This window comes from Mus musculus, chromosome 14 (assembly GCF_000001635.26).
Source record: "Mus musculus strain C57BL/6J chromosome 14, GRCm38.p6 C57BL/6J".
In the NCBI taxonomy this organism is placed as follows: domain Eukaryota; kingdom Metazoa; phylum Chordata; class Mammalia; order Rodentia; family Muridae; genus Mus; species Mus musculus.
In genome coordinates, this window is record NC_000080.6 from 72,131,436 (window position 1) to 72,203,524 (window position 72,089).

Here is a 72,089-nt window from a genome sequence, read left to right on the forward strand (position 1 = left end):
CACTATCATCATTACAGGCCATTCCCAAGACTGGTTCACTTCTTCATCTCTCTCTCTCTCTCTCTCTCTCTCTCTCACACACACACACACACACACACACACACACACACACACACTCTAAAGTCAGTCATGCTTCCCACTATTTCCCACTATTATACCTGTTACGTGGCATTCAACACATTCCTGCCTCTGCTTATTCTCTCTATGATCTCTAAATTGATACCAGCATGGCTTTTTCAAAAGTATCTATGTGGGGGGAGGAGCACAGAGAAGGAACAGCACCCCATAAACAATGATGATATAAACATGAAGACAGGTGATTTCTAGACGCTACAAAGTGATTTGCCATCTATTTGCTTAATTATCACGACAACTTCACGAAAAACAAATCAGCTATGAATGACAAAGACAGTCACTGGGGACCCTTTGAGGCAATGGAGCCAATGGTCAAGCTGAGTTTAAAATCTCTCAATCCTTTGCTCTTCTTTTTTCTAGCTCTAGAACATAGGCTATCACTTCACCTCTCTGCCTTTAGCTCTTACCTATGAGGTCATAATGGTCCCTGCATCATAACGCCTGCTAAATCACTGACATGTGAGCAGAGATCAGGCATACACTGAACGTCCTATAGACTGCAAAGTCTCATTTGTGATAAAATTCTAATCTCCTGAATGTCTCAGAAAATACTAGTGAGCTTTAAAGCACAATAATATTCTTTCCCTGGAAGAAATGCCTCTACATCTCACGAAGAAAAGTAAAGGCTAGTTCCTCATCAAAACGGCTTGAGTTAGAAGTCTCCCAAACCTCCCCCTTCAGAATCCACACTTAGAGTTTTCTTCACACTGATCTCATTATCATCAAAGCATTCATTTGAGCATTTATGAAGCACCCCTGCATGACAATTTCTCTAGGATGTGTGGTGTCTCCTCAATCACACAAGACACAGGAAAATTCATATGAAGCCTTGACTTCTAGTTCTTAATGTACCAAAGTGGGGTTGAATGTAGCAGGCAAACACTCTTACATTTTATTCTTCTGCAAAGACAAAACAAAACCTGTTTGTTTGAAGGGCAGAGAGTTTGGAATGAAAGGAGATTTTGACTAGATCTACATAGTAGCTATCCATAAACATCTTGGATCCTCTTCCTTGTAATAAAGAGAATCAAATGAAGGAAAAGGGTCAGAGGTGATCCCTCCCTTGCTCTGTCTCATACTGTGAACACATGTACCAAAACATTCCTGCAGTCAAGTTTTTTATCACTACACTGGACTCCCAGAGTGAAGTTAACAAATCCAGGGAAACATTGATCACCTTAACCCAGTCACCTTTCTTCTTCTTCTTCTTTTTTTTAGGTATTTTCTTCATTTACATTTCAAGTCCCCCATACCATCCCCCACCCACTCCCCTACCCACCAAATCCCACTTCTTGGCCCTGGAGTTCCCCTGTACTGAGGCATATAAAGTTTGCACAACTAATGGGCCTCTCTTTCCACTGATGGCCAACTAGGCCATTTTCTGATACATATGCAGCTAGAGACACAAACACTGGGGGTACAGGTTAGTTCATATTGTTGTTCCACCTATAGGGTTGCAGATCCCTTTAGCAACTTGGGTACTTTCTCTAGTTCCTCCATTGGGGGCCCTGTGATCCATCCAATAGCTGACTGTGAGCATCCACTGCTGTGTTTGCTAGGCCCCGGCATAGTCTCACAAGAGACAACTATATCTGGGTCTTTTCAGCAAAACCTTGCTAGTGTATGCAATGGTGTCAGTGTTTGGAGACTGATTATTGGATGGATCCCCAGATATGGCAGCCTCTATATGGTCCATCCTTTTCTCTCAGCTCCAAACTTTGTCTCTGTAACTCCTTCCATGGGTGTTTTGTTCCCAATTCTGAGAATGGGAAAAGTGTCCACACTTTGGTCTTCATTCTTCTTGAGTTTCATGTGTTTCACAAATTGTATCTTATGTCTTGGGTATTCTAAGTATCTGGGCTAATATCCACTTATCAGTGAGTACATATCATGTAAGTTTTGTGATTGGGTTGCCTCACTCAGGATAATGCCCTCCAGGTCCATCCATTTGCCTAGGAATTTCATAAATTCATTCTTTTTAATAGCTGAGTAGTACTCCATTGTGTAAATGTACCACATTTTCTGTATCCCTTCTTCTGTTGAGGGGCATCTGGGTTCTTTCCAGCTTATGGCTATTATAAATAAGGCTGGTATGAATATTGTGGAGCATGTGTCCTTCTTACCAGTTGGAACATCTGGATATATGCCCAGGAACCGCGAGACTGATTTCCAGAGAGGTTATACAAGCTTGCAATCCCACCAACAATGAAGGAGTGTTCCTCTTTCTCCACATCCTTGCCAGCATCTGCTGTCACCTGAATTTTTGATCTTAGCCATTCTGACTGGTGTGAGGTAGAATCTCAGGGTTGTTTTGATTTGCATTTCCCTGATGATTAAGGATGCTGAACATTTTTTCAGGTGTTTCTCAGCCATTCGATATTCCTCGGGTGAGAATTCTTTGTTTAGCTCTGAGCCCCATTTTTAATGGGGTTATTTGATTTTCTCGAGTCCACCTTCTTGAGTTCTTTATATATATATATTGGATATTAGTCCCTATCTGATTTAGGATAGGTAAAGATCCTTTCCCAATTTGTTGGTGGTCTTTTTGTCTTATTGACAGTGTCTTTTGCCTTACAGAAGCTTTGCAATTTTATGAGGTCCCATTTGTAGATTCTCAATCTTACAGGACAAGCCATTGCTGTTCTATTCAGGAATTTTTCCCCTGTGCCCATACCTTCGAGGCTTTTCCCCACTTTCTCCTCTATAAGTTTCACTGTCTCTGGTTTTATGTGGAGTTCCTTAATCCACTTAGATTTGACCTTAGTACAAGGAGATAGGAATGGAACAATTATCATTATTCTACATGTTAACCACCAGTTATGCCAGCACCATTTGTTGAAAATGCTGTCTTTTTTCCCACTGGATGGTTTTTGCTCCCTTATCAAAGATCAAGTGACCAGAGGTATGTGGGTTCATTTCTGGGTCTTCAATTCTATTCCACTGGTCTATTTGTCTGTCACTATACCAGTACCATGCCGTTTTTATCACAATTGCTCTGTAGTACAGCTTTAGGTCAGGCATGGTGATTCCACCAGAGGTTCTTTTATCCTTGAGAAGAGTTTTTGCTATCCTAGGTTTTTTGTTATTCCAGATGAATTTGCAGATTGCCCTTTCTAATTCGTTGAAGAATTGAGTTGGAATTTTGATGGGGATTGCATTGAATCTGTAGATTGCTTTTGGCAAGATAGCCATTTTTACTATATTGATCCTGCCAATCCATGAGCATGGGAGATCTTTCCATCTTCTGAGATCTTCTTTAATTTCTTTCTTTAGAGACTTGAAGTTTTTATCATGCAGATATTGTACTTCCTCAGTTAGAGTCACGACAAGGTATTTCATATTTTTTGTGACTATTGAGAAGGGTGTTGTTTCCCTAATTTCTTTCTCAGCCTGTTTATCTCTTACATGCGTTCACGCGACCGGCCAGGAAGAACGCAACAAACCAGAATCTTCTGCGGCAAAACTTTATTGCTTACATCTTCAGGAGCCAGAGAGCCAGAGAGCAAGAGAGCAAGAGAGCAAGAGAGCAAGAGTGCAAGAAAGCAAGAAAAAGAACAAGAGCAAGAGAAAGAACAAGAAAGCAAGAGAGAGAAAAAGCAAGAACAAGAGAGAGAGAAAGAATGGCAAAACCCCGTCCCTTTTAAGGAGAATTATCCTCCGCCTAGGACGTATTACTCCCTGATTGGCTGCAGCCCATTGGCCCAGTTGTCATCATGAGAAAGGCAGAACACATGGCGGGAAAACTGCCCCTGCACGTGTGCAGATTATGTTTACCACTTAGAACACAGCTGTCAGCGCCATCTTATAATGGCAAATGTGAGGGCGGCTCCCAACATTTATCCTTTGTGTAGAGAAAGGCCATTGACTTGTTTGAGTTAATTTTATATCCAGCTACTTCACTGAAGCTGTTTATCAGGTTTAGGGGTTCTCTAATAGAATTTTTAGGGTCACTTATATATACTATCATATCATCTGCAAAAAGTGATATTTTGACTTCTTCCTTTCCAATTTGTATCCCATTGATCTCCTTTTGTTGTTGAATGGCTCTGGCTAAGACTTCAAGTACTATGTTGAAGAGGTAGGGAGAAAGTGGGCAGCCTTGTCTAGTCTCTGATTTTAGTGGGGATGCTTCCAGCTTCTCACCATTTACTTTGATGTTGGCTACTGGTTTGCTGTAGATTGCTTTTATCATGTTTAGGTATGGGCCTTGAATTCATGATCTTTCCAAGACTTTTATCATGAATGGGTGTTGGATTTTATCAAATGCTTTCTCCACATATAATGAGATGATTATGTTGTTTTTGTCTTTGAGGTTGTTTATTTAGTGGATTACATTGATGGATTTCCATATATTAAACCATCCCTCCATCCCAGGAATGAAACCTACTTGGTCAGGATGGATGATTGTTTTGATGTGTTCTTGGATTCAGTTAGTGAGAATTTTATTGAGGATTTTTGCATCTCTATTCATAAGGGAAATTGGTCTGAAGTTATCTTTGTTGGGTCTTTTTGTGGTTTAGGTATCAGAGTAAATGTGGCTTCATAGAATGAATTGGGTAGAGTACCTTCTGCCTCTATTTTGTGAAATAGTTTGTGCAGAACTGGAATTAGATCTTCTTTGAAGGTCTGATAGAACTCTGCACTAAACCCATCTGGTCTTGGGCTTATTTGGTTGGGAGACTAATAATGACTGCTTCTATTTCTTTAGGGGATATAGGACTGTTTAGATCATTAATCTGATCCTGATTTAACTTTGGTAACTGGTTATCTGTCTAGAAATCTGTCCATTTCATCCAGGTTTTTGAGTATTGTTGAGTATAGCCTTTTGTAGAAGGATTTGATGGTGTTTTGGATTTCTTCAGGATCTGTTGTTATGTCTCCCTTTTCATTTCTGATTTTGTTAATTAGGATGCTGTCCCTGTGACCTCTAGTGAGTCTGGCTAAGGGTTGATCTATCTTGTTGATTTTCTCAAAGAACCAGCTCCTCCTTTGGTTGATTCTTTGAATAGTTCTTCTTGTTTCCAATTGGTTGATTTCTCCCCTGAGTTTGATTATTTCCTGCCCTCTACTCCTTTTGGGTGAATTTGCTTCCTTTTGTTCTAGAGCTTTTAGGTGTGTTATCAAGCTGCTAGTGTGTGCTCTCTCTAGTTTCTTTTTGTAGGCACTCAGGGCTATTAGTTTTCCTCTTAGGAATGCTTTCATTGTGTCCCATAAGTTTGGGAATGTTGTGGCTTCATTTTCATTAAACTCTAAAAAGTCTTTAATTTCTTTCATCTAGAGACTGCCATATCCAGGGATCCATCCCATAATTAGCCTCCAAACTATGACACCATTGCATAGGGAAGTGGGGGGGGGGACTTTTGGGATAGCATTGGAAATGTAATTGAGGAAAATATGTAATAAAAAAAAAAGAAGCAGTTGGTGAGGAAAGGGTTTATTCGGCTTACACTTCCACATTGCTGTTTATCACCAAAGGAGGTCAGGACTGGAACAAGCAGGTCAGGAAGCAGGAGCTGATGCAGAGGCCATGGAAGGATGTTTCTTACTGGCTTGCTTCCCCTGGCTTGCTCAGCTTGCTCTCTAATAGAACCGGAGACTACCAGCCCAGGGATGGCACCACCCACAGTGGGCCCTCCCCCCTTGATCAAGAACTGAGAAAATGCCCCACAGCTGGATCTCATGGAGGCACTTTCCCAACTGAAGCTCCTTTCTCTGTGATAACTCCAGCCTGTGTCAGCTGACACACAAAACCAGCCAGGATAGACATATTAAGACCTAAGCTTCTCTGCAATGACTCAACATCTAAATTTGAAAAAAATTAGACAAACACCAGAATCGTGAAAGATGGAGAACTATTTAGAAAGAGAATAAAGAAAGAAGTATAAACATAACCCTGAAATCTGAACTGGATCCTCTTGCTGGAGGGTATAAGTGGGGGGCTGCAAAAAATGTCTTCAGTGTATGAGCACTAACTAGTAACTAGAGCTCTTGATGTCAGCTCTCTGGCATTGATCATTGCAGAAAAATAATGTCTTTGGGGCTAAAAGATGGTTCTATAGTCAACAGCAGTTGTTGCTCTTGCAGGGGACCCACGTTCAGTTCCTAGCACCCCCATGGAAACTCACAATCCCCTATAATCCTAGTTCCAGGAAATCCAATGCTTTCATTTAACATCTCTGGACACAATACACACACACAGCAAGAGAGAGAGAGAGAGAGAGAGAGAGAGAGAGAGAGAGAGAGAGAGAGGAAGAGAGAGAGAGAGTTCGTATACATTCATACAGGATAATATTCATGCTCCACATAAAAGCAAATATACCTTTTAAAGTACCAAATAATATCTCTATAGGAAAAATAAAACTGGAAAAGTGGCTGGGCACAACATCAGCAACTTCCCCTTAAGCGTTTCAACTAAAATTAATTGTTTTTTATTGCACTTGCAAATTTTCTGTGCATTTGAGATAATTCCAATGGTTAAAACATTTATACATTTTTAAATGTACAATGGTAAATACAAAACCTACCATGGAAAGGGTGGTGATTCCTTAGTTTGCACTGCATTACATTTTAAAGTGTTTATTCCCCTCTCTTATTCCACTGTGCCAGGATTACCTGGTGCTCGGCGTTTAATTTTGTACTGTCTTGAGAATGTTCTAAATCAGAGAAGAAGGCCAAGAGTAGGAGTGAAATAATATACTCCAGTGATCTTTATGGATTCCCAGGACCCTGAAAATGCAAACACTTATTATTGTTGACCTCCCCAACTTTGCCCATAACTGCAGTTACCATGGCTTCTTAAGAAGCTGGCTCAGTAATTGCTACCATAAACTATGTGCTGCAGCCCTCACCAGGACACACTTGGCTGGGACTGCCAGCAAGACTCAAGGAAATCCTTGCTGGACTCCATCAGCAGGGTGGGCTCCTGATGCACACCCCTTGGCAGGGCAGAAAACTCAAGCCAAGTTCATGTCCTCTGAAGGCAAGTTCTAAACTACTGCCTTTGAACCCAGAACCCTTCTGAAACTGGAAGAATTACAGGAATATGTGGCACAGACAAGGAAAAGACAGGGTTTAAGCTGTGATGAAAACCCAAACATCACAATTTTCCTCAGCTATAATCCATTCATGTCCATTTAAGGAAGTGTCACATCCAGGGTGGCTTATGAACGCACAGGGTGGTTGCTCGTATCTCTGGAGGCTGGAAGCATATGGTCAAGTTTGGTGTTTCTGAATCTGCGGAGGGGGCATCTGTTCCTTCAGTCGGTACCTCTGGCTGTGTCTTCACTCTGTGAAAAGGGTGAGGAGTCCCTTCCTGGGTCTCTTTTATAAGGACATGAGGGTTCCTTCATGATGACCTCACTACCCCTGAACAGCTTCACTTCCATGTACCATCGCCTTGTGAGTTAGGATTTCCTTGTGTCCATGTGAAAGGTGCACAGATGTTCTGATCTGACATCCTCAAACTACCCTGATTTTGATCCATGACTCTAGAGCCCTGCTTCAGCTCCTTCCAGGCCATCAGTTTAAGGTTAATGAATGTACTGGGCTTGCATCATATTACCATCTGAACATAATAGTTTCAGTTGTCAAAAAATGAGCTGAGGAGGATAGACTTGGAGCATTTTAAAGAAATAAATTTAAGTTTCTTCAGCATATGACCTGGGCTTGTTATATCAGTCAAACTATTCTAGTTTTAGTGAAAAAAGAAAAACCTTCATTTTGAGTTTCTGCCCTGGACAATGATGTCTTTTTAAGCAACTGAGATTTTCAGATATGGGAAGAGAGTCTATAGAGTACAAGGTCATCATTATAGACTCAGACAGGAATGGGCTCTTATCACAGGAAACTATTCTAACTGTCCTAAGTAGACACTTTCTTAACGTTGAGATGAGAATTTCACTAATACTATCTAGTATATAGAATTTTGGGAGGAATTTCAAGATATTAAGCAAATAAAGTACTTGATAGAAAACCTGACTCCTAACATGGTCAGCAGTATGAACTAATTTTAAATGTGTGTGAGTGTATATATGTATGTATTTAATGTGTATGTGTAAGTGCCTGTGTACTACTTGCAGAACTGGCACCCTCAGAAGCCAAAAGAGGGCATCAGGTTCTTTGGAAATCAGAATTATAGAAGGTTGTAAACCACCATGTGGGTGCCGAGAATGAAACCCAGGTCTTCTGTTGGAGCAACAAATGCATCTAATTACTGCCAGTCTTCCCACCCCCATGCAACATGTGCCATTAACATCTTGGCTATGTTGGTTTCTTAGTCAGGATACATTAGACTACACTGAAGGAAACTCTGACCTCTTCCAGTCTCATCATAATAAAAGCTTATTTCTCAGATTTCCTTTGTATCTTGGTTTCTTTTTCTGTTTCTGTAATGAAAAGCACCCTGGATGGGGGGGGGGTGCTTAAAGGGAAGGGAATGATTTTGGCTCACAGTTCCAGGTTATTTATAGTCTTTCATTTCAGGGAAGTGATAGTATCAGGTGTTTGAGACAGCAGCCAGTCAAGAAGGAGTGATGAGGGACTGCCTCTGTTCAGTCAGGGAATGATGACCTTCATAGTGGGAGGATGACCTACCACAACTACTGCCATCAGGAAGATTTTCCCACAGCCATGCCGAGAGGTCTCTCTCTCGGGGATTTGTAAGACTCTGGGGAGCCTTAGCTTACCTGAGACCCCCTTGACTGAACCATGTGAAGCCAGGATCGATGCAAAAAGCAAGGGGAATTTATTGTTCCAGTGCATTGGGGCTAAAGACCCAAAGGAGACCCAAAGGAGAGGTGGTGACCCCCAGCACACGTTCAGCGAGTTTTTATAGGGTTTCCAGGGGCAGACCAGAGCATCAGCAACTAGGCACAATATGATTGAGAGAACAGTGCACCCTTTAAACTGATTGGTCTTTAGGGAATGAGGTGACAAGGGCTTCCCTTGTCTGAAGGTGAGCAACAGTCAGACCTGCTGAATGTGTCCCCACCCACAGTTCCTTTTCCACCCTCTGGTCTGAGAAATGCTAATTAGCCTCTCCCTTCTGGAGGGGTGAGTGTTTTAAGACCTTCCCAAAGTTCCTAAACTGACCTTTTCAGATTCTGTCAAGCAAACGATTAACACTAACCATTGCACCAAGTTTAGGGAGCATCAGGTAAACTTCCTCTACCTCACAGCTGAGCTACCTGAAATATTTTCCAAGGTTTTAGCAACAGTACAGGGGTCTTACGTGCACCTAGCTCTGGCTAGTGTCCCTTTGACGCAGAACTTAAGAAGTGACACAAAGCAGGTTGCTCTCGTTCATGCCCAGAAGAAAAAAAGCACATAGGCCCACAACAGAATCTCCTCCAAAAGAAGCAGGAAGTCAGCACCCAACCCAGAAGCAAATAAGCTCATTTGCCAGGCTTTAAGAACCTTCACTACCATACAGAGACGGGTTTGAAAATGGCCACTAGCTATGGGTTACGTCTCTACCCATAGATTAGCACAGCTCTCAGTGAGCTGCTGACAGTGCCAAACACAGGAAAACAGCTGGTCCCAGTGCAGACAGTAAGTGCCTATGGAAGCCTCAGCTGTAAATGGGATACACATCGTGGTCTCCTCGAAAGGCTCAAGGAACATCCATGCAGAGAGAGAAGAAAGACTGTAAGAGTCAAAGGGTGGGGACAACTGTTATGAAACAAGATCTCAATGTGCCTGGCTAGATGCATGCAGAAACTCAAGCCAACCGTGGTTTCCTACACAATGGAAGCATGGGATTAAGCCAGGCATCATTCCAACATGGACAGGGAACAGGCTTACAAACTGCCTTCCGGCTGAGAAGCCACTGACAGTTGGTAACTGGTAGGGAAAGGAAAGTCAGTTTTCTCCAGGGCTGTGGACCCTGATCCCATCAACCCTGCTCCAGAGAATGGCTCCACACTCATGCATAAGCAGACAGCAAAAATTGGGCTCAGTGAATTATCATTTTTCTTTTTTAAAAAGGGATACGAAGTTGGAGGGATTGAAGTTTTGAGGGGCAGATTCAATTCGGGAAGAGTTATGGTTACAGGTGAGAATGAATATAATCAAAATACATTGTGTGAGCATATGAATAAATTCTCAGAGAACTGACAAAAACATTTCTACAAAAACCAAAGAGCCACTAGTGTGGGTTCAAAAAGAAAGGCATCTCCCTCCAAAGGAAGCAAAGAAAGGTTTCACGGTGAGTAAGCCATCTGAATTGGCCCCTGGGTAATGTATGGGATTAGAACAGAGGAACCTGGGGACGGAGAGGTGTTCAACAAAGTATAATTTATGTGGACATCCCCCATCCAGTTGCACGACTCATCGTGTCTCTAAATGGAACCTAATTTTCTGAGTAAATTCAGAATGTCCACACAATTTCACTTGATACTGGCAAGAGACAAAGGAAGCAGAAATGATACTACAGTATCTGACAATGGGTTAAGAGGGGTGTGAGCCACTGGGAACCACTGACGCTCTCCTGATGATACGGGCTTTTAATGAGCTTGCAGAGAAGCAAGGAATGCTACCTTGAATGGAGTGCTACGCTTAGTCTCTGCATCATGGCTGCCTCAGAGCAATGCTGCTTTACCTAAAGGGCCCAGACCCAGATCAAGTGTTCCCGGCCTTTCCTGACATAATCTTGAGTGGTTTACAGTGTTAAATCGCCCTATTCTGTTGGTCAAAACAGTGTTTGTCCCAGATTCAATGGGCTGGGACTTTAGACACTCTGCCTTTCTGGAAGGTGTGTTAAAAGTGTGCAGCCACCTTTAATGAACCACAGTGGGCTCTGAAATGTTTAAGACATAAATGACTATTTTATTAGCTGCTTGATCCTCCTTGTTTATTAAACATGGTATTAGGAAATGTACATGGTGGCAGGCAGGAGGTAGCAGCCAGTCAGCCAGTCATATGGGTTTATGCTGGTTGCAAACAGCAGGATAGACCCAACCAAGTCCTTCATTTGCCATGCATCTGTGTCTATACGTATAACACAGTCCTGGCCAACCCTGCCATGGAAAGACTGATCTGATGGAAGATGAATGAAATGGGTGGGAAGGCCTTTGGAAACCATGGACTCGTGTATCCAGGAACCTTTTCAGGATCCAGTCCTGTGGAGTCCTTGGAGAATGGATAGTATGGTATGGAAAGTAAAAACCTCGCTCTCATGTACCAGGAAAACTATAAGAACACAAGACAGCGTGAGGTTCTGATTCTACACACCACAGGCAGAAGAGCAAGACCTTCAGATCAAGAGCTGTTTACGGGGGAGAGGGGAAATCTGTGTATCAGATTCCCATTGAAGAGAGATGAAGGATGTGCAACGCAGCGCCACAGAAACGCTGGGAAGTAACCTTCCTGATGATGCTTTGTTTGTTCTCACCTTTGCCTGCCAGGAGGCTATCTGGTCTCCTCTGCCCCCACCTCTGAAATCAGCCCTTCCATGCCTCTTTATCAAAGGTGCAGAGCAATCAGTCATGTGTTAAAGGCTAAGGCTGTGAGCTGACAGCAGGGCAGCAGGCTTCTGTAGACTGTGTGCTTCCCAGTCCCTTGGCTTCACTGTGCTTGTAAGAGGCTGACTCTAAGGAGCCCTGGAGTCTCTCCTCAGGCCTCCTCTTTGATCTCTCTTAGCTGCTTCTGAATGACAGCTTCAGGTGGTAGCGCCACCTTTGTCTTGAATAGGGGGAAGCCTGGTGTTTGGGGATCGGCTGCTGAAAGGGGCCTGCTGCTGCTGCTGGCAATTAGCCAACCCCCTGAGAGGACCTGGCAGTGGATGAGAGTCCATTTGACTCTGTTCTCAGTGGGTAGCAGAAGAAAGCCAATGGTTTTCTTCCCCAGGCACTGTCTCGGTTCTGAGCCTCCTGATGCTTCTTAGGTCCCATCAGATTTGGGGGAGGCTGAAGTTCTCCTAGCACAGGAGACTAGGGACCACCAAAGCAAACCCTAAGTTAGGTGCTGCACTGACCCAGAGTCACTATTCCACTTTGGTGTTTTCCATTGAGAGCGCAGTCCACAGCATCAGGAGAGGTTCAGAGACCATTTCCAAAAGGGGACTGAAGATAGCAAACCAGGCAAAAACTTCCCATTTGTCCTCACAGATGAGGCACAAAGGCAGAGAGAGGATTTACAGTGACTACAAAGTTGCAGAACTGGGAAGAGGACGGAGTCAGACCCCAAATGCATTTGTAGCCACACTACGCAAGCGCATCCCAGATCGGATCAGTTACACCTCCCAAATACCTGGCAAGAAGCAAGCACAGAGAGGGTTTATTTATTCTCCCTCACAGTTTAAGGGCTATAGTCCACATGGCAAGGAAAGAGTGGTGATTGGCAGCTGTCCCCAAGGTCTTAGTCACAACTCTCCTGATGTGTCCCCAAAGGCTAGCTCCCACCTAACCACTTCCTCTAACTAGAGCCCCACTCGGTAAGTTTCAGGGTCTACCTGAACAGCACCATCAAGTGGAAACCCAGTTCTCTTTCCTTTTTGTAAATGGAATCAAAAGTTAACTTTATTAATTTATGAAATTAAATGTCTCAGACATGTTTAGTGCTACATAAAGAACTTCAACCTTACTATGTTAATGATTGGTTTTTGTTGAGTTTGGTAATGAAAAGTATATTTCTGAGGCTTGTGTCCATCACCGCTACTTTTTTTAATTAATTTTTTTAAAAACGTGTTCACTTGACATTCTGCTCACTGCCCTCCTCCTGGTCACCCCTTCTCACAATCCTTCCCCCCTTCCCCTTCTCCTCCCTCACCCAGTTCCCTCCCTCCATCTGCCTTGCAAGACCATTTCATCCCCCCTTCCATGAGAGGCTCAAGCATCCTTGCTTGTGCCCTCCTTCCTGCCCAGCCTCCTTTGTGGAGTGTAGCATGAAACCCATTTTCTAATGCACGATCCTGAGCTAATACTTCAGGTGCAAACTATGATACCACTGATACCTGATGGGGGTTGAAGTCTGCTTGGTTCCCCTTTATCCAAAGCTCCCGTTTTCTATACCATGTACCTTGGTTTTTTGTCTCAACCATTTTCAACCTGTCAGCCCCATCCTGGCCACAGTCTTTTGTAAGATTGCACTGTAATTTCTCTACAAAGATGTCCTTCCTTCCCTTAAAAAAAAAATGGAGACACTGGATTTTCAGATAGTAGTGGGTGTGCTTTTGTTATTGCTGTGCCTAAATACTTGACAAGAAGCAAATTTGAAAGCAGGAAAGGTTTATTTGGGATCACAGTTTGAAGGGATAAAATCCACCGCGGAGTCAAAGGCATGGTGGCAGGGAGCTCCACGGTGGTGAGCTTCATTTGTGTCTGAGGTCAGGAAGATGAGACCTCTATCCTCAGGAGGACAGAAATGAGACCAAGGGATGCAGAGGTAGCTCAGTAGTTAGGAGCAGTTGCCATTCTTGCAAAAGACATGGGTTTGGTTACCAGAACTTGCATGATGGCAAACAGCCATTTGTACCTCCAGTCTGGCCTCCCTGGGCACTGCACACATGTGGTTCATAAACATACATGCAGATAAAACATCAAGACACATTATGTGTGTGTGTGTGTGTGTGTATAATATATATATAATATATATATATTATACCGATCTTTTTCCATTTTGTGTGCATTTGAGTACACTGGTTTGGGACACTGGACTGGTCAAATTAACCTCTCATTAAGTTTTCTGGGAGGAGGCTAGAGTTTCCCTCACCCCTTGTACATCAGCCACCCATTGTGGCTTCTGAGAACCACACATGGGGCATCTCTATTTTCTTCCAGTACCATCTTTTAACTTTTTACTTTTAACTCTTGCCTGTCTGAACTTCACCATGGCATCTCCCGGTTTGACACAGACCACAGGTAGTTGGGACCATTATATGAAATTTGGCTTTCTGCCTTTGGGTTTTCTAGATGGCTGGTTGCTATTTCTAGCTTACTTGAAGTTGTTGAAATGAATACTTCCTAAAACAGAGTCACCTCTCCTCCCCTGTCTCACAAGACAGTATAGGAACTGGAAAGGCAAGTCCCATCCTGAACAGTGAGGTGTCCAGGTCTGGTAGATCTTAAGCTGTGTTTGTCTCTTTAAGCAGTGAGGTTCACAGTCAGGACCTAGCCTCTTCCAGAGCCCAGGGCCATGATGAAATGCTATGTGTGTTAGCATTTTGTCTAGGCTCCATCCCACAGTTACCTGGTAACAGCCAGGTGTGCCTGACTTACTATAAAAGGGGCAGCTTGGCGCCCCATCCTCTCTCTCTCTTGCCTTCTTTCTCTCACTCTGTCCTCTTGTCCCACTCCCCCTCTCTTCCTATCCTCCCCCCAAATGCTTATGGCTGGCCTCTATTCCTCTCCCCCTCTCCCCCTCTCCCCCTCTCCCCCTCTCCCCCTCTCCACTCCCCTCTCCCACTCTCCCCTCCCCTCTCCCACTCTCCCCTCCCCTCTCCCCATCCCTCTCCCCTCTCCCCTCCCCTCTCCCCATCCCTCTCCCCTCTACCCTCCCCTCTCCCCATCCCTCTCCCCTTCCCCCCCTTCCCCTCCCCCTCCCCCTCCCCCTCTCTGCCTTTCTGTCTCTACTACCCTCTTCTTTCCCCTCCCCATGCCCTGAATAAACTCTTTTGTGTACTGTACTGTCCTGTGGCTGGTCCCTGGGGGAAAGGGATGCCTCTGTGCGTGGGCCTGCAGACTGTGCGTGGGCCTGCAGAGGCACTTCCTCCCCAACACCTGACTACACATCCACCAAACACATCCCTTCTCTCTTTATTTTTATAAAACACAACAATATGTACTAAAAGGAGCATAAGGCCACCCAGCCCTACTGCTATCATGGCATCTCAGGGACTCAGGAGGGTAAAGGATGGCCATCTTTGCTCTTCATTTCTCTCTTTTGAGGCTCCTTCCTTACAGGAAAGTGGAGCCTTCTCTATGTGCATTTAATTACCCATCCTCTGTTCAGTTGGGTAAATTTGAATCGCCTGACCTCCCTGCATCAGTTTCTGGGCTTTAAAGGATTGACAGCTCCAATTAGCTGCAATTAGAAAGGATTAAAACCATCCTTCAAGCAAATGTTATAGACACAGCCTGATTCTTGTATCTTCTCTGAGACAGGGGCAGCAGCCAGGAGGGACCCTCACCGGAAACTCTGCAGCTCAGGTTTTCCCTTTGTCTCTAAAAGAAACCCAAGAGAACCAGACAGGGGAGATGACAGAGAAAGTGACTCTTGCTCGCTTTGGCTCACTATGGCTCTGCCTTGCTGCCTTGGTTCCATTTGCCTCCAGGTAGTTTTGAAAGCTGATGGGTAGAGCAAAGAATGCTGAATCTTAAGAGAGGTGGACGGGAGAGAGGGAGAGAGGGAGAGAGGGAGAGAGGGAGAGAGGGAAAAAGAGAAATACAAAGCAAAAAGACTAGATCTTAAAAGGGGAAAAATCCCGGAGGCTGTAATCCCTGCTGCGGAGGCTAGGAAGGAATGCAGGTATAATGAATCTGGCTCCTGTGTGAATCTGCTTTTGTTTACCCAAGTTTGACAAAGCATATTTATGTTAATCTTGATGGTGAACTGCTGTTGGCTGTTCATTAATTTGCATCTGTTTCCCCTTGTGTTAGCCAGGTTTCCAGAATTCTGTTAAGTTGATAAACAGTTGGTTTCCCCTTTCAAAGCATTTTCATGTGGGCTTCTGTCCGAATTATACCTGAGTGTCTGTGCCTGGACGGTAGTCTTCCCATATGGAATTAAGGCCAGGAAGGCCGTGCCGCCAGGCTGTAGGCCCTCAGGTCTGGGGAGAACTGCACGGTGCATTGGAGGAGACTGAACTCAGGTCAGGCCTTGTGTGTAGTGGTTGAAGATACCACTACTCAATAGCTATACGTTATCCCCACAATGCAACAATTCATGATGAAACATAGGGCAAACCATAGCTGAAGGAAAGCTGCCTACACACAGCAGAACTACATTTCTCAGCCTTGCTCAGTGTCTGAGAGTCTAAACCGTATCCCTGCTCAGAGAAGCAAAAGGATGAAGAAAGACTCCATCCCAAAGAAACTAGCAAGGATCCTGAGGGAGACTGGCCTCACACTTTGTCCCAGAAAAGGAGCAAATAAAGCAGGCAGTGAGAGAAGGCTTGGCCCATCTTGAGAAGAGAAGGCACCACAAGACAGAGCTAATCTCAGAAGGCAGAGGGTTGGTTGGTTGGGCTTTAGCCTATGATTTTTGGAAGCAGAAGCCATGGCTTGTGAGAGCCAGAGGTTTCCCAACAGCTGTTCTAGGGCAGCCATAGCAGGTTTCCTCTGGAGTGTCCATTTGTTCCAGCCCAAGGGCAAGCCCGAGCTCTACTTTGTTATCACACTTGGCCCCCATCTTCATGTCACATTATTAGTTTTTAGTGTGTTTTAGTGTGTTTGCCCTGGCTTTGCTTGGTTGTACTTGTTCATCACACATACACACACAGCACACACACTAACACATACAAACAAGTAAATGCACACACACTATCATACACAAGAAGATGAGTGTATGCAGGTACACACACATTAACACATACACACAGCTGAGTACACACAAGCAGGCATGCTTGTACACTAACACACACTCAGGTAAATGCAAACAAATACACATACATCAATACACACACTCTAATGCACACAAGGAGATGAGTGTATACAGATACGCACGCTAACACACACAAGCATCCACATATACTAACATACACAGGTGAGTACACATATGCACATACACTCATACAAGTGAGTATGTACATTCATGTACACACATATACATATAGGTGAATGTACCCAGGTGCACACATGTGGGACTGTGAAAGGTATCTTGGTCCCTGGATGAGCTAAGGCTTGTAGCCTGCGAAACCCTGTAAGGACAGTAGGTGTTTTGCCTGTTCCTGGGCACCAGGCCTCTATCATAATCCACAGCCCTGCCCCGATAGATTTGTGGCCATCAGTCACCGGAAGGACAGTGCCTCAAGCCCCTCCACATGTAGAGGATGTGACGTGTGGTCAAGTAGACTCAAGACAGAGCTCCATTTTAGTGCAGTATCTAGAGGCCTGGAGGCCTTAGTCAATAAGCTTTCCTTCCTAAACATTCCAACCTGCAAAAGGTATCTAACCTCAGGCCCCCACCCTGAGAAGTGGGGGAAGGTTTTACTCATCCACTTTCTGCTATGGCAATAAATGCTTTAAAACCATGGACTGCCTCTTTCTTCAGGATCCTCCATGGGGAGCCATGGAGAAGGCCTTCGCCTTATAGGCGAAGCTGCCATCTAGTCTCTCGAAGAAGGCCTCTCTGTGCTCCCAGCTGCCACCAAGCCCAAGCCCAAACCAACCACAGTCAAGCCAAGACCTCCTCCCACCACCACAGGACCAACCTGAGCCCCCCCCCCCAGATCCAGCCTGTGGGGGAGGGGAGGGCAGGGGGCTGGTAGGGGAGAACCCATTCTCAACTTCCTGTCTTCCTGCCAACTTTCCTCTACCATACTGACAGAGCAACCTGGTGCAGCCTTAAGGCTGACTGCCCTTCTGAGCCCAGACCACCTCCTCTGGCCCAGCTCCAAGCCTGGTTTTATTAAGACATCCATCCAGTGAGTCTCCCACAGAAATAACACTGGGATGCAGCTTCTTTTAGCCATATCCAAAAGACAAAGGAAGGAAAACCAGACAATCTGTTCCTTCAGAATCTGCCGAAGTCTCCCAGGGCTAGACTGGAGACTCAGGGAATACCATGCCTGGGCTGGGGATCTTCTCTCCAGAAAGGTGCTACATTCTGCTTGGCTATCTGACTTAGGAAGCCGCATTCTCCCTTTGGAGTGATAATGGGCTTTTGGCAGTGATAGAATGCAAACTGTCAACTCTTGCTGCACGAGGAAGACACATTCTCCACTCAAAAGCTCTGAGAATTGCCAGCCTGTGTGGATGCAGACATCTCCTCTTCTCCTGGTCCCTATTGTCCTTGCTTCCTTTTGCAGAGTGAAGAGAGAGAAAAAAAAAAAAAAAAAAAAAAAAAAAAAAAAAAAAAAAAAAGAGCAACCACAGCTTACATCCAGATCCACTGCAGGCCACGCCCACCTCTGCACTCAAAAGCCCAAGCCAATCAAATAGGCACCTTGCTCAGAGTCCCTGGGGCGGAGCTGTCCATCAGCGCATGGGCAGTAGCAGACTGTTTCTCTGTGCCCTCATCCTCCTGGAATCTAAGCCTTTGCTTTCCTGGGAGTGAGAGGTGGATGCCTCTACCGGTCAAATCACAGGATAGTAGACTGGGATTAACCCTTTACTTTCCAAAGTTGCAACACACACACACACACACACACACCTCACCAAGCTTTGATGTCTCTGTCTCTCTGTCTCTGTCTCTATGTGTAAGTGCCTACCTCTTTCTGACCTCTCCCCTCCAGCCCACCCCCCATGCACCCCAAGCACTGATACTCAGCAATAGCACACATCTCTTATTAAGCCCCTTCTGTGTGCAGGACCCCGAAATTCGTATGCTCTGGACGATTTGAGCTGGGATTTAAAACAACAACCAACAACAACAACAACAAAACCAGCCAGCAGCACTGCCTGCTCTGAAGATGTTTATAACCAAGATAAAATGATAAGCTCCAGCCACGTGGAGGAAAACCAGGCTGGGAATTGCTGTTCTGCCTCTAGCTATGTAACTTGGGGTGAAATGTCAACTAAATATGAGCGGAGCACAGCAATATATATGTATGAAGCTGTTGTAACAAATACCAATTCTTCTAAGTTTGCCCAGCATGTAAATTTAGGAGTTGGGACTCGCCACAACCATGCATTCTGCCCTACAGGTAACATGAGAAGACTCCTCAAAAAAGAATCACCTCCCCCGCTGACCCCAGCTCTTAATCACAGGTACCCCCCTTACATTCATCCCACACTGTGAATTGTGACTGATTTGAGTAACGTCTCTTCTATCTTTCACATCAATCCTGATTATCCCAGAGTACTGCTGTCTGTGACAGCTGGGTTTCAGCCAACCTGCCGGAGTCTGCGTGGTCTTCCTAACTACGTTCCCTTAGTTGTGTCAAGGCTGTGGTTTTTCTCTGCATCTTACCATTAGTGTTTCAAGAGTGCATTAGGATGTGAGTTTCCACGCAGGACACAAGTGCCAACGGCCCACTGGGTTCTCTGTTCTCTGAACTGCACAGAAGAAGGGAAGCCCCAAGGCTTTGACAATCTCAGACGGATGGCACTCCTCCCCAAAAGATAAAATGCAGCCCTTGAAAGAGACTCCCAGCCCTGTGCTGGCTTTGCTTCAGCTGAAACAGGGCCTCAAGCTATTTCCAAGGCTCTGAAACTCCACAGACAAGATGTATTTGCTGCCCCGAAATCCAAGCAGAGCAGAGACGGGGGCTAGCACCACACTGGGAAGCTCTGCTGCCTAGCCACCTGCTCTCTGCCTCTTTCTGGAAGCCTGTGGTGAGGGGTCCAGCCCTTCTGCCCTGACTTAAACCCTCCCTGCCTTGATACATGCAGTTTGTCATTTTTGCAAAAATCAAGGCTACCAATTGTAACAAAATTAACGTACTATCCTACTGACCTTCTGACCTCCCTCTGACCCCCAAGCCACCCTTTGCATGCTCTTGCCCAGTCCTGCCAGGTACAATGTCAGGGTGCAGATGTTGCTTGGGAAGAAGGATGGAGAAATTTCAGCAGGCCTATCATTGTAGCAGCAGCACCAATTCTGCTGAGGCTTCTGACCCTGTCAGGGAAGCTCTCTGCCTTAGAACCTTTCAGAAATGTAGACCGTTGTTTTCACTGCTTTACTGTGCCAAAGTGCTCTCTGATGTGTGCAGGGAGAGATGAGGAGAGGAGGGGAGGGGAGAGGGGAAGGGGAGGAAAGGGAAGAGAGGAGGAGGAGAAGGGAGGGAAGGAAAGTAGAGGAGAGAGAGGAGGAGGAGGGAAGGAGTAGAAAGAAGAGAGGGACAGAGACAGAGAGAGAGAGAAGTCAGAGTTATAAGAATATGTTAATTATAACAAGGCAGTCATGGGGGCTACCCATGGAACCAACAATACTGGAAATGAAAATGTCCATCTGCCTCACAGGTCTCTGATTCAAGGCTTGGTGGCTTTCAACTTTTGTTCCTATAAGAATGCCATGCCATGAGGGGTTGGTATTGTTCAGAGCAGGTGGTCGGAGTTCACACCTGGTCTGGCACAGGGGCTCCACCTTTGGGGACTGTGAAAGAAGAAGGGTAAGGATTTACGATGTCTGAGACCCAGTGAACCTAAATGGTCAGAGAAGAGAAATGACCCCTGGTGCCTCTGACTCTGCTCTAACCATGTGACATGACCATGAACCTTGAACATTCAATCAAAGCCAAGTGCAACATCGACAGAGAAGACCATCCACAGACTCAGAGGTCTGCCTGAGGCATAGAGAGCAGGCTAGCCTACCACCTCTGTGATCCCGTTTCCTCCTCCCTGATTTACAGATGTAGCTCAAAGGGTAAAAGCATTTACCACACAAGCATGAAGGCCTGAGGTTGAATCCCAGGAACAGAGGTAAAAGCCTGATGCATAGAATGAACATGTATAACCCCTGTACTCCTACAGAGAAAAGGGAGACTAAGGCAGGAGAATACCTGGAAAGCTCATAGGATGCACGCAGCAGAAAAGAATCAACACACCAGTTGCATATAATATGGAAGGTGAACACTTACATCTAGGTTGGCTATCTACCCTCAACATGCACACATGCCCAAAGCAAAATCACACAACCAAATTTGTGCATGTATGCACACACACAATTAGACAAAAAGAAAAAAAAAACTCCCTAAATTAATTCATTGTTTTTCAGAGATTTGGCTCTAAGAAAACACACACATTTGCACACAAACACACATATCTGGACAAATGCAAACATTTGCATACTCAGATACACATGCATGCCTGTAAATGTACAAATACACATGCAGACACATATACACATGCATGCATGCAAACAAGCACACACACAAATACACGCTTCACACATATTCACATTAAAGAAACATGTAAACATTCATATGTTCATACACGACAGCTGTGCATGCATGCACTCATATGTTCTTGCACATATTTGAATCAGAAACTTTAGTTCTGTTTCCAGGTTGAAGAGGTTATGGCTTGACAGATCTGAAAATGACATCTTGGCAGAGCATGTTTTTCAAATGATGCTCAGTGAAATACCATTCTCTGGAACCAATCAAATCCCAGCAGGCAAAATGACAACTTCTGTTTCTACTGAGTACAAGACCACCTTGTGACACACAATGCCCCACAATAATCCCTCCACCTTGTTCAGTTCTAGCAGAGAACCTGGGACTCTTACTTCCCTCTAAGCCTATTACCCTCAGCATATCACTCTTATCGCAAGAACCCCAATTCCATCTACTCCTGTCTCTCTCTGCCCTGGGAAAGGACAGTTCTTACTAGAGATTTCTCTTTCTTCTGGTGCTTTCTAGACCCCACCCCTACTCCTTCCAGATGCCCTAATGTCAGTCACTCTACAGCCTCTTATCCACTTTAACACCAACCAACCTACTAATCTTCCTTATTAATAAAGGTAATGATGGTATTTACGTCTTTCCAGAACAATAGCTTTCTTTTCATGGTCCAGCATCCCTCTAAAGTGTTTCCATTTGGTTCTTCCAATTCTCACTCCCCAATCATGCCTTAGTTCACTCCCCTCTGCTCCTTAGTCACCACCTAAATGACCTTCACTCCAGTCACCAGTGGTCTCCATATTGTTGACCTTAATTTACTAGTGACCACTCTCTCTTATGTGTGTGTTTGTGTGCATGGGTGTGTGTTTGCTTAGTTTCTGGCAGTGCTAGGAATTGAACCCAGGGCCTTGTACATGCTAGACAAGTACTTTATCACTCAGTTATATCCTAGCTGTGTTTTTTGTTTGTTAGCTGGTTTTATGAGACAAGGTCTCACTCTTTAGCCCAGGCTGGCTGGCACTAGTTACCTAACGAGATTGTCTTAAAAATCTTGAGGGTCTTCTTGTCTCAGCCTCTGAAGTACTGGGATTACAAGTATAACCACCACTGCTAGCCTTAGCCTCCTTATTTTGTATATGTGTAAGTAGAAGATGTGGAAATGAATCTGCATGTAGGTGTTTGTGCACACACATATCCACGCACACAAATGTGTACATACTCTTGGCAATCAAGCAACCTCTACTCTACATAATTCCAACACACACACACACACACACACACACACACACACACTCATATGTGTGCACATGACTTCGGAGGCAGGAAGACAATCTTGGGAGTCCCTTCTTCAGAAGCTGTCCCATCTTTATCTATCTATCTATCTATCTATCTATCTATCTATTTTAGACAAGTCTCTCATTGGCCTAAGCTAGTCAAGAGGCTAGGCTGGCTTGTCAACAAGTCCCAGGGATCCTCCTGTCTCTACCTTCTCTGGACTGGGATTGCACAACCAACATGTATCCTCATGCCTGTTTTAATGTCTTCACAGTTGAGAGCCCGTGCTTTACTGGCTGAGCTATTTTTCTGGCACCTTTCCTTCCTTCTCATAGTATCCTTGTCACTACACCAAGTTCTGCTGGTTGTCTTTTTGTCATGTGGCCTTCATCACAGCCACCTTCCAGCTTCATTCTCCAGCCAGGCTTCTGTAGGCTTGCCTGGCCCCCTCGAGCTCATCACTCCTCCATTATGGCTTAGATATGAAATGTTTCCCCATAAAGCTTGTGTGTTGAAGGCTTGGTCCTCAGGTGGTGGATCCAGTTTGGGGGGAGAGGGGTGTCTCTGACCTAATCAATAGCTAAGTTCCTTGATAGATTCATGATATGAATCTATCACACCATGGGACTTGATAGGTGTTTCATCAAGTTCCTGGGCTACCTCCACCCTCCTTCCTGAGCACCATGAACTGAGCAAAGCACTTAGCCATGCCCTGCTGTCATAACATTGTCCTTTGCCATGAGGCAAAATAAATCTTTCTTTCCTTAACTGTAAGGTTTTTCTTAGGCATTTGTCACAGTAACAACAACAACAACAACAACAACAAAACAAGTAACATGCTTCTAATGTAAGGTTAAGCTTAGTCTCTGTCGCCAATCTATCTGTCAACGTGCATCTCCAAGCTTCAGAGCTCATGCAACACATGTCCAAGGCTAACTCACTCCACCCTACCCATCATCACCAAGTCTCAGCTCAACACAGACCTGGAGCATGGCATCCTGCTCCCGCCCACTCCCATAAGGCATCCCTTCTTTGTCCTCTCAGTAAATCATGAATTAGAACCGGTGACTATGGGGAAATAAGACTTTAGCCCAATATCATGGGAGAAACAATAACTGGATCTGTTTAAAAATAAAATGTACTGCTTATGGTGGCAGCTCTTAAATGAAAACAAACAAAAAAAAAATCAACTGGCGGCTGTAGGAGAGACAGAGCGAGCGAGCCTGTGGATGCGGACAGCTGACGCCTATTATAACTGACGATCTGTATAATCTTCGTCCTCCATGTTACGCCTTCCCGTTCACCGCGCAGAGCAATGATAAATATCTCCAGCGCCGTGCCCATGAATCTCAATGACCAATGAAAAGATGTCATTAATCTACTATTAATAAGGCAGTTTCCTCACATTCCTTTCTTAGAATTAAACAGGGTTTGAAATTTTTAAATAATTAATTAACCGTGGAGATAGGTAAGTGGGATCGTTTTAGAACAATCTGCAAGAGAGTAAAGGTCTGCCAGTAAACTCATATCTCCAATCAGAAATTCAATTAACTAGGACAAATATTCCCCGGCCCTCCAGTGACTGCCTTCACACAGCGAGTCTGACTGCTTTCCCTTCTCTAGTCAGCCACTTTGTCTGAGGGTGGTTAAATTCTGTATCCATTTACATGTTTGTTTACAAAATACGCCTCAGACTGGGGAAAGAGAATCCAACTAGTCTAGCCTGTTGTTCCCTGCTTCTAAAGTAATTCTGGGGGCGGTGGGAGGAGGGTGTGAAGGGAAAGAAAAAGAAATAAGAAAGAAAGTAACAAAAAAAAAAAAAAAAACCATGAAGGGGCTGGTGGGAGAGGCCTAAACACTGCAATTTTCCAACCGTTTTCATCCAAATTGTCTGCAATTTCCCCGTGGCCCAGACTCCAAATTGCAAGTGAATGCTGCAACAGAAATCCCGGCTGGGGCCCAAGCGCTGTCCCTATAATAACAGTCAGACTCACAACAGAGCATGCGGACTCAGGCCCTGCTGAGGCAGAGTTCATGCTTAAAGTGGGGAAGGCTGGGGAAATTGTAGCCACCTCTCTCTCTCTCTCTCTCTCTCTCTCTCTCTCTCTCTCTCTCTCCCTCCTCCCTCCCTCCCTCCCTCCCTCCCTCCCTCTCTCTCTCTCTCTCTCTCTCTCCCTCTCTCTCTCTCTCTCCCTCCCTCCCTCCCTCCCCCTCCCTCCCTCCCTCCCTCCCTCCCTCCCTCCCTCCCTCCCTCTCTCTCTCTCTCTCTCTCCCTCTCTCTCTCTCTCTCCCTCCCTCCCTCCCTCCCTCCCTCCCTCCCTCTCCCTCCCTCCCTCCCTCCCTCCCTCCCTCCCTCCCTCCCTCCCTCCCCCTCCCTCCCTCCCTCTCTCTCTCTCTCTCTCTCTCTCTCTCTCTCTCTCCCTATAGAAACAGTACTCATCTGACAGTCAGCACTCAACTTGTTCTCTTGTCCGCTGCCAAAGGTGAGAGAACCAGCATCATTTAAGGATTTCCTGCTAGGAGGGTTTCTTCCTCTGTTGACCTCTGACCAGGCTAGGCTGGGCAAGAGAAGAACCCCTCCCTCTCTGTATCCAGGCACCGCACACATCCACAAGGAATCAGAGGAAGGAAACAGAAACAGCGTCTAAAACACACCATGATTTTTACCTGTGAAAGTCAGTTTCAAGACCAGAGAGAATAAAAGCTATCTGTAAATGAATAATAATAATAATAAATACATTTCTAATAAGACATGAATACCCCATAGCTTCATTAAAGTTCATAATGAACCTAATAATTAAACACATAAATACATGGCACGGGAGACATTAAATCTAATCATTGCACCTCTGAAAATCAATTTGTGTGCATGTGGTTAATACGTGGTTGTCATTAATTACCAATGACAAGATCAATACGGAGCTAGGTCTTGGATGACCTTTCACCTTGTCGGAGGAATGGGTTTGTACTAACATCTTGATAATGTTGAGTTTCCTGGGGAAACTGGTACAATTTCATCAAAAACGTTTCCAACCTGGGTCTGGTGGTGCATGCCTGTAATCCCAGCACTTGGAGGACTGCATATTCAAGGTCAGTTTGGGGTAGCAAGCTCTAGGCAATTGAGTAAGACCTTATTTCAAGGGAGAGATACAAAAAGAGTTGAGGCTGTAGCCCAGAAGAAGGGCACTTATCTAGCCTGCACACAGATGTAGATATAGTAGCCAGGGTCAGAAAACAAAACTGAATTCACTACAGAGAGTATAAAGGTTTTGGGGTGTCTTGGTCAGGGTTTCTATTCCTGCACAAACATCATGACCAAGAAGCAAGTTGGGAAGGAAAGGGTTCATTCAGCTTACACTTCCACACTGCTGTTCCTCACCAGAGGAAGTCAGGACTGGAACTCATACAGGGCAGGAACCTGGAGGCAGAAGCTGATGCAGAGGCCATGGAAGGATGTTTCTTACTGGCTTGCTTGAGTTCCAGTCCTCACTTTCTTTGATGATGAACAGCAGTGTGGAAATGTAAGCTGAATAAACCCTTTCCTCCCCAACTTGCTTCTTGGTCATGATGTTTTGTGCAGGAATAGAAACCCTGACTAAGACATGGGGTTTGTTTGCTTGTTGTTTGTTTTTCAAGTCAAAGTTTCCTTGTTTAGCCATGCTTGTTGATAAACAAGTTCTATAGACCAGGCTGCTGGCCTGGAACTCACAGAGATCCACCTGCCTCTGCCTTCCAAGTGTTAGGATTAGAGACATGTGTCACCACCACCAGGGCTTTTGAATGTGTAGCTCAGGTTGGCCTTGAACTCCCGATCTTCCTGCCTCTGCCTCTACCTCCTTCAGCAAATCCTACCGGCTTAAGCCACCATAACTAGCCTTTAAGTCACATGATTTCTAGTTGGGATGCTGGATGCGGGAGCATCTGGCATTACTGCTGTGCTCCAGGCCCTCTGGACCAGGAGTAAACAGGACTTGGAGTCTATACTCTACTCTGCTGCCTCTGCTGAGGTGAGTGAGAGGTCTCAGGAGTCCTTTCATCCTAGCTGTGTCTTCATGCAAGACAAGAGGGGATTGATGAAGGTGCCACACAGCAACCAGAGCACATCCAGGCATAGGACAGACATTATTACTATTTACCATGTTTTATCAGCCTGTTTCTACAGAAAGGTGAAGTTTCATTCATAATCATTAAAAGAAATACTGCACACACTCAATAGAAGTTGCTATTATTGTCCTTGTCATGCTGAGTGGCCTCTCAAGGTTGCTGAGGGGTTGGGGAATCAACAAAAAATGAAAAAGAAATCACATATTCTAAAAGTGTTTTGCAAAGTGAAAAGCAAGCTAGCACCTTAAGATGAATGCTCCTCCTGATAGACCTATCAGAGGTGCATCTCCTCGGTACAGCTCACTGAGGGCACCCCATGGGACAGGAGTATGCCCTCCTGGGGAAGCACCTCAAACTCACCACATTCGAAGCCCAAATCCTGGATGAAGAGAGTTGTTCCCTACCTTAAAACACTGTAGAGTAACTGTTTATTTTATTTTTATTATTTATTTATTTATTTTTGCCCTTAAAATGCATTTAATGTGTTTTGTGGCAAGGAAAATTCCACCCCCAGGCAGAAAGCAGAACTCAGACGTGCACCCACACCCACATGTCAACCTCTGCTTCCACAATTTAGAGACTAGAGACAAGAGTAGCCAAGGCAAACCCCTACTGGGTTCCCAGTTTTACCAGGGTGACTGTTAGCAGCTGTCTCTTTGCTCTACTCAAAGCCCAAGCCCTGGAAGTCTCTGGAGAGATCAGGAGCCACACACACACCCCACTCCCAGCCTTTCCTCCTGACTCCTGCTTCCCAGCATGTGCCACAACCCCCTCCACTCCCAGCCTTTCCTCGGGACTCCGGCTTCCCAGCATGCTGTTTCCAGAGGGCACACATCCAAGCTAACAAGCAACAACGCACTCAGAGAGGCTGCTGTTGCACAATGATCAAATTGGCTTTCCTGAAGAACCCAGAGATTAATGGCGCCTCCCACTACCACCCAGTCACCCCCTGCCTGAGAAAAGTCTGCCTTGATTGTTCACTTCAGGAGAGGAAAATGAGACAGACGTAACATCACACGGAGCTAAAGCACTCCTCATAAATCATCCCTTCCGGACGGGGCTTGCTGGGGCTGCGCACACTCTACCCGCCAGAGGATGGAGGAGACCTGGCTGACACATTTCTGCATGCGCTCAATCGAGAACAGATCACTGCATGACTCCAGCTCTCGCCACAATCTTCCCAACCACAGTTTTCTTTGAGAGTAATATATTGCTAGTGGGCTGGGCCTTGCTGTTGGTGGTGTGCTCCCCCCTACAAAAGAAAGTGAAAAAGTCCTTGCAATGGCTCTGCACTGTGAACACACTGCAGGTCTCTGTCTCTGTCTCTCTGTCTCTGTCTCTCTGTCTCTCTGTCTCTGTCTCTCTCTCTCTCCCTCCCCCTTCCCCTCCCTCTTCCCCTCCCTCCTCCTTCCCCTTCCTCCTTCTCCCTCCCCCCCCCCCCATCTGTACCTCTTCTTGGCTTGTTGCTTTTTATGTATCAAAACTGTTTCCCTATTAATTGATTGGGTGGGGCTCTGTCCTGATTTTGTAAAAAGACTCAGGTTTGTTATTGGTTCAATAAAATGAAGAATAGAAGGTGGGGTTGGGATGTGGCTAATTACCTCTGGCTCAAGAAAGGGGGCAAGCAAAGGCTCTTCATCAGACTTCATCAGAGACCTTTGCAGGCTGCTAAATTAAAAGTATGTCTTGCCTGGATAAACAGGTTGGGGGCAGGCAATGGAGCATGGCTGCTGGCAGTCAAGGATGCATCTGGGGAGGTCTCTACCTCCAGTCTTGATGTCCTAGAGGTGAGAGAAGGGGTAAAAAGGGAGACAGGTAAATGGAAAACTGCCCCAACTCCTCCCTGTCCACCTCTCTATAGACAGAGACTTCAAAGTGCAACCACAAGGACGTTCATTTAAATAGAATCAGCCATTCACTGGATAGATGCTGCAGAATTTTACCCAGATGAGGTACCTAAAATAGACACATGGAAACAGAGCAGAATGATGGTTGCCAGGGGCTCTGGTTAAGAAGTGCACAGAGAGTCGCTATTCAACCACATAAATGCTCCATCATTTGAGCCAGATGCAATGATGCGTGCTTGTAGTCCTAACTACCTGGGAGGCTGAAACAGGGCAATCACTCGAGGTAATGAGTTCAAGGCCAACCTGCACAACATTGCAAGTCCCTGTCTCAGAAATGAACTGGTATCCAGTAATATAAGATGGTTACTTTCTGAAAAGTCTCGAGAACAGTATTATGCCTATAGTCGACCATATATGGTATTTTTGGTACAAAGGTAGCTTTTGTTTTAGATGTTTTATTGAAATAAATACAAAAGGATCTCTTTTGAGGAAAAAAATGAATAGGTAAACTATGGCATATAGAAAAAACCTGGCCTACAACACACATTTTTACATGCTTTTAATGGTTGTTATCTTACCTACTTTTTTATTGCTGTGAAGAGACACCATGGCTGGGACAACTTAGAGAAGAAAGAATTTAATTGGGGCCTAAGGTTCCAAGGGGTTAGAGTCCATGCTCGTCATGCCATGGTGGCACCATAGGTCACGTTTTCTTAAGTGGGAAGTGTGGCACATGGCCCAGGCCAGGAATCTGGCAGGGGGCAGGGAGCTGCCTACCCTCTCAGGTGTGCACCCACCGAGTTTCTGGGATCTCAAATCCACTCTACCCACCAAGCCTCCTGGCATGATTTCCACATTCCTGGCCTTGAGATGGAACATTTATAACTTTGCTTACAGAGTGGAGTGGCACGGAGCATCCTGCAATTCAAGGATTGTTTGAGTAAGACAAGGTGGGGAGACGGGTCTGGAGAATGGAGATGTTAACCAGGGCTGAAGGATCAGAACTGGAGGCTGGTGAGTTAAGATGCTTAGGGGCTGAAAATAACAGGAAGCAAGCTCAAATTAGATAAAAACCTAACAAAATGTACTACATTTCCTAGCTAACTAGATGCCTTGAAATAGGGCTCCAGGTGCTATCTGGATCCAGGCACTATCCAGGCAGGATGCAGGTTCAGTTTCTCTGAAAGTCTCTTTACCTTTACCTAGCTCTGAGTTAAGCTTTGATCTTTCACGGATTTTCCATAAATCAAGATGTCTGCCTGCATTCCTCCTAACAAGCCAGGCTCCTTGGTTCCCATCCTGGGGAGTAAGAGGTAAAATGAGACCTCCCTGCTACTAGAGAATGGAAGCACTTTCCTTCACTGTGATTAGAGTAACAAAGATCACATATATCCTGCCATCTTACAGGGGTCTCTAGCAAGAACCGATAACGAAAGAGCAAATGGCTGGTTTGTCACCAAAGATCCAGCCTAGAGTCTGGCTTCTTCCAGTCTCACAGGCTGTGTGAAGAAGTAGACTCCTGAATAAAGGCGGACTATGGATGACAATCTATACCTGAACCCAAACTTCAGGTAGTATCCTGAGGTGACAAAGTGGGTCCCTCAAGTTATTCCCTGCCACAGCCTGCCTATTTGTGGATTTGTAATACGCCCAGGCCAGGTTGAGGCAAAACGTTTAGGAGGAGACAAAAATCAGCTGCTGTAACCCAGATTTCACTTAGATTGTGCATCACAGACAAAGTAAATAAATAAATAAATCTAGAGGGCCTCAGTCGGCAACCTTGCTGGCCCCAAAGGTGGCTTCTTTTAATTATTTTTGCCCCAGGAAGTTACTCTCTTCCTCCTCTGCTCCATGCTACTGGGGCTCACTGAGAACAGTGCATTGTCTGTATCTTTGTAGAAATGACAGAAAGACTCCCTGTGCTAGGGTTAAGTAATTAAGATCTGCTGTAGAAGCACCAAGGAACCCCATAAAATGGCTGTGTGCCTTGGAAAATGAATTACTTGGTGTTTAATTACTAAAAATTACTATCAATTACTAAATGTTACTGCAAATTACTTGCAGAATAGACACATTTGTTTGTGGCTATTAATGATTTCAATTACTCCTCATAGGTAATTGGTTTCTGCACACAGACGGGCACCAAATGTCGACTAAGACCTCAGAGGTACATGATGTTCCTCGTCTCTCTGTCTTGTTTTGTTCTTTTGTTTGTTTGTTCGTTTGTTTTTTAACCTCAAAGCTAAAGTTTCAAAACAAACCCTGGAAGCCCCTTTCTCCTTGGACTCTCTGACACTGATCTTACATTCTTGAACCCTGAAGGGTAAGAGACGTAGGAGGCTCTTTCAGTGTATAGAAGAGAAAGCTGGACTCAAGAAGTTGATGGTTATACAAAACTCAAATAACACTCCAGGGGTTGAAGAAATGGCTCAGTGGTGAAGAGCACCTGTACTCTTGCAGAGACTCCCGGTTCAGTTGCCAATACCCATGTGGTATTCTTAACAATCTATAATTCCAGTTCCAGGGGAGTTTATGTCTCTTCTAGCCTCACAGGTACTAGGCACACACATGGTCCATGTACATATATGAAGGCAAAACATTCATTCATGCACATAACATGAAGCTAAATGAAGATTAATTATAAAAAATCTAATATTCCAGTGTGGATGAATATCCTAAGCATGCTGTTAAACCAAAGAGGACAGTCATTTAGAAACAAAAACAAAACGCAGATGGCGTGATCCCGTTTCTATGAAATGTCCTGAATTGAAAATTCTGTAGGAATAGACAGTAAATTAGTAACTATTCAAGGCTTAGGAGTGAGAAGTGTCAAGATTGGGAAGAACGACTAGGGAGTAGGTAATGACTGCTGGATTTATTTTGCCCTAAAACTAGAATATAGTGTACAACTCCAGAAATATTTTTAAGTCCACTGAATTGTACAGTTTAATTGGGTAAACTTTATGGACTATAAGTTATAACTCAATAAAGCTGTTAGACAAGTATTGCTAGTCATGTGATTAGATGGTAGAAGAAATGGATTAGGAAGTGTATGCACCTGCCTCCCACCTTATTGGTCCATCCTCCTTCAACATATGCTAACCTTGTTAGGATGCACAACTCATGGGAGAAGTAGCCGCTGAGAGACGCATCATTGAATTTGTGGCCTTATTTATGAAAGGCTCGTTTCCAGCTATTTGTGTATTATTAAGAGGGCATAAACTATATTCATTAAAGTGTCATAAAAAGCAACAGTAAAATTCACCAAACGAAATGATGGCTTCTCTGGGGTTCCCTTGGCAACACAAAACTTGTGGCAAGGATTATTCGGTAGCTCATTTCTTCTTATATTTTTGTGTGTAGACACTCGTGGCAGGGGCACACCTGTGAGTTCAGGTGCATACGTGCACAGGGCGTGTGTGTGAAGCCCTAGGCATTCATCTTAGGTGCCTTCCACTTAATGTTTGCGATGGAGTCTCTTACTGGTCTGAGACTGTGCCTCATAGGCCAGGCTAGCTGGGAATCTGCATGTCTCCTCTTCACCTCCCACCATGACTGAGATCACTAGACAGGGTCTCACTGGACAGTCCTGGATGATCTGATACCTACTATACAAACCAGCCTGTCCATGAACTCAGAGCTCTGCCTGCCTCTGCCTCTTATTGAAGGCATGTGACAGCATGTTCAGCTTAAACTCAGTTTTTACATGGGTTCAGGTCCCTGTGACTGCAAGACAAGCACTTTACTGAGCCATCTCCCCAGCCTGGTAATTTACCTTAGGCAATGAATGTCCTGACAGAAGGAATGAGAAGGGAGAAAAGGAAAGAGAGAGAGAGAAAGTCAACCTGGGGCCTATTGTAAGAGTTGATTCAGTAATAGTGTAGCTGGAATAGACTCCCCAAAGGGAACTCTGAAGAAAGAACTCTGCTTTACCATTTTGCAAGATATGAAACAAAAATATGCATGCCCTAGTTCTGACCCACGGGGAAAAGACTCCCCTGAGAATCGGCCACACCCGCTGTTCTTCCTAATGAGTCGAGGAGGCAGTGTAGGTAAGTAGGCCCTCATAGCTCCTTACAAGATGTAGATAGAGAAGACCAAGTGTAGGCAGCAGGAGGTAAAGCAGAGGCCAGGGGAGGTCCTGATCCAGTCACATGTCTGCAGAGATTGCCAGAATAAGAGCTAGGTCGAGAGAACTAAAAGGGTGTGTCAAAGATGTCCTGGGTAACATCTTTTCATGGAAGCAAACACTCTAGCCACAGTTTCACCTGAAATCAAATTCAAAAGAACAGAGTTGGAAAGGGGCAGAAAACCTTCAGATTATAACCAAACTCATGGATAGCTTCAAGATTTCAGACTTCTTGTAGAATTCTAAAGCCTCAGCAGTCTTGGCAAATGTGACATTGGCTAAAGGCTCTGTCTCTACTTCTTCAGAGTACCTGTTTCCATGCCTGTCCTGTTCCCCAACTTCCCTTGTTATCCTTAGCCACTGCCTAGCCAATTGTTTTGGTTTTACCTTTTTATTAGTGTGTGTTCATTAGACAAAGAAGCAAAGCAATGGGTCTTATGCTACCCAACACCGGTGTGTGCCTGTGTGTGTGCACACGTGTGCACATGCATGTGTACCGCTCTGGGGCTCCTGTTGTTAGTCCTTATCTTCTACCTTGATGGGGCTCACCTGTTGAACAACAGGCTAGAAGCTCTGCTAGTTTCCAAGTATTTTCCTATCTCGGCCTTCCTATTGTTTTAGGAGAGCTGAGATTACAAACTTGAGCTATGGCATTCAGCTCTTCCCTTGGGAAAACTGTTTCTCCTGCTCCCAACATTCCTTAGTTGCCTGTAATTATTTTTCTGGGATTGGGGTTCTTTGAGGTTTCTCTTTCTCATGTTAGCATGTTGCCTGGTGTCATCCTTATCCGGGACTTATGTAGGCAGTCATGTTGATGAGACTTCATGGGTATAGGTTCCTATTCCTAGCTCTTATTGTCTCTCTGCCCTCTCTTCAGCCATGTTCCTTGAGCCTTTGGTGTTCTTTGGGTTTTAGGTGAATCCGTTGAGGCTGGGTGCCACTCAATCAGCTGTCCTCTGACCACACTTTATGCATTCATCTGTTGGTCATTTCGACCAATTCATAATTTGGCTATTGTGAAAAAATACTGACCATTCTTCCTTGAAATTTCCTGTTGGTTAGATCAACTGTTTACCAGGCCAAATTTTAACTCACCTCTGGCCTTCCTGCTGCCGGATATGTGACTATATTTATGCTAGGGTTTCTTCCCATACTGCCTGCTTCTGCCTTCCCATCTATGTTCCTAGACAGAGCTGAGCAATTAGGGGTCACACCTCCGAGGATGTGTTCTGTTTCCCACCCTCTCATAAAGACTCTGCATGCCCCACCAGGAAGACACACTGTCTATATTACAAGACTCTGAGGCACCTAGAGCTGGGGTATCTCTTCCAAGGTCACATAGCTGCTTAACAATTAAGTTAGGATTTGAATCCCAAGAAACCACCATATTCCATTGACTCATGTGTATTTCGAAGGAGCACATGAATGCTGGAACAAAGATAGATATGAGGATTAGCTTACAAAGCTATGGCATGGTTACTTTAATTGAACAAGAGACTATAATATGAACCTGGTTCTCATGCCTCAGCCTTCAGGGCAAAGGAAGGACAGTTCTGTGGAAAAAGCAGTAAGATCAAGCTGTCCTTGGGGAAGAGTAGTCTTGTATAGGACACACATTTCTCTTTATCTATGAGAGAGAGAGAGAGAGAGAGAGAGAGAGAGAGAGAGAGAGAAGGAGGAGGAGGAGGAGGAGGAGGAGGAGGAGGAGGAGAAGAAGAAGAAGAAGAAGAAGAAGAAGAAGAAGAAGAAGAAGAAGAAGAAGAAGAAGAAGAAGAAGAAGAAGAAGAAGGAGAAAAATAATCTGACTTCACTCTCTGAAGTCCCATCGGTGCCACCCATTGACTAAACCATGATGGAAGCCCAAGGGTCAGAATGTTTTATTCACTCTCTTAAGTCAATGCAGGTCCATAGACTATAAGGAAGCAGCATTTGTAGAAGGGTCTGAAAACAAATGAAGCAGCTGGAGTGTGATCTGAAATACAAAACATAGCTCAGGTTTCTAGTTCTCCTGTGTGTTTTGCTTCTGGAGAAGCACACAGCTGCTTCCAGCCTGAGCAAAATGGGACAGCCCTCCCTACCCCCACCCCTGTCCTGTATCCAATTAACAGGAACAAACCTAAAAACAGAAACAGGTGCAACATCTGTCAAGGCCAGTGAGTGCCATCCCATGTTCTCATCGCCAACAGGTCAGGCCAGTTTGGTAACAATGTCCCGGTTGCTAGTCCTAGCAGAGACACACATGCCTTTGGAGGTTTGGCTCATCCAAGAGATCAGTGCCAGAGCCAGGAAACAATTTCTTTTGAAGCAATACTTGTATATTGAGTGAATATAACCATTCTCAAAATCTTCTTCAACAAGCACAAGAGATTCCTAAGTCTTCACTTATACTGGACTAATATAAATACTGTCCAGTCAAGAAAAAAAAAGTTTGCAATAGATGCTTCTATAATACATCTCAGAAATATCTTTCCATTATTCTAAAATAAGTAAGTCAGAATATAGAGATAAAAAACCACCTGACTGTCTTAGGTTTTTTTTTTTTTTTTTTTTTTTTTTTTTTTTTTTTTTTTTTTTTTTTTTTTTGAGACCTAGAAACAACCAGCAGGTCAGATGCTGAGGAGGGCGGCTCCTGGTTTTCTATGACATCCGGACAGCTTTTGGCTTTCTATGCCATGCCAGGTAATCTGGTTGATGCCAGATACCGGACCTTATGCTAAACATTTCAGTAGCAGTGACCACCTCAGGCATCCCAGCAACCTTAGCATATACCCAGTGCAATTTAGACTCCTATTTTCAATTTTTAAAAAATCCCGTATTTATTATTTCTCTGCCTTTCTTGTTTGTCTTGCCTCTGTCTCTCTGTCTGTCTGTCTCTATCTCTGTGTGTAAGTGTAATTTATGAGTACATATGGATACATTTGGAAGTCAGAGGATGACATTCAGAAGTCAGTTCTGTCCCTTCATTGTGAGTCCTGGGATGGAACTCAGGCTGTGAGGCTTGTGTGGCAAGTGCCTTTACCCACTAAGCCGTCGATGGCCACAGACTTCCATCTGACGAGCAAGAAAGCTGAGGCTAGGTTGATCCTATGTGCTGCTCACTAGACCAAGCACTGGATTTTAGAAAGTAAACACAAAGGAGATAAGGACGCAATGAATGCCATAGGCTCAGGGGAGAACAGATGGGACATTTTGTACAGACAAAGTAGCCTTGAGCATGGAGGTTACCTGGGACCTACTGATCAGGAAGGAAGTCAGGACATTTTGACTGAGGGTAGCAGAACTTGAGCTGTAGTCCAGAACAAACCAGTGAACAGGGTACTGTGGAGGTACCAACTTGGAGATGGGTTGAGGAGTTGGGGTGGGGAGTTTGAAGTGGCTGATGGATCAACAGGAGCTGGGCATCTGAAGCAGGCAGGAGAGACAAGTGCTCTGGCTTCCCTTCCTGGCATCTCCCAGTGGCCTGCAAGCCAACATGCCTTCTTCTCTTTACTCAGCTCTGAGTAGCCCAGCACTCTCTCCTGCATCTCTGAGCCCTGAGCAGCCCACAAGGTTCACTCCCAGCAGATTCATTCTGTCCCAAGTAAACAGTTTGAAAAGTAATTGCATTCCGGGGGCTGGGACTTGCCATTTGTAATTGTTCCTTCTTTCCCCAGCTGCTTTCCTTCTTTCTGTTCCCTGGGTTTGTTTCCCAGGGAGTGAACCTAGGAGCCTCTGGCAAGTGACTGGAGGAGATAATTAGGCCCATAGGGGCCATACAATTTAGCCAGATTCGGCCACTGTGCACAGCTACCTGCCTGGAGCAGCACTGAACAATTGAAAAGAACTCATGGCATCCTAGGAGACTCTGAGCACAAAGGGCTGTCTAGAAGTACTCAGGCCTCTGATGTGAGAATGCTCCTGTCTCAGAACTTGGGACAGCTGAAGCTAACTCTAGTGATATCTGTCTGCTATCTCTGGCCCATCTCTAGCTCCTTTAGTTGTTCAGATGTGAAATAATCAGAGCGTATCTGCTGACCTCAAAGTATGTGCAAGTTCGCTCTCAGTGATCTTCTTTTATATATTCCCCTCAAAATTACACAGAGTCCAGAGGCACACAGTACTCCCCCTCACCTCTGATGCCCTGGCCCCACTCAGAAAGCGCTGAGCCATGGTGAAGCTAGTTCTTCTGGTATCCCTGCATTAAACTCCAACCCTAGGCGGCAGAACCTCTGCCTGCTGGAGCTCACTTCAGCTGAAGGAATCAGAGAAGTGCTGTGCTGTTCAGGCAACCCTCACACAGTGACTGGCAGCAGCTGATGGGCAGAGGCTTCCTCATCTCACAGCAGGTAAGAATAGAGAAATTCACTCCGTGTGCCTTTTAGACTTCCAAGACAGTCGTGCAGAGAGTACAGTCATTATAAAGTTTCGTCCTTTCTCCGCCTGCACCCCATTCTCTTCCCAGAGCTGCTGGCCTCTCCTTCAGATGGGACAAACACTACATACACTTACATCCTGTCCTAAGGTCTAGTTCTTCTTCGGTGGTCTGCATTAAGGAAGCAGGACTAAAACAAGATTGGCAGGATGGGATGCTGAAATTACATCACTTTCTGGGCAGCTATCAGGGTTTCTGTGACTAGTAATGACTGTGATGACAGAAGAAGATGGAGTTGTGGTTGTGTAAACACCTTCTGAAAGTGTTTAAAGATGGCCCTGCTGTTGAAAATTGTGTTTAGCACCATTGCAGATATGGTGGCTTCACTGCTCAGTTCACGTCTCTCAGCTAGAAGCAGAAGCATTTTCTGGCACCTGGAATCCGGTGTCTACACTTGAAAATCATCTGAATGAGGCCTGATGAGGGGAAAGTACCGAGGGCTGTGAGCACATTGTAAGGACGCATAGACTGGTGATGCGGAGGAAAATCTGCAAGATGAGGAGCCTATTTCATCCCTGAGGACTTCAATGTGCTACTAAGGGTAGAGGGTGGAGGGAGTGGCAAGCCAGTGAGGCCCCGTGAGATGGATGTAGTGGGTAAGGATGTTTGCTGCCAAGCATGTAAGCTGAGTTTAGTCTCAGGAACTCACATGGGGGAAGGAGAGCACTGACTCCATAAGTTGTCTCCTATCTTCTGTATAAGCTGAAGCACATGCTCAAACATACTTATGTACAAACAAACATACATACATACTACATACATACATGCATGCATACATACATGTAATTTATTTATTTCATGAAAGCTCGTCGCTCTTAGGCATGGTGTGTGTGTGTGTGTGTGTGTGTGTACATATGAAAAGCCTTCATGTCATGGGATGACCAGACCAAGCAGGACATTGAGTCAGGTAATGGTACAAGTGGTCCTGTGTTTGACACACATGATTCATTAGATTTCATGGTTTAGGGTGATACCTATCACATATAAGAGTGTTGAGACATTCATAGAAATAGCTTAGATACAGATTCCTATGGTACTGGAGAAAGACCCCATTATCTACACACAAGCATCATTGACAATATTAAAAGTATTGAGTTGACCACCAATTCACCCAAATGGATTGACTCCTTCATAGTGACCATGGAACGCCATGTGATGACAAAGACAAGTTAAGTATTTCAGACCTCCTAAGTCACCAGGGAGAATAGGCACCCCGCCATTACAATGGAAGGTTCCCTGGGCACCCAGACCAGTTGGCTCTATTGGATCTCTCATTCAGCAGTTACTACAGCTCTATTCAGCTAATTGAGAAGTGTAACACCCAGGCTTGGTTCATAGAAAGGTCAGCTTGCTATTTTTCTGTGTGTGGGCATAAAATGGATCACTGCCATAAAACAGCCCCCTCAGGAATAGTTCTGTGGGATAGTGCTGGAAGAAATTCCTCCATTGGTAGTAAACTTTTGAATGATGGGTAGAGTGGCCTGCATTAAGGGAGAGCCTGTGTATGCACTGCTCAACAGTGACACATGGAGTCAGTGAATGTTTAACAGCCTTGGGGGAACTATTTTGAATGATGAGAGATATAAACATCTGGGGGAAAGGCAGGTGGGCTCCTGAGAGTCTGTGCTGACTGGAGTGGGCAAATGTGTGGAGAGTCACTCAATAGGCAAGTTGACAAGAGTCCTCCCTTCCTTATTGGCTACTGTCCTGAGCCATGATGTTGCTTGCACAATAGACCCATGGAACACTCCTGGAGCAAAGGGGAGGTTCTATATGGGATCCTGATCACCAAACTGGACACGCACGACTCTAGTGAATTTCTGACCTGTGATAACAGTGATGCTAAGTCCAAGATGCATATCCAACACTGCCATACAATCACTCAGTAGTAAATGGGTCTGATTCATGTGCTAGCTTTTGTCACTATGGCAGAATTCCTCAGAAAAGAGGCAGGGCTGATTTGGGCTCACAGTCTCAGACTTCAATCATGGTGCACTTGTTCCTGGTCTTCAGGTATGTGGAAAATTAGAATACCGTGGTAAAAGGGCATGGTGGAGGAAAACTCTTTACTGCCCAGCAGTCAGGAAGTAGACTGGGCTGCCAGTATGAGAAAGCATCCTTCTTTCTCCCTGTTTATGACATTTAGTTCCCAGCCGACAGGGACAGTTCTGCCCACATTCAGGGTAGGGCTTCCCTCCTTGGATAATCCTTTTTGAAAGTGTGCCCCTAAGCAATGCTCTAGACACATCACAATGGATAGCAAATTGACAATCAAGACTACTTATCACATCTGGAGTCTTTGTGTCCCAGAGGGGACAATGACTCCAGACAATATACTTCATGTATCGAGTATCACACTTCCTTCCTATCTACAGAGTGTTTGTCAACCCTACCAGAGGATGCCTGGCACCAGATTCCTGTGGCATTCATATGGGGGAATCCACCTTAGAGAAAGAAATTTTGACCTTGTACACAAGACCTGGGGGGAATGGCATTTAGACTCCACCCATTTAGAAGGGCCAGTGGATTATACTGGCATAGACTCCACTATGGAATCTGAGCCCCCTATCTGCTGGCACTGCTAACAGTGACTAGTAGACACCACTGCTGCTACTACCTACCCACACAGGGACATGTCCACAACCACCTGAGAATAACAATACCTGCTGCTCTGCCTCACCAGCTCCTGAGTGAAGCCTAGGTTATATGTCTTTGACCTACCCTGCCTGCAAAGGAGGGTGGTGGTAACGCCCAATCCTGTCAGAATCCACAGCAGAAAAGGAGCTCTGAGAAATAGAAGCCCCAAGACATAGAAAGCATTAGATGCTAGACAGCCAAAATCAATAGCACCTACTTCCCCCAAACTTGAAACTCAGCACTCTAGTTGATGTAAACAACCCTTAGCCTCAGTTTCTTCCTTTATAAAGTGGGGGTTTATGACTGCTACAAAGCCCACATCAGAAAGTAAAGGACTTAATTCAATCTCTACAAATTAAATTATGTTGCATATAATCAAGGCATATATCATATAGTATAATGTTATAAGGCATGTATTTAGCAAAATGACTACAGTGGATGAATAATTACCATGCCCATTATGTCCCATACTTTTCCATGCTCCCCCATCTCTCTCTCATCTGCCTGATAATCTATTCATTTAATAAAAGTTGGGAGTACAATATGCCATTATTTTCCTATTGTGCTTAGATCTTTCAATTGCTCAGTCTAATCATTTGCTATTTGTATCCTCTGACCTGTGTCTCCCACTTCCTCCCCATCAGGCAGAACCCTGGTAACGAGCATTTCGCGCTCTAACTCTGTTTACTGATGTGTACAACCCAGCTGTCGTCTCTCGTCTCTGTAAACTTTTAAAAGAGAAGAAAGCTGATTAATCACTTGTTGGAGGACATATTACATTGTTCTGTCTGTATCTGTCTTCTTTTGCTTAGCATTACTATCTGTGCCAATCACTTGTTCAGCTGCAAGACCCCTGCCTCTCTGTCTGATGATATCCCTACTCTTCTGGAATGAGGAGCACAGGCACTCCACAGGGAAGTCTCATCTCCCCAAGGTCACAGAAAGTCTCTTGGTCTCAAAGGGACGAAGGCCACACAGAGGTCTTTGGGCATCTTTATGGAGTGCCCTGTATCCTCTGATGCTTTGGTCTTTGGACATCTTTATGGAGTGCCCTGTGTCCTCTGATGCTTCGGGGGCTGTTTCCTGGCCTCTCATTATGGCCTCTGCAGTATGTAAGTTCTGTGGCTAAGGTTCATATAACTGGGAGTGTATTTATGGCAGCCTATACTCTTTCCCAGGAAAATATTGATTTTTTTTAAACAACAGAACGACTGTAGAACCATTAAATCAGACTAGTCTATCATAAACTTCAGTATTAACCAAAGAATACCTTTTACCTTTTCTTTTATTCTCTCATGAGCCGTGGGGGAATAGAAGCGTCCACACAGGCAGGATAGGGTCAGAGCCTGTGCTACTGTCCTTGAACAAAACCCTAAAACTCCCATCTATTACAAGGAAAGTAATTATCCGATCTCCTCTTGTGCTAAAGGTGGGCGAGGAGGAGTGAGGAGAGATGAGTTTTACAACGAAATGCAAAGGCTCATGGTGCAGAGTGTGAGAGGAAGGGCCAGTGGATTATACTGGCATAGGGGACCTGCCCTCCAGGCCATGCCAAACCACAGGATGTGTGAACTCATTATCAACCCCTTAAAGTCTTAGTTAGGAAAGTAGTCTGAGAGGTAAGGATTTCTTTCTTTCTTTTTTTTTTTCTTCCTCCTTTTTTTGGAAAGATCTCTATCTTTCTTCTTTATTGATTGCTTGCTTTTCATTTTATATCCTTTCTCCCTTGCTTGAAATGAGAAAAATGAGCCCTTGCCACGGGCTTTAAACTTTACACCCAGACAATATCTCCCCCTTATCTAACGCTGGGCCAGAAGCTTCAGCCCAGAGGACCCTGGGTAATGCTACAACAGATTATGTCATAAAATGAAGAGATAAGCAAAAGAACCAATCTAAAAGACGCTGCAAAATTTACCTTCCCACCGCCCTCGCTCTCCTTTAAAAGAAGGCTTTAAATCAATCTGTCTCTGCCATAAATTCTCCTTCTAAAATTTGATAACAAGTGCAATATTTTCCTTGGAGATTGGGTTCTAACGAGATGGACGTTGGAGAGTGGGGAGCAAGCAGGGTTTAGCGAAGTAATAAAACGCCCTGATTGATCCTGGTTGGTGGGGTTGCTTGGAATTACTGCTATTTTGGGCGGGTAAGCATAATCCAGCCAAATCATAAATTTTGTTTCTTCCAGTAGACAGTCGAGTCGTATCGATCTCAATTTGTTGTTCTGTTCTCGTGTAATTGCTCCCTGTGATTAAGACTCCAGGTTAAGAAGGGTTTCTGGCTGGGCCAGGAGTATAAAGGGAATAACCACGGGGTCAGAATTGACTCCACCACTCCACAGCATATCCTGGGCTAGAGGAGGGGGAGTCGGAAGCCCTCAGGATCCAGAGTTCCTGAGACCAGACTGATGGCAATCCCGAAAGGCTGTGACCTTAAGGTCCCTGGCTCTTTCAGACAGTCCTCCTCCCGCAGATGCGACTGTCTCACTCGTGCTTCCTCTGTAACATTCCTCACTTAGAACTGTGTTTCTTTGCCTTCCTAATGCTGGCAACCTTTAATACAGTTCCTCGTGGTGTGGTCCATAATCATAAAATTATTTTATTGCTATTTCATAACTGTAATTTTGCTGTTGTCATGAATAGTAATATAAATATCTGATATACAGGATATCTGATCTGCTACCCCTGTGAAAGGGGTTGGCCCCCAAAGGGGTCATAACTCATAGGTTGAGAACCACTGAACTAAAGTGAGATTCCCTTGAACACATTCATGCTACGGGCTTCCTCAAGCCTTTACACTGTGTGCGTAAAATTTGTAATCCTTGACACAAATGGAACACTGAGACTTAACATAGCTCTGACCTATTTCAAGGTCCTGTACTAAGTAGAGAGCTCTCTACCTACTTCATCCAGAAACTGAGCCTTCCAGCTCATATTAGAGCCTGACAACCAACTCTGGATCAAAATTAGACTCTGAAACCCAGAATTTGAGTAGTCTAGATTTCCCACCTTTGCAGCCACACTGCCAGCCAGAATGCAAGCATGTCTGCCCATTTCCATTCACCAGATCCGTGGCTTTGAGTATGTAACCTTGCCTTTCTTAGCCTCAATCTTTTCTTTGCAAACTAGACACAACAACATTACTACCTCCAAATGGGTTTCTGTAAAGATTTCAATGACATAACACACAAAAATAGTTAACATACAATATTAATTATTGAGCTAGGCATGGTAGTACACAGCTATGATCCTAGCAGTTTGGAGGCAAAGGTAGGGAAATCAGGAATTAAAGCTATCTTCAGCTTCTAGTGAGTTCAATGTCATCCTCCTACAGGAGACCCCGTGTCTCAAAGGAAACAACAAAAAAGATGTTGTTGTTGTTGTTACATTATTGTTATTAACCTTCCAGTTCTACATAGATACAGAAGCCTGTGGGATACAAACATTTTGATTTTCTAATTGAGATGGTTTTATGATGTAAGGAAATGAATATTTTGTAGCTTGGACTATCTTACTCAAGCCATGGGAAATTTACTCAAATTAAGGTTCTGTACCTTTAAATAGGAACTCAATTGATCCTTGGCACTGTACTGCCAAGCATCGGTTTGGCTTTATTCAGTTCCCAGCTTCTCAGAGATGGGAATGGGAACTCCTCACTCCATGAACTCTGTGTATTGCAGCTAAATCATTTAGATGTGCTCTGCCTGTCTGCTGGCGGGGCTATTCAACTGCATGCTTTAAAGAAAGCATTTCTCAAACCTAGACTGATTTTTTTTCTCTCTTCCCTTTCTAGAACTTGGAGATTTGACTGGGGTGATGGGGAGAAGGGCAGCTGCCAAGCTAGCTATGACAACCCGGAACGGCCTTTCGGTTTTTTCCTCCTTTCTCACTTCCATCCCTCTCAGCCCAAAGTAAGGATTCAAGGCTTAGGTTATAGGGCTGGCCATCCAGGTCCAGTCTCAAGGGAACACATGTGACTCTGAGTCTAGCCCCTCTTCAACTGATCTTTCTGACCCACCACTCCAGAACCACTAAATGTCTCGCTGGTTAGGACAGGACTTGCCTTTAACTACACAATGAAATAGGGTGAATTAATGAATTCAGAGCTTTTTCTCATTGGTATACAAAACATTTGACTTAAATAAAAAGCATTCGTAGGGGCTTCTAGTTCAAGGGTGCCAAGAGCCTACAGCACAAGACAGCTAGTGGCTTTGCATCTATGGTCAGGATATGAAGGAAGTAAGTAACCACTTTCTAATGGAATTTAAGACCCACTCCAGATAAGGAGATTCATGCCTGGTACTGGAAACTTGCCAAAATTGTGACTGGGAAAATCATAGACAGGCTTTAAGAGAGAGCCCACTTTTTTTTTCCCAAGTAGATACAACATCAAACGGCCTTCTAAACACTTATCTTTCTACACATAGATTAGTGCAGCTCTTGATTCTCATCAGAGTGGCTTTCTTTTGTAGGGACTCCAAACTGGTCAAAGTGTGGAGAATATGTGGAGTCATCAGTCATAAATGGGGTACCTATATTGTACATTCTTTCCATCCAAGGCTGAGAAACATCATAACAGCACACATACAAAGAGTGTAAGAGGCACAGGCCAGGAGGACTTCTGAGCCATGGTGTCTTCTGAATAGGACAGATCCAATCACTCAAGAATTTACAGCACCTATAGTTGCCTACACAAAACTCACATGGGATCAAACCAGTCAACAGAGGTCCTCAAGGATTGCTCAACATAGCCATCACCTGAAAATCCACAACTCTGCTTCATTTGTTGGCCAGCATCCTCAATGAGGGGCAGCAGAGGTACACAAATCTGAGCCCAAGGTTGGACTGGGCATTGAGATAAAAGCACAAAATAAGACCGATCCTAGACTCTGTTCATAATCAATTTGTCATAGGCATTTATCTCAGAAAGATAAAGACACTGTTCACACTAGTGTCTCTACATGAAGGTTTGTAAGTGACTTTATTTATAACAATCAAAGCCTGGAATCAATTCAAATGTCTGTCAATGGGCAAATGGTTAAAATGGTGAGACATCTGTGCCAGGAACTAGAACTTGGTGATTAATAGGACTAAAGTGTTGATGTAGGCAACAGCCAGCCCTTTGGATGGATGTTAGGAAAATTACAAGTAAAAAGAAAACCAGTTCCCAGAGTTACAAACTGTATTATTTCATTTATACAGCATTTCTGACATAGTAACACTATAGAAATGGTTAAAACAAGAGTGACAGCCAGGCACTGTGTCACCAGCAGAGGGAAAGTATGGCAACCATAAAAAGACAATGTGCAACGATTCTCAGTTCAGGGGCACCATGCTATGTGAGACTGTGGTGCAAGTCACCTATACCTCCCGTGTGATTAAACCACACAGCCCTAAACACACACGTGTTGATAGGCTGAACCCATGTCAGTATTCTGGCTAGGAAATAGTGGAATAATGGTGTAAGTTGTCCATAGAGAGGGGATGAGAGTCAAAGTGAGTCTAGCTGCTTCATCATCTGGCAGTAGTGCTGAGTTCACATGTTTTGAGGACAGTGCTTGACTTGTTCACGTTTCAGTGTCTAGCTTTATATTTTAATGTAGTCTATATTGGCATATACTTCTTTTGCTAACGAACAAGGCCGTCCACCCAGGCTTCTCACATATAGGGAATGATCTTTTATCATTCTCTATCTAGCTCACACAGGCCTCCACATACTCAGGCTAAATTGAATCAATGATACTCTCCTCTCTCCCAGGCCCATGGCAATACCTTGGATGTGCTCCTGTTTGCTGAGTATATTGATGATGTCTGTAATGTCTTCTGACCTTGGAGCCAATGAGAGCACTGAGGTCACCAGGTGGTTATTAGTTAAAAAGCAGAGAAACTTACTAAATCTTTTTCTCTTCCTTTAAAGATGGCAATGGGGCTAATTACTCTGCATCTTTAATTCATTGTCCAGAGCTGCATGGGACAGAGAAGGGTCTATAATGGTGGAAAGACAGAGCAAGCCCCAGAGAGGTCACCTCAGTGAACATAAATCACACTTGTAAGAATCCGCACCACAGTCCCAAAGATGGGCCAGTGGCCCCTTCCTTCCCAGAAGACGCTACTTCCAAGCACTCAGATAAGCCAGGCTTCAATAACAAATAGCACAGGTACAAATCTAGACCCCACCACTAACCAACCTGGTGACCCCCCATGTATACGCATAACCTCTCAGGACCTCAAAATACTCTGTAATCTAGACAAGCCATTTGACAGAGGACACAACTATTGTCCTGAAAGTGTTGATCCTTGCTAAGGTCATATGCTCTCATTTCCTGTAATGAACAATTATTCCCTCACTATATATATTTTTTTGGTAAGTCCAGCTGCCCATTTTCTATGTCCTGTGTTCCTTATGCAAACTCAGTCACTACGACTTTCTGATCTTGTTGTCATAATTAAAGATTGCAGTGCTGAGAAACTCACAGAAGAAAGTGTTAGTTCACCTGTTGGAAGCCTCTACTCCTGACTCTTAGCCCAACCCCGGTATCGGGGGGTAACTTCAGCTGAGAATCAGAACATTTCACATGGTGTTCTCAGAGGTCAAACTTGCCCACTCATGAGGTAAGATTTAATAGAACCAAAGGCCGTCTCTTCCTGTTACTTCCTGAAATCCCACCATCACAGAAGTTATCCTTTTAGGTCTCATAACTAAGTTATCACTCAAGGCCCCAGTGCAAATTACATATCCCTAGGTATGCTCCTCCTGTAGAGCTGAGACGTAGCATTGAAGTGGATTGAAGTGCTGTTGGTTTGAGTGAAGATGCTGGTGTGTGCATTGGAAATGAAGAAAATACCATCTTCTGAGTAGAAAAGGCATGATGGCCACTTACCTACTTTGTAGTTCTCCCAAGAATAAGCCTACAAGATGGCATGGACCTTCCTGAGACCACAAGTAACTAAAACAATGGTGAGGCAAAAATGAAAGTTGGAAAGAATAGAAATATCCAGACCAATCATGGCTAAGTGTCTTTTGAGTTGGGAGTTGTGGTGGTTAGTTTTAATTATCAACTCAACACAATCTAGAATGATGTGGAAACAGCGTCTCACTGATCTAGTACCTAAAGCAGGGTAGCCTATGCATATGTCTGTGGGGATTAGCTTGACTATGTTAATTGAAGTTGGAAAGTAATGCCTTCCCTGGGAAGAGAGCCTGAACATTTTAAAAGTAGAGAGAGCTAAAAAGCACAGAACACACATTTCTCTCTCTCTCCCTCTCCCTCCCCCTCCCCCTCCCCTTCCCTCTCCTCCCTCCCCCTCCCCCTTCCCCCCCTCTTATCTTCGCTGTGAGCATGACTGGCAGCTTCATATTTCTGCTTCATTTGATGTTACTGCAATAAGTTGCTTCAATTGAGGTTGCCTTTTTTATCACTGCAACGGGTGATAAACTAATTCAGTAACTGGTATCAGAGGTGGGACTATTGCTATAATAAACCTGATCTCATGGTACACAGGCGTTTGGAATTGGATTGAGGAATATGGAAGAGTTTGGGATAGAAAATCCCTTGACTTCTATACACGGGGATTCGCAGGCTATTCTTGTGGGAATCTGGAGGACCAGAAAGCCAGGGGGAAAAATGCAGACAATGTAGTTCCAAGGATTAACAAACTATTCTAGTAGGAACATAGAGTACAAAAGAAAGAAAGAAAGAAAGAAAGAAAGAAAGAAAGAAAGAAAGAAAGAAAGAAAGAAAGAAAGGAAGGAAGGAAGGAAGGAAGGAAGGAAGGAAGGAAGGAAGGAAGAAAGAAAGAAAGAAAGAAAGAAAGAAAGAAAGAAAGAAAGAAAGAAAGAAAGAAAGAAAGAAAGAAAGAAAGAAAGAAAGAAAGAAAAGTACAGACAATGGAGGTCCAGCATGTGAGATTTCAGAGGAGAACAAACCTCTATGAAAAATGTGGCTAGAGAGCATAGAGATTTGTGATGGTTTGAATAAGAATAGCTCTCACCAGCTCATATATTTGAATATTTGGTGGTAATTTGGTGGACCTGTTTAGAAATAATGAAGGGTACAGCCTTAGAGATTTGTTATTGGAGGTAGGCTTTGAGGTTTCAAAAGCCCACACTATGCCCAGTCTTTTTCTTTATACCTGGAGGCTGTGTCTCGAGATCTGAGCTCTTGACTGCTGTTCCAATACCATAGCTGGCTGTCTGCTTGCCTGCCTATCTGATGCCAGGCTCCCCACAATGATGGTTATAGTTTCTAACCCTCTGAAACTGTAAGGGCCAATCAATTATTTCTTCTTGGTCATGGTGTCTCATCATAGAAGCAGAAAAGTCATCAAGCTAAGATTTTATTCTGTGTATTCTGGCAAAAAATAGCACCACTTCGCTCATCTCCTAACAACATGGGTAAGACTAAATTTAAACATAATTTAAAGCTAACTCACTTGATGAAAGAAGTTTCAAGACATAAATCTTTGATTCTATGGCATGGTTACTCCTGGTTATTCTTATGCCTGTCTGCAATGACAAAGAGCACCAAGAGGGACAGATAGAAATAAAACAAATATGTGCACTTTGGAAAGAAAAGGTACACTAAAAAGTTCAAGGCTGCAACCAAAGCATGTGCTGGTGTGTTAAAGAGATTGGTCCCAGTAAGAGAAGTCTCCTTTTCTTCACTAGAGTAGTGGGAAATTGTAGAATGGTAGAAAATTGTGGCAAGATCTGCCCACCAAAGGGGAAGATCTTTCATATCTTGTGAAATGATAGAACCAAAGGAATTTCATGAATCTTGAAAACGACTACCTATGGAAGTTTTTCACCATACAGAAGGTGCTGCAACTGTGGTTCTCAGGAGCCAGCTTCCATCTCAAGCTGACCGACAGAACTTGGCAGTGTCATCAAAAGGATGAGAGATGCAACGTTACAGAGTCATGGAATCTTCCTCCATGGTTTCTGAGAGCCACTGATGCCAGGGACCACGTGGCAGGTTCAGTGTCAGCAAGTCGGTCTTGAAAGGCCATAAAGGTGAAGCCTGAGTTATGGCAGAGACACAACCAAGATGTTTGAGATGCCAAAGCCATGGCATGGAATATCTGCTCACAAGAGATGCATACATGAAGTGGAAACAGCTCAAGAGGGAGATGTTGCCGCTACCAATCAAGGGGAGAAGAGCCACATAAACCTTTTGAAACTGGAGCCCCAAATGCTGAACTTAGAACTGATCTGATGCTAGCTGACTTGCTTCAACCCAGTTTTTCCTCACTATGTTCACATTCCTTTCTTTTGGAATGGGAATGTGCATTCTGTGCTATTGTATGTTGGAAATTTGTAGTTGTTGTCTTTAATTGAACAGAGCAATAAGGTTAAGGGATTGTCTGTAATATCCAGAAGATACTTTGGACTTGTGAATAGTTTGGAGATTCCTAAGCACAATGGAGACTTCTAAAGATGGACTAGACAGTTTCTGATAATGAAGATAGCCAAGAACTTTCATGAGCCAGGCATGGAATGTTGTGGTTGGAATGTGAAATGCCCCCTAAGATCATGTGTTTGAACACTTGGTCCATAGCTGGTGTCCCTGCTTGAAAAGTTGTGGAATTGTTAGGAGGTGGAGCATTAGTAAGGGAATAATTCACTGGGGATAAACTTTAAAGTTTTATAGCCTGGCCTTACTTCCTGTTCTCTTTCTGCTTTTAATTTGCCAATGCAATGTGAGAGAGTGGCCCCAAGGTTCTATGCCATGCCTCAGCCACTATGATGAAATGTATACCCTCTGGAATAGTGAGCTAAAATAAACCCTTTTCCCCCAAGTTATTCTCTCATCTGGGAATTTTATAAAAGCAATGGAAATGGAGCAAGATAGGAATCATAATCACAACATCAGATTTTTCCGTGTGTGTGTGTGTGTGTGTGTGTGTGTGTGTGTGTGTGTTATTAAGGGGCTTGCACATGTATGTGAAGGTATATGTCAGTGTATGTGCTTGTGTTTGCACACCAGAGGTCAACCTCAGGTGTTGTTCCTTGTGTGTTGTCCACCTTTATTTTTGAGACAGGATCTCTCACTGGCCTAGGAATTGCCAAGTAAAAGAGTCTGGTTGGCCAGGCAGCCCCCGCAATCTCCCTTCTTCCTTCTGTTTTTCCAGCACTGAGATTACAACCTTTTGTTGTGGTTAGGTGGGTTCTGGGGCTTGAACTCAAGCGCTCACTTTTGCACAGCAAGTTTGTACTGACTTGGCAATCTCCGGGGACCCTGAAGTTTTTCTAAATAGTTCTTATTTGAGATTTTATCTTAGAGTGGCTACCTTTGTTTTGTTTGAGAAATATCAAGAGAGGAAAAGGTTAGAGTTTGGGGCACTCCTGCTTATCCTGTTCATCTCTCTTCCCCAAGACCAAATCCCATCTTCAGAGAGGAAAGCAGCAATCAACTATTGAACTAGAAGCTGACCTTCTGTGGGAGGAAAGAGAGTAAAACCAGCTGAGCTGCTAGGGACCTCCCCTAGGAAGCATCATACCCTCTTCTGCTCAGCTTTCTTCTATAAATTGTAAGCTCCATCCTCAAGGGGCTTGTGGAAAAGAAAGCCCTCAAGGGTTAGCCACAGATGAAGCATGCATTTTCTTTGAGATCTACGAGTCAGCACATCTCTACTCTAGCCTGGCATCATGGCTGTTGGGTGAGAAGATGCTGGAACAATGTAGGGATGGCTGGATGAGAGCCTGGGGCTTCCTTCTAAATCATCTCAGCCAATCAAGCACTTAATGTTCTCTGTGTCTCAAGAATGTTGCACCTCAGTGCCGCCCATGTATCTTTCAAATTTTATCTTCAATGTCTTATAAATCATCCATTAAATACCTCCCAACTAATACACACAGCTGTTGTTCTCAGCCATAGCTGGAAAGTGCACAAATCAGTTTTACTGCATATTAGTCTTGCCCAGTAGGCTCTAAAAAAATAATAGTAAGAGAGAAACCAGAGAAAGGAAGTCAGCTCTGAACAGCCCCATCACAGCACAACCTTGGCCTAGAGATGCTCAGTGAAGAGTGGTCAAGGGAGATACTTACACCAGCACCCCATCTTCAGCATCCCTTCCTAATGTAAATGCCAGGATGATGGTCTTGAAGTAGGCTGGTCTGTGGAGCAGCAAGCATGCAGCTACACAGAAGCCTCCTAAGTATTATTATTATTATTATTATTATTATTATTATTATTATTTTGCCAAGTCAAGGAAGATGTATTTGTGCTGGTTGTGGAGAAGACTATGGGTTCATGTCCACTGCAGCTGCAGATGCCTTGTCTGTATGCCTGCACCTCCAGTTACATCACTGATGTAGGAATCTTCAAATATTACTAATGCTATATTGCTTTAAATGGGGTGGTGCAGATGAGAATGCAGTATCGCAACAAAGTAGGTGCCCAATAAAGAAAATTATCATAGCACCGATCCTCTTTCACTATAAACAATCTAGAGACCCGTGCGAGCTTAGGGAGGTATCCTGTGCTTGCACTCTTGCCCCATCAGACTCCATAAGAGTCTCATGACATCTAAAACCATCCCATTAGAGAGGCTATGAAGGTGGCTCAGCGGATAAAGTGCTTGCTGTGTAAGCATGAGGACCTGAGCCTCGATCCATAGCATCCCATAAGAACCCAAGCAGAGCAGCAGGCACCAGTAACCTCAGCAGTGGAGGAAGGGTAGGGTCAAGTAGATCCCACGGTTCACCCTGCCTGGCCAAACTTGTGAGTTCTATGTTCAGTGAGAGACCTTGTCTCAAAAAAAAAAAAAAAAATAGAGGAGAAGTTTATGCCTCTTGTCTCCATATATACCCACATAGGCGAGCACAGGCATACACACAGGTATACAGGCCACACACATAAAGGTGTTTACCTTTGGAACCCTTCCTATCAAAGACACTTCTGCGCAAGCTGAGTAGAGATAACAGCCACAAGTTGACTGCTTTGGTTAATGCTGCTGGAGTGCTCTGAAGCTCTGCAGTCCATTTCTTTTTCTGTCTTCCTTTTTAGTGATCCATGGGGGCTCCTCTGATGGTTCCCTAAGACACCTCAGAGGACAATTTGTAAATCAGTGGCTGGGAGAGAACCTAAATCCCCATCACCATGGCAATTGCTCAATGACTATATGGGTACCACAAAAAAAAAAAAAAAAAAAAAAAAAAAAAAAAAAAAAAAAAAAAAAAAAAAAACCTCCACAGCAGTAACAAGGCTGGATAAAGGGACATCCTAGGTGAGAGGCTCTGCCATGGAGATACAGCAATGGGATTCTACCAAAAATAGATAGATAGATAGATAGATAGATAGATAGATAGATAGATAGATAGATAGAGGCAGAGAGACAGAGAGACAAACAGAGAGAGAGCATTCACTCACCTAATACACCATCTATTCCAATAGAATTTGAAGTACAGCTACAGTCAGATTCATCTCATACTCCTGAGACTTTACATTGTTGAATATCAATGTTGCCTCTGCCTCCCTCTACCCTGGATCATCATTCTACTCTCTGATTCAGAGAGAATTTGAGATCCCCCTGTACGTGATATCATGTAGTATCTGTCAAGTTCATGCTCAGCCAGGTGGTGGCGCACACCTTTAATCCCAGCACCTGGAGGCAGAGGCAGATGGATTTCTGAGTTTGAGGCCAGCTTGGTCTACAAAATGAGTTCCAGGACAGCCAGGGCTATACAGAGAAACCCTGTCTCGAAAAAACAAAACAAAACAAAACCAAAAACAAACAAACAAACAAACAAATAAATAGAAGTTCATGCTCACTGTCACATATGACAGGACTTCTCTTATTTTTTAAAGTTGAGTAATATTTTGCTGTGTACATATGCAAACTTAATGTCCATTCCTGTGGTGTTTTCCTTTTTATAAAACAAAATGCCTTCCTATGTTGTACAATTAAAAAGTGGAGGAGCGATGAGCTATCCACATTTATGATTCCATCTGGACAGAATGAACTCTCAGGCTCATTCCATTTCAACGTCATTGCAAAAAAACAGATACTGCTGTAGAAAGCCAACACCAGTATAGAAAATTCTGACTTGTTGCTATTTGGAATTACAAGGGGCCCTAGTCTAGCACTGAGTGTTTCTCTCCCTGGGCTCTGTGATTACAATGTGTCCAGTGGCCCTCAGATTGCAAACAGCTCCTCCAGCAGCCTGACCCCTGTGACCAGAGTGCCCTCTGTTGAATTAAAAGATTATTTTCATTAAATTTCTGGGGAAACACACATGGTGCATGAGAGGCTAAGAAAACGTAGATTGTCCTGAAACAGCCTAGATTGCCACATCACTCTACAGCCACCCCCACCCCAAGCACACAGGTTATACTTTCCAGACCACCAGCAAATACTTGAACCAAGGAACAGTACTGAACACATTGTTTCCCCAAGACATATATACCTATGATAACATTTAATTTGTAAATTAAGCATTGAACGCAATTAACCACAATTAGTAATAAAAGAGCAATGTTAATGGTACACTGTAATAAAGTTATTTAAAACTTACAGATTTTTATTTTCAGCATTTTCTACTTACAATTTTTGAATATGAGCTGAATGTAGGTAATTGAAGCCACAGAAAGCAAAACCATGGATCAGGGAGACTGCAGCTCAGTAAAAAAGGAATCAACAGAATTTAGACAGCAGCATCTGCCCATAAAATTACACATGGCCCTAAAATCATATTCAGTCTGACAGAAGACAGAGCACTTACAGGAATTCAGGGAATTTTCAAGCTATTATTACACATGATCTGTTTGTGTCAAAGAAATGGAGGAGCTATATGCCTGGAAGGACTCATCTAGGACTTTGGAAAAACAGCATTTGTGGTGTGTGTGTGTGTGTGTGTGTGTGTGTGTGTGTGTGTGTGTGTATTCATGTGTGTATGTGCACATGTGTGCACACACATTCTCCTGTGTGTGTGTTCATGTGTGTGTGTATTCGTGTGTGTATGTGCACATGTGTGGACACACATTCTCCTGTGTGTGTATTCATGTGTGTGTATTCATGTGTGTGTGTATGTGTGCTATTGTCCCAGACAGGACAGATGAAACTATATAGAACATGAAAACTATATAGAATGTTGGACTCCCAAAGAAGTTGGTTTTAAAAGGAGGAGGTACATTGACAATGGAAAGCACCAAGACGCCTCTATACACAACCATGGCAGGCTGGACTTGGGAAGAATTCTTCAAAGAGACTGTAGCAGCATTCATTCCGCAGCTATTTATGTGTCAAGCCCCAAGCTATTCATTGTCATGTATGTTTTGTGCTTAAGCATTCTCATTTCTAAACACATGAAGAGCCTCTTAGAGTGAAAGCATCTCAGGTCTCTGTGAGCTCCTGTGCCTATTGACCTGGGAAAGCTGTCAGGGATGTTCAACCTGGGGTGAATTTTGAGCCAAAAAATGGAATAAATGATCTTATAGTCACATAAAACAGCAAAGGAAAGATTCAATAGTGAGAGCTCTGGAAGATGGCAGGATAACAGGAATAGAAATGTGTCTTTTACCAGGAAAAGAGCCCTAGTGACAGGTAGTGTGGTTTCATAAGGTTGTGTGGTCCTTTGAGACCAAGGCTGCTTTGTGCTTTGTGCTCACTATTCTTACAGCCAGAGGGGCAGTAATGGCCTGAGCCTCATGTCACAAGCATCACAATGGAAATAGCCTTCCAGAAGCCTCACTCTAGCCTCCGATCTATTTGGCCAGAATCAAGTCATGTGACAAAACATGGCTTCCTGGAGAAGTGAGAACTGTACTCTCTTGCTGGCTAGTCCCATTGAAAATATAGCTCAATAAAAGCTAGAATCTCATTGGAGAATGAGATGGAAATTAAATATTTGATGCATAAATACTAGACTCTTTCCCATCCAGTGATTAGGAGTCTAGAGAAATATCCTTGACATAGCACACAGGAGGCAGATAAAAAGCTGTTCATTGGTGTGAACTGAAGTGAACTGTTAAGAGAAATAGGGGGGAAGACTGGAGACTTGGTAGAGTGGATACACTGTTTGTCATATAAACATGTCTTAAATTCAATTTCCTAGAACCCATGTGTATTCATTACAGTGATAAAACAGCAATCGAGGAAACTTATAGAAAAAAAGAGCTTATTTGGCCATTGGTTCCTGGGAGATAAGAGTCCATGATGGCAGAGCAGAGGCATGGTACCCGGAACAGGAAGTTAAAAGCTTACATCTTGAGTCACAAACAGGAAGCAGAAAGGAAACTGGGAACACAGCATGTGGCTTTGAAACCTCAAAGCAAGTTCCTGGTGATATACTTTCTCCAGCAAATCCACACGCATCCATACAAGGCCAAATTAGTCAAACATCCAAACCAATGGAAATGTCCTTATTCACACCACCACACCATGTAAAGGCTAGAGGAAATAGTAGACCTGCCCAAAATACCAAGGCAAAAAATCCCTGAAGATTCTGGACCAGCTATCCTGATGTGCAGAGGCAGGAAAACAAGAGGCTCTGCCTCAAAGAATGTGGAATGTGACCACCAACACCGGAGACTATCCTCTCAACTCTCAACTCTACTGACACATATGGACTCTCTCTCTCTCTCTCTCTCTCTCTCTCTCTCTCTCACACACACACACACACACACACACACACACACACAGACACACACATAAACAAATACAAACACATACAAATACACACAGAGAGAATTTAAAATAATAATGCAATAAGAAAAGAAATTTTTTAGTAAATAAGGATCCAAGAGTCTAAGTCCAGAGTCTTGCAGCCTCAAGAAGTAACTCACTCAGAAGTCAAAGAATCTGCAGCCCATTCAATTGCACTCTAACTGGCCCTGGTTTATGTCACACCTTGTGTCTGCTTGTATTTGCCAAAAACTCCACAACCTCACGTGCACCTGCATGGCAGCCCTCTCCTTCTTTATTGGGCCTTCCTTCCTTCCTTCTTTCCTTCCTTCCTTCCTTCCTTCCTTCCTTCCTTCCTTCCTTCCTTCCTTCCTTCCTTCCTTCCTCTCTCCCTCCCTCTCTTCCTTCCATCATCATTATACACAGTAAGAGTTGGAAATAGGCAAGGGGAGGAATAATCCTGAGTTGCCCATCAGGTGATGAAATCTCAGTATCACCCAAAAAGGCAGCAAGCCATAGTCTTGTTTGGTAACTATGGAAGCTGAGCCTGATGGAGCAGGTATGGATATTGCATCAGAGAAGCAGGAGATGGGGCATCCAACAGAAGATCTACTATCAAGCAGCAAGTAGTTCTGATTTTCCCCTCCCCCAGGACCTCAGTTTCATAGTGATTCAATTAGAGATATCTCATTCTCCTTTCAACAAAAGATGCCTTCCATTGTTGAGTTATATTACAAGTGGCTATGTCTCTTACAAAGAGACTTCACCAAATCAAACTAGCTATTCTACTCAGCACCACCCCACTCCCAGCCCCAGTGCACTCATTTGTTTTGCAACTCTGCATCTAGTTTCATGAAACACTTCTCTAGCCATCCCTTGTGAGATGAAAATCCTATGCCTGCTCATACCCTCCAAACTCCCCCCACCAATCCAGATCTCACCAGGCTAATGTGTTTTCAGGTTGGTATGTTTGTGAGTGCTGCCACCTCCTGGATGTTCGTCTCTGGGCACTCCAGCTGGACAATCAGCCCTTGTGCTCTCTGGGACCAGTGATACATCTCAGAAAATGCCTTTGTTTGTTATTTACACTATCGTCCCCAGGACCCCATCTGTTACCCTGAACCCTCTTTCTGATGTAATTGAGATTTTTTTTAAAGTTAGATGCATGAGAGCCCCATGTACAATTATTCACCCTACATGCCCAGTTCCAGGCTCTGGGCCAAGGTTCCACAAAGATAATAAATACCAGGCACTAAAACTAGCTCGTCAGGCTGGTGCTCTGGGAACTCGATGAGCCTGAAGCTTGTGCCTAGCAACTCTGTTCACTGCTCTTCTTGAAGTGGAAGTGGGGGAGCTAGTTCCTTAATCCTGCTTGTAAACCACTGGAAAGCCACAGAGAGCTATAGGTGATAGTCCCTCCCGTGCATGCCAATCTCAGTCACCACCATGCCCAGACATAATCACCTTTCACCCAGGAAGCCTGGGTATGGAAGAAATATGGTTCTGGTAAGATAATAGGCACAGACATAATAAAAATCTGGAAAAAAAAAAGCTAGAACTCAATAGAATGGTAGAAATCCTCAAAGTTCATGGAATGCAGATGCAAAACACATCCCAAGCCATTTCCCAAGTTCAATCAGTCAGCATTTGGCTGAGCTGAAACAAGATCTGGTGTCTCCCCAGGTTCTCCTTCAGGACCCAATAGAACCTTAAATCAAAAGTAGCAAGAACAGATACAGTAGAAGAGTATGCATGACAGTTGAGTAATGAAGTCTAGTAGCACATTTTATTCAGCAATTTGTTGTTCACTGCGTTGAGTTGCCACATGTAAAGCATATGTAAGATCTTATACACAAAGCTCTTGAGTATACTAATGAAAATAACACATGCAAAGCCCTTAGAATGAGACCCTTCACACAGTAAATGTTGACTGTATTATCTATTTATCTATGTGTAACTAGATTTTGTTCTCTGTGATGCTAATGAGGTTGTCTATGCATTTAGCCAAAAACAATAGGCCAATAGCTCAAAGTCATTTATCATTAAGAAAACAGTAAGGGTTCTTGCCATCCAATAAATAAATAGGACAGACGGTACAGGATTGACAATGTAGCAGTTACCCAGACACTTCCAGTTCTTTCCAGCTAACAACCAAGCAATAGGGCAACCTTGGGTGCTAGATCTGGGTCTATGAGCTTGAACATTAAGGGTGGAATCTATATTCATTCTTCACTGGTCTGCATCCGGATTCTGGGAAACAGTAAAATGAACTGGTTAGTGGAGAATTGCATGGCTATTGACAGACACTGTTTCAAACATTTCCCAATTAACCACCAAGCTCAATCCAATGAGAAGGCAGCAAAGCGAGCGTGTCCACGGTTAACAAAATGTTGACCACATAAATGTACACCCTCAGACACACCCACTCTTCCTTCCCTCTGTCACTATGGAGGAGCCTCCAGGGCTTCCCACCCTGACAATTCTTTGTTGTCATCCAGACCCCATCCTTCCTTCTCACCTACTCAAAGCTATGGCTTTTAGGCAACACTCCTCACTGATCTATTATCCTGGGTTATAAAAAAGCAGAGTGAAAACACACAGCTTTCCTCCCACTAAAACTAAAACCTACATGGGAAATAATGGAACCTCACATTGGGGTGGGGGGCGCTCCCCTGACCCCACTTACCCCTAACTTGCCCTTCATTTCTCTCCTTTATCAGAACTCGGCGAAATCGTTCTCTATATCCATGGCCCCCAGTTTCTCTTCCCAGAACTCTAATCAGTCTCTTATCACAAGGTTGCCATTAGACTGCTTGCCTGGGGCTTGCCATATCTATTGCTTCAGGGCTCACCATTCATCTACCAGATCCATAACCAATGGTAGCTACAATGAGCCACTTCTTCCCATGACTTCAAGGGTTCCACAGGTAGATGGGCTTCCTTAGACCCCTCTGACAATTCTATCAACTCCTGTTCAAACTTACTAGCTAGAACCTCTACATCAACTGTCCATGTATCTATCCAAATACATTGTACAGCAAATCATGAATCAGCCAGTAAATGTGTCAGCATACAGCCCTCTCCTTTATCCTCAGGCTCATTTATATAACAGCTTTAGTATTTACTTTTATCACGTTTAAAAGATAACCTTAAATTTGTCCTGTGAATGAACCATTATTGACTCTAACTACCCTTGAATCACAAATCGTCTCACTCAGGAGAAAGCCAGAGTACTTATGACAGATATTTTTTTAAATGTACTTGAATAATATTGTGAGTACTCAGTAATAATACAGACTTCATGACCGATATTTTCTAACCAAGAGTTTTTCTATATATCAACAATAAAAATTAAACATTTTATAAAAATTAAGTACTATTTCAAGTATCTTCAAAAACAGCATATGCAGGGATAAGGTTAACAAAATATCTATATATCATAATGAAATATTTGTAGATGTCCCACAATGGAAAAATGGATACAGAAAATGTGGTTCATTTACATAGTGGGACACTACTCAGCTATCAAGAACAAGGGCATGATGGGGGGGGGGGTGTTGCAGGCAAATGGATGGAACTAGAAAATATTATCCTGAGTGAGGTAACTCAGACCCCCAAAGGACATGCATGGCATGTACTCACTAATAAGTGAATATTAGCAAAAAAAATGTACAGAATACATAGGATATAATCCACAGAACTCAAGAAGTTTAACAAACTGAAGAGCCCAAGTAAAGATAACTCAATCCCACTTGAGAGGGAGAAGAAAGCAATCACTGTAAAGGGAGGGAGAGAGGGAGGGTTAGAGGTAGAAAGGTGGGTGGGAAAGAGGACAGGGAGGGGAAAAGGGGAACATGATCAGATATTGGATGTGGGGAATAGGAGTGAAGAAGCCCTTAGGGCCAACAGAATGAATGGAAACAGGCAATCTCAGGATATAGGAGGTGTGGGACCCTCTAGAATGTACCAGAGACCTAGGAGGTGAGAGACACTCACGACTCAAAGAGGGGGAACCTTAGATTAAGTACCCAACAGTGGGGAGAGGGAACTTGTAGAGTCCACTTCCAGTAGAAAGACAGGACATCAAGTGGAGAGATGGGGTTGCCATCCCACAGTCAAAAGCTCTGACTCAGAAGTGTTCCTGTCCAAAAATACTGCAGAGGTAAAAATGGAGAAGAGACTGAAGGAATTAAGGTCCTGTGACCAGCCCAACTTGGGATCCATCTCAAGGGGAGGCCCCAAGACCTGACACTATTACTGATGCTATAGTGTGCTTACAGACAGGAGACTGGCATGACTACCCTCTGAGAGGTCCAACAAGCAGCTGACCAAGACAGACACATATACTTAACACCCAACCAATGGATAGAAGCTGGGGACCCCTGTGGTTGAATTAAAGGAAGGATGGAAGAAGTTATGGAGGAGGGTGTCCCCATAGGAAGACCTAGATCGCCGAGATCCTTCAGATCCTTGAGCCACCAACCAGGCAGCATAGACTAGCTGCTAAGAGGCCCCCTGACACATATACAACAGAGGACTGCCTGGTCTGGCCTCAGTGAGAGAAGAAGCACCCATCCCTCAAGAGACTTGAGGCCCCAGGGAGATAGGAGGCTGGCAGGGGGTAGAGGTGGCAGTTGGGGACATCCTCTTGGAGACATGGGGCAGAGGAATGGGATGAGGAACAGTTGGAGGGCAGACCGAGAAGGGGATAATGGCTGGACTGAAAAAAAAAAGATTAAAGATAATTTTAAAAAATATATAAGCAGAGATTGTGTGTGTGTGTGGGGGGGGGGGCTGTTGGCCAGACAACCTCAAGTATCATTCCTCAGGAATTATTACTGTTTGTATTGAGACAGGATCTCATGTATCCCAGGCTAGCCTCAAATTTACTATGAAGCCAAACAGGATCTTGAAAATCTGATTCTCTTGCCTCTATTCGATAGGATTGGCTGTAAAAGGTGGGTGTCAGGTGATGGAAACATCCTACCACCTGGTAAGGTGGAAAGAACTAACCGCTCTTTAAAAAAACCACTCTTGCAGCTTCTGGCTATTATAAATAAGGCTGCTTTGAACATAGTGGAGCATGTGTCCTTCTTACAGGTTGGGACATCTTCTGGATATATGCCCAGGAGAGGTATTGCGGGATCCTCTGGTAGTACTATGTCCAATTTTCTGAGGAACCGCCAGACTGATTTCCAGAATGGTTGTACAAGCTTGCAATCCCACCAACAATGGAGGAGTGTTTCTTTCTCCACATCCTTGCCAGCATCTGCTGTCACCTGAATTTTTGATCTTAGCCATTTTGACTGGTGTAAGATGGAATGTCAGGGTTGTTTTGATTTGCATTTCCCTGATGATTAAGGATGCTGAACATTTTTTCAGGTGCTTCTCAGCCATTTGGTATTCCTCAGGTGAGAATTCTTTGTTTAGCTCTGAGCCCCATTTTTTAATGGGGTTATTTGATTTTCTGAAGTCCACCTTCTTGAGTTCTTTATATATATTGGATATTAGTCCCCTATCTGATTTAGGATAGGTAAAGATCCTTTCCCAATCTGTTGGTGGCCTTTTTGTCTTATTGACGGTGTCTTTTGCCTTACAGAAGCTTTGCAGTTTTATGAGGTCCCATTTGTCAATTCTCGATCTTACAGCACAAGCTATTGCTGTTCTATTCAGGAATTTTTCCCCTGTGCCCATATCTTCGAGGCTTTTCCCCACTTTCTCCTCTATAAGTTTCACTGTCTCTGGTTTTATGTGGAGTTCCTTGATCCACTTAGATTTGACCTTAGTACAAGGAGATAGGAATGGATCAATTCGCATTATTCTACATGTTAACCGCCAGTTGTGCCAGTGAAATTGCTGACCACTATCTACTATAGCCACACACTATCTTCTGTCCACTGCCTGTCAATATTTAAGACCAAGTCCTTCTATCCCCTCCAGATCATCGGCCTACACCCCTCTCTCCCAAATGGCAGGGCCCTTTTAAGGTAATTCTTGTGATCCCTACAATTGCTAAACTTGAGGGACTTTCTCACTGGGTCCACCTGTCTCACCTCAAACCTTTTATCCCTCCACCTAAAAATGACTCTTCTTCATACACATCGACCATAACAGGACCGTGCTCTGAGAATGTCGAGACCACCTACTTTGTCCCCAATCCAAGAAAATGAGGCTCTACTCTGGCAGCAGAGAGAGCTTGACCTCACTGGATTAGGCATAGGCTTCTTGTCTTCCCACTGCTGTTCAGTTCCATCCAGGTCAGCCCTTACATCTGGAGATTTGAGGTTCAAGAAACCCCTACAGATAACAGTATTTCCAAATAGGGTCAGGAAACTGCTCCATAGCCAGATGCCAGGAATCGATCCATATCGCTATCATCCCTGAATCTGTTATCCTACATAAATATTATGATCTCTATACTTCCTTTCTCTTTGACTAGACAAAAGATTATTGTAGAAAATGGTCAGATAAATATGGAGGCTGTCCATATTGGTCTTGTCAGATTCATATGCTAGGATCACAGACCAATCATACCTTCTATCAACACCACAAGACACTCACACTTTTCTACATATAAGACCCATGGAATTTCAGATGGGAGACAGGAGTTGTTGGTAAGCTCTACCATAAAAATCAACCTGGATCCCCAGGTTCATATCCAGAGAAAATATGTCTCGATTGCCCAACCTCTAGATATTAGAAATGTTGGAGAAGTAATCCAACACTCCTCCGAGGTCCTTACCTCTTTGACATCACCCCTCATAAATGGCACTAACTTGTCATTTCACCTTTTGCTTCAGAACCTGACCTTGGCATACGAACTCCTTAATGTCACCCGGCCTGGCCACTTTAAAGACTGCTGGCTATGTGTATCTCCTGGAATTAACTCACAATTGCCACTTACAGCCTCTCTGGTGATACTGCCAAGCAACCTTACCCCACCTTCTGTCAGCTACCCTGACTCTGATGTTGCCATGACTCCATACCTTACCTCTATCCCTCTCTTTGGCGTGACAAACTGTTTTAAGACCTCCAGGACTCGTTCTGTAGGAACACTAAGCTCCCTAGACTGCAATAGAACTATAACCCTTGATGTATCATCTCTGCCACAATGCCCTGCAAAAGAGAACACGTCAATTCTTTGTGGCACTCAGGTATATCATTGCCTACCTGCCAGCTGGTCAGGAGTTTGCATACTGATACTTCTTTTCCCTGAACTGGGAGTAATCCAGGGAAATGAGTCCCTGCCAATCCCAGTTGTAGATATGATAGCTGCCCAACATAAGAGGGCAGTTCAGGTTGTGCCACTCTTGGTCACTGCAAGAATAGCCGTAGGTGCTGGTACTAGAGTTGCAAGGATAACAACTTCCATGAATCCATATAATACATTCACTTCCCAGTTTAAAAGCAATCTTCAAGAAATGACTGAAACTGTGCTTACTATCCAGAAACAGATCAATTCTTTGGCAGCCATGGTGCTTCAGAACCGACAGGGGCTAGATGTGCTGACAGCTAAAGGAGGTGGTTTTTACCTGTTCCTCCAAGAAGAATGCTGTTTCTTCATCAACCAATCCAGGTTAGTGAGAAATACAATCCAGGAACTACAGTCAGACATACAGAATTTCAGGGAATGTAAGACCTCCAGCTCTGGGATTTTCAAAAACCCTATACGGAAGTGGATACTCCCTTTTTAACTCTTTTTCTAGCTATCCTCCTGGTTTTATAATTCACTCCTTGCCTCATTAATCTTGTTTCTACATTCCTTCAATGACAAATACAAAATATTTCTAACCAAACTATTAATAAGTTCCTGTTACAGGATTACCAGCTGCTGCCCACAGAAGAGCTACTGTCTGCAGAGGAACCTGATGCAAACGTTTACCAAGTGGATGCCAATAGTGAAAGCCAGCTACCCCCCAAAATTGATGACGCCCCTAGACAGCAGGAAGCAGCTTAAGAGACACGACACCCTCGTTCCTTTTTCACCATCGGCTTCCCCCTCTCCATTTTTTCTCTCTCTTTATAATAAGAAGAATGGAGGTATGTTGGTGTCAGGACCTCTGAAACCTATGACATCACATTTAAGTGACAGCGTGACCGACCTGCAAGTACCTATTGCCAAAGCAACACCCACCATATTCCCAGAATCCACTTGGCTCATCCTGTGGCTACGTTACTATCTGTATATAAAAGGAAGGCCCCTCTGATCTCTCTCTCTCTCTCTCTCTCTCTCTCTCTCTCTCTCTCTCTCTCTCTCTCTCTCTCCCTCCCTCCCTCCCTCTCTCCCTCTGTCCCTCCCTCCCTCCCTCCCTCCCTCATGTGGAAATGTTTGGCCTGGTGTGGTCTTTCTGGAGCCTTGGAACAATCACAACAACCACCACATGGAGGACCATGTGCTAGACAGCATTTAGATGTTATCACGCAGAAAGAAAGAAAGAAAGAAAGAAAGAAAGAAAGAAAGAAAGAAAGAAAGAAAGAAAGAAAGAAAGAAAGAAAGAAAAAGGAAGGAAGGAAGGAAGGAAGGAAGGAAGGAAGGAAGGAAGGAAGGAAGGAAGGAAGGAAGAAAAAGAAAGGAAGGAAAAGAGAAAAATGCTGACTTTTAAGATATAAAACTATAAAACGTGCCGGGCGTGGTAGTGCACGCCTTTAAATCCCAGCACTCAGGAGGCAGAGGCAGGCGGATTTCTGAGTTCGAGGCCCGCCTGGTCTACAAAGTGAGCTCCAGGATAGCCAGGGCTATATAGAGAAACCCTGTCTCAAAAAAATATATATATATAAAACGATTTGCCCTTATCCTTTTGTTCTTGGTGTGACTTGGCTTTCCTTTTCAGGATATTTTTTTCTGCATCAATCTTAATAATAACCTTGCAAAGTCAGATGTTCCCATGGGCAGAAATGCCATTAGCCATTTTTAAATGTACCCATTTGATATAGATGACACATTTCTTACTGTACAGCTGGACTGCTTTGTTGATCTTAGTGGTGTCTTCAGACAACCTGAACTTCCTCACCCTTTCAAATGTGCATAGACCAAGCATCACGCTTCTGCCTCCGCTCTTTAGAAAGAGGGAGAGGCATGATCTCCCTCCAAACGTTACAAGGAGCATTGAAATGCAGTGTATGGTTCTTACTTTGGTCAGAAGTCACAAAGGGATTAAGCTTCATTTTGGAGGCTGCGGCTTCAGTGATAGTCACAAAAGGGAAGAGGACAATAAATATCTTTGAATGAATAGATGTCATTGAAGGACAATGGCTAAAGTGCGCTCTCTCTATACAATCTGACATTGCACCAGGTACTCGCGCATGCTGCACTGCATGCCAATAATACAGTACCAGCTGATGCTTGCACCTGCTAGTTCAATTAGCAATTTCATAAATTAGGCTGTTTGGTGAAAAATAATCATGCATGAGCTTAATTAAAACTTTGTGCCTCAATGACAATTGCTGCTGGTACATTAAAGTTTAGCCTAACACCGTGTTTCAGAATGAAAACAAAATGAAATAATGATAATTCTTTCTACTTTCACTATTCATAAATACCGTCGACACAAAACAACGCAGAAATCCTATTTAAAGCCACAAAATTAGATATCTGATGGTAATGTTCACAGAGTCCCCAATGCATATATGCCGAACTATTTGAGATGTAAGTTTTTATAGGCTCAATTACCCTGCAGACACATTGTATTGGAATCCACAAATTTTATAGGAACCCCCACATCCATCCCAACACAGCCTCACTTAGGATTTACCTTGATTCTTTCAAGGCCACCAGGTGATGTATCAAGACTGTAATACAAGAATTAATAAAGCTGATTTTACTGACACTTTATCCCTTTTGACATAAACTCACACATTCTCAAATAATTGCACTGGTCTCAGTCTTTGCTAAAATCAAGACTGCATTAAATCAGATCCTCTAAAGCCAAAGGATTTCGGAGAAAGTTTCTCACACCTCAAAGCAAGTTTCCTCATGCAGGCGAGACCAGTGGGGAAGGATGAACGACTGGAATGTCACTCTTACCTCCTCTAGACAAAAACACCCAAGCCAGAGGTAGTGGGCAACTTCCTTGGTTCTTATTTTCAGTTTGTGGGAACTATATTAATCTTATAAAACAAAAATCAATAGCCATTAAGATGCTAGGAAGCCTATAGAATCAAAATTTATCCCCCCACCTGTCTACATACACATTCCATCCTCTCTCTACATATATCTATAATATACATTAAATACATATTATATTTAACAGGTATATTAATATTTAATGTGACATATGAAACATGTAATAATTATATATCATATATTACTATTTCTTTTGTATGTTTGTGTGTTTTGGCTCCATGAATGCCTGTGTACCACATGTGTGCATAGCCCACTAAGAATGGAAGAAGGCATTGGATCCCTTGGAACAGGCAAGAGTTATAGATACTTATGAGCTGCCATGTGTGTGCTGGAATTAAACCTGGGCCCTCTAGAAGAACAGCTAGTGTCCTTATCCACTGAGCCATTACATTAGTAAATTTTGAGATCATAAAAAGTAAATAATTCATATTTTAATATTCTCCTGTAGAGCTTACATAATATTAAATACAGAAAATGTTCAGGTGCATGAATGTGAACATATATGTGTGTATGTGTATGTATATGTATGTGCACACGTGTGTGTGTGTGTGTGTGTGTGTGTATGTGTTTGTGTGTTCACTTACATTATTCTAATGATAGCTGGCTAATGGCCACAGTTAGGGAGAATTTACTAATTTGCTGGTAGTGCTTTGCTATGCATTCTCTTCTAATTATCCATGTATTTGACTAAGACCTTTGGGTTCTGTCAGAGATGTCACTGCATGAAAATATTCTCAGGGTTGCAGCTGGTGTGAAGCATAAGACTTGGATGCCTCAGTGCTTGCATGGAATGTGGACAACTTAAGCAAACTAATATTGTGACAAAAACCAAAACCCTTCCTCAGTCAAGGCTGCCCTTGGAAAGAAAAAAAAAAAAAAAAAAAAACAGTCAAAGTTGTAGCTCATGACTCCCTGGTCATTTTGCTAAATGTGTAGCTTCAGTCTTACAGAAAAAAAAGCATAGTCCACAAAACCCAGTGTCTTGGGGGCTCCGTTGTTCTATCTTTACCTCTGGGAACTTTAGAGCTGCTGCAGGGAGTTCTGGGGACCCAAATGAAGACTTAAGTAATACTGTCTGGAGATTGTCAAGTCTCACACCAGTAACCAGTCTCATCTCCTTGGCTTTGCTGACAATGTAAAGGAAAAGTCCTGGGTTTCTGTGCTGGTTCTTGTACCTTCCTGCTATAGGCTTTTCTGTCATTGTTGAGTCAAAAGATGAGGACAGCCTCCTCCTCCAGGTCACTCACTTCCTGCTGGGCTCTGCATGCCTGGCCCTTCTGCTCCTTCCTAGTGCCTGTGACTCTCTTTCATTCCCAGCCCAAGGAAAGATTCTGCCCCCACCCAGGTATTCCCTCCTTCTGTTCTGAGGCTCCTTACTATGGCTCTACTCAAAATGGTTTCATTTTTCTTCGTTCCACTGGTTTCACAAGAACAGTTGGATTTTTTTTTCTTATTTACTAGAAACACTCAATAAATCCTCAGTGCTTCAAATAAAGACCAGCTGCTAAACACCCTTTCCCGCCAGGCTCTTATCACAGTGCTGGACCTCCGGGGAGGACAGAGTGTTTGCTAGTCTCATCACTCTCCTTGGCTCTTGTCACCTCTCCGTTTCATCGCCATGACATCTATTAGATTTCGGTACCTGGGTAGTCTCCCTGCTGATCCTTCTGTAAATTAAGAGGATGATTTTTTAAAAGCGGCCTTTGACCTAGAGCCCTAGCATTCTGGAAAGGCAGCTTCAGCATAATGAAAGAGCAGGAGCATGCAGACAAACAGGCTGGGAGGAGCTAGGCGGCATAAGGAAGGTGATGCCCAGAGCTCCTGAGGGGGGACCCTTTCTCATCCCTGGCACTCACAGTCCACATCTCTGACACAAAGAAGAGACCATAAAGAAAAGCTGTCCTCAGTTTTGGTATGACCATTTCTTCTGCCCAATGCCTCCATTCTCCAAAACTGTGTTAGGAGGAAAACGAGTCATATTCAAAGTTTTTTAAATGTTATTCACAGGTTTGCAATAAATGCACAATCTAACCCTGAGCTTTTTAAAAAACTTGTATATGTAATTTTTATTTTATGTATATGTGTGTGCTTGAGTTTATGTATGTGCGTGAGAGGTATACAATAGCCCCCATAGGTAAAAGGAGGGCATTGAAGTCCCTGTAACTGAAGTTACATGTGGTTGTGAACAGAATCGGTGTATTTTGAAAGAGCAGCAATCACTCTTAACCACTGATGCATCTCATCAGCCCCTGACCATGAGGGTTTTGTTTTTAATTCAGAAAACTAAACAGTAGTAATAGCATTATCAGGGCCACACTTCTAACTCCAGATAGGTTTGAGGGGACAGGGGAATATTGTGACAGTCTTAGAGAGCAAATTCAAAACCTTATAGATGTGTACTCCACCACTGAGCAACACCACTAGCCATAACTCATGACAGTTACAAGAAAAAATTTCAGCCCTAGAAATATAAGTGTCCAAAAATCCTATCCAATTCTAAGGACAAACATACACAAAGTCAGGTCAGCTCTACCCTACTACAAAAAAAGAAAAAATCTCCCCCATACTTTAGCTGTTATAAAACAAGCTGACACTGGCCACTGGTGCCAGCAATGGCTCAATTCAAGTAATACTGATTCATGAGCAACCATGTGCACAAAGAAAAGAAGAAATTGAGAATGGTTATTTGCGTTACAAAAGGAATGTCTCCACCGAATAAAATCATCCACCATAGAATTCTTTCAACCAACAAACACTTCCATCACACTAACATATGATCCTCTTTACCAAAATTCAAATTTTAGACAACTTCTTAGGAATATGTTATTACACAAGAAACTACAGGGCTGCCTAATAACAACCAAGGGTTATCCACCAGCTGAGTTCCATGGTAGAACCAAACTGAATTTTCTTTGGGGCTGGTGAAAAATGCTCCTAAATATATTTTGGCGCTATTAAACTGATCTGAATTGATGGGTTCTTAAGAGAAAATAGAAATCTCACTTATAAACAACTGGGATAAACTTGCACATATTTCTTCCATCTGAAAGCAGAAGGCATGCACTTCAGAACAGGGACAGGGGTGAGCTTGAAGAGCAACCATAGAGATAGGAGTTGGCCCTGCCACCTGGATTTCCATCTACAAATGAACTCTTATATCAACCTCTCTCTCCCTACCAATTAAAAGAACACTTTGACCAAATAAGGGACAGGCCCAGAAGGTCAGGATGGGCAGATGTGTGCCTTTCTCCTGAACACATGGATGTATCACACAGATGTTCCTCCTCATTCTGGCCCTGAGCTGAGGGTGGATGGTGACCTACCAACCAAGGGAAGGCACTTGGAATAATAATCTGTCTTTGAGCTCTTTGAATGCCTGGGGCTCTGCTTCTGTGCATTTGAGACTTCAACATCCATAAAGTCTAGGGCAGACACCAGAAGGTACCAATCACTTTTTGTTTCTCTGTCTACTCATGTCACCAAGCCAGACTTCCTGCTAGTATTCCCTTGGTCCTAGCATCCACCAGCTTGGACTGGCCTGAAGGATTCTATATCTACCTGGACCACCTGTGCATCCCTTGGTGTGGGGGCTGATGGTACATCCTACCTTGGCCTCTCCTGATGACTGCCCAGCCTCTGGCCAGGCCTTGGTGAAACCTAATATTTAATTGTATTTCTCCAGTCTCCTTTTCCTGGCACAGCCATTTCTTCACAGTCTTGGGCCAGAAGAAATCTTTTCATTATAGCTCACAGCTGTGATCCTTGGGTTAAAAGAAATTACTCATGAAAGGGCAGCCCGGGGTAGAAAGCACAGCATCAGAAAAAGCCCAGGCTTCCAAGGGAGAAGGAACTTCAAGGATTTATTGACATGGGGGAGATCACAGCTCTGGCTTCAGGCCCAGCTACTGACATTTGCGATAGATTTAGGCACCACAGTTTGACTTAGAATTATTTTTAATTCAAACTATGGGGTCTGGGGGGGGGGTTGATCTGAGTAGGGGCGTTGATCTAAGTGGGGGTTTTTGATCTGAGTGAGGAGTTTTGATCTGAGTGAAGAGTTTAGATCTGTGTGTTGGGGGGGAGGGGTGTTGATCTCCTTGGGGTGATGTTGCTTCTGCCCAGAAAAAATTAAGACAGGAAATGAGAACGGCTTTCTGGCCCCTCTTCCTAGATCCTCCTTCCCCCAACCCCTCAAGCTTCCATCTCCCTCATTTCAAAACCATGCTGATGGCTTCATTTCTTGTCACTCTTCCACTTGCTCCTCCTTCCCAATACAATACTTGGGAGAGGGCCAGAGATGGGAAGAACAGGGCCACTCACTGCTGATCTATCTCTGGGACCAGGGGCTGTGCTTAGGTCAGTACCTGGACTACCTGCCACTCTCAGATATTTTTACTGGTACGTGGCAGGTAACTGAGTCACAAGGGACAAATGGCACCACATTATAGTACATATAAGATTCCTCTTGGTATGTCCAGAGTCTTCCTTATAATTACCTAAATCTATGGCTTTACCGACAGCCTTGGGCAACAGCCTGAAGTTGTTGACTTCTGTAGCAAATACCCTTAGCTCCAACACCCACACACCTAAGTCTACTGAAGAAAGAACAAAGCATGATATTGGGTCTGCTTTTATATGCTATAGAGATATTTTGAGATATCCAAGCTGGTCTTAACACTCTCTGTGCAGCACAGTATAACCCTGGACTTCCAATCCTGCTTCTACTAATGACCCACGTGCTGACATTACAGTGTTCACTGCCATGCAAGGATTATGGAGTGCTGAGCAATCAAACCCAGGATTTCAGGCATGTCAGCCAAGCACTCTGCCAACTAAGTGACATTCCCAGCTTAAATCTGGAAATTATATGAAGGACCTTCCGTATACCTTAGGCCCCTTTTTTCTAAGATGTAAAGACTTAGAAAGCAGCAGTGACTTTACCAAAGTCACATACTGATGTCAAGATAAGGCTTGGCCATAAGTCAAATGTACAATGCTGCTTAAAGCAGAGCATAGATCATATGGTAGTTTTCTACTTCTTTCGAATTTGATGTATGGCTCTACAGTCTTGACTAAGAATTTCAAAATAATATTAGTTGAGCAATTGCCAATGCCAGAAAACATTGGTTACATGCAAGGATATCAAACATGCTGCCACTCTGCTGAAAGCTTGTCATTTCCTTACCATGTTTAAGAGGTGAAGTTCAAAGCCATTAAGTGATTTATCCAAGATCTCAAAGCCAATGAATAGAAGGGCTGGAGTCAACTCCAGTTCAATGAAGGAGTGAACTTGCTAGTGAAAGGGAAATCAAGCAGGCAAAGAAAGCAAGCTTCTGCTTTTCATGTCCTTTACATAGGCTCCCTGCAGAAGATGTGACCCAGATGTCAACAATCCAGATGTGAGCTGGGTCTTTGCACTTTGAATGATTTCACTAAGGAAATAAAAAGTCACTCACGGGTCTACCCAGCCACTTTGGGTTTAGTTAGTTCCAGAGAGAGTTGAGCTGTCGACCAAAACCAGCCATCACAAGTCTGATGGATGTTTTTGTCCACTTGTCACACAGTCGAATCTCCTTATGTCATGCTTAATTTTGAAATAAAAACAATAACCAGGTGTGATGGATATTCTTGGTTGTCAACTTGATTACATCTGAAATTAACTAAAACCAAATGACTGGGCACATCTTTGAGGAATTTATTCTTAAATCATTTGTTTCAGGAAGACCCACTTCTAACCTGGATCTTTGAGGTGGGAGACACACCTGTCATCTGGGCCACACCTTCTGCTGGCAACCTATACAAAGAACATGGAAGTGCTCTCTCTCTCTCTCTCTCTCTCTCTCTCTCTCTCTCTCTTCTATTTGTTCTTACTTTGTTAGCAAGTTCATTCCTTCACTGGCATTAAGGCCTACTTCTTTGGGATTCCAGTGTATACTGAAGATCATTTAAGACATCCAGTCTTGTGGACTGAACAACTACTGGATTCTTGGACCTTCAATTGGTAGAAACCCATTTTGGACTAGCCTGATCACAGCCTGTAAACCATTCTTGTAAGTCCTCTTTCATTCTAAGTTCTGATCCTCTAGAGTACCCTGGCTAAAACACCAAGTGTGAGAGGTTGGAGAGAGAGAGAGAGAGAGAGAGAGAGAGAGAGAGAGAGAGAGAGAGAGAGAGAGAGAGAGATGTTCTTTAAGTTCTGTTTCTCTAGAGAATCCTGACAAATACAGGATATACAGGATGCAATATTGGTTTTGATTCACTATTTTCTCTAGCTGAGCTAACTCTAAACCCTTCCATATAGCTTTTCTAACCAAAATAGTCCTTGCTCCACCGGTCAGGGAAACAATGTGAGAATTCTACCAACTCCTAAGTATATCTACTCCAATTATACATTCTGGTCCTGGAGAAGTAACCACTGGGTAAGTTCAGGAACCCACTGGACCTATTGTGGGTTGGATTTCAGCCAAAATTCCATTAACTACCTGACCTCCATAACCCTCTACATTCACTAAGGCACCATAGTGTTTCTTGAGATCTCCAACGATCAGCACCAACTCAGAACTAGTATCCAATAGACACTGAGAAGTCCTATAATCATGCCCTTTCCCCCAGTGTACAGTTATCCTTGTAAAATCCCATAAGTCCCTCTGCGGAATGACGAGAGAAAGACTAACAGTAAAACCTCAGGCATTTTATCAAGGTCCCTTCTTCATGGGAACCTAGCTGTCCCTTCTTTCAAAGGGTTCTGGGTTTGCAAACTGGCTCATGTCTGGAAATTTGTTCATGGACCGAGATTTGTTTTAGCCATGATCCAGTATACCATTTCTTTCATTTGAGAATTTTTTCCACTTATACAGATAAAACAAAAAT

The 72,089-nt window shown here is 43.8% G+C and overlaps 2 long non-coding RNA genes across 2 annotated transcripts in view; both read right to left on the bottom strand.

Annotated features, from left to right (window-relative positions):
- Positions 1–462, bottom strand: part of Gm41204 — a 16,020-nt gene extending 15,558 nt beyond the window's left edge. Inside the window, exon 1 of the long non-coding RNA XR_874812.1 lies at positions 159–462. This is a non-coding gene — a long non-coding RNA (predicted gene, 41204). The remainder of the gene's footprint in view (positions 1–158) is intronic.
- A 26,662-nt stretch (positions 463–27,124) lies between these two features.
- Positions 27,125–53,089, bottom strand: Gm41205. Its single transcript, XR_874813.1, has 3 exons — positions 53,019–53,089; positions 28,054–28,233; positions 27,125–27,704 (listed from the first exon to the last, which is right to left on the bottom strand). It is a non-coding gene; the product is annotated as a predicted gene, 41205 (long non-coding RNA).
- Positions 53,090–72,089: the final 19,000 nt, after the last annotated feature.